This window comes from Mixophyes fleayi, chromosome 1 (genome assembly GCF_038048845.1).
Source record: "Mixophyes fleayi isolate aMixFle1 chromosome 1, aMixFle1.hap1, whole genome shotgun sequence".
Lineage (NCBI taxonomy): Eukaryota > Metazoa > Chordata > Amphibia > Anura > Limnodynastidae > Mixophyes > Mixophyes fleayi.
The window spans coordinates 180,813,011-180,885,099 of NC_134402.1; the positions used below are offsets into that span (position 1 = coordinate 180,813,011).

At 38.0% G+C, this 72,089-nt stretch overlaps 1 protein-coding gene across 1 annotated transcript; it reads left to right on the top strand.

The window, feature by feature from the left end:
- Nucleotides 1-2,453: 2,453 nt before the first annotated feature.
- Nucleotides 2,454-33,551, top strand: LPL (lipoprotein lipase). The gene is made up of 10 exons (XM_075204589.1): nt 2,454-2,740; nt 15,784-15,965; nt 20,513-20,692; nt 21,092-21,203; nt 23,427-23,669; nt 24,322-24,564; nt 25,008-25,128; nt 26,518-26,700; nt 27,664-27,771; nt 29,199-33,551. Coding segments are annotated over exons 1-10 (1,467 nt in total). The 5' UTR covers nt 2,454-2,646; the 3' UTR covers nt 29,200-33,551.
- Nucleotides 33,552-72,089: the final 38,538 nt, after the last annotated feature.

A 72,089-nucleotide genomic window follows, 5' to 3' on the forward strand; every position in this document is an offset into this window, starting at 1 on the left:
GACAGGGGACGCGGCCGCATCCCCTGTCATGTGATGCGGCCGCCTGTGCGCTGACACGGCCGCATCTGATGTCATCAGATGCAGCCGCGGGGGGGGGGGGAAACTATGTTTTTTGCATCCGGGGGGCGGACGGCTGCCCGGCCTACCCCCCGGCCTTAATAGCCGTTGCCCCCCTGCCCCCCGGGCCAGCCCGCCCCTGCCCTATGAAAGGACACACGAACCATATATATCTAGATACTAGTGAATTTTGATTCACATGCACGGCACGGAAATGTGAATATTTATGCAAGAAAAAATGATGAATGCTTATCTCTGATGAGGTCCTGACATAGAAAACAGGAAGCGAAAGTTGTTTTTAATAGAATCTAAAGTTGGGTACACACCTATGCAATCTTCCACAGACTGAAAATCCTGATGAGCATGCCGATTAATGCGTACGTACGTACATACATACACAATTTACTTTCAGATCTCTCATAACCCTCTGCTGTACACTATACAGATATCTGCCTACGCTGCTGCATGTGAGTACGTACACCCTTCCACATTTGCCCAACATTGTTACATAATTGATTGTGATTTTTAAGAAATTTATAATACCAAATCAAGAGATGCCATGTGTTTGGTGTGACAAAACATGATCGTGGGAGCATAAACAGTCTTATAATATTTAGACAAGTGGTCGCAAATCGTTTGATCTGCACGATAATTGCATAGATGTGTACCCAGCTTAAATGTACATTTTAGCATAAAACTGCTACAAAACAATATAATCAAAACAAATTAACAACAAGATAAGTGAACCAAGGAAAAACATAAAGGAACAAGGCAGTAGGTTGGAAAATTGAAACACTCTGAACAGTTAGCAGTAATAAATCCAAATATTTAATGTCCAAAAAGCAGACAATAATCATAATGAAGTGGAGTGCAGGGGATCACAGCTGTCAAAGCCCCAATCTGTATATGTTTTTTTTGCAACCTTAGGTGGTACATGAGGCCCTAGTTACACCCCTGCATGCTGTCATTACTATTTTAGGGAATTATACAATGTTTATTTTCTATCGCTATTTGCTTTTCTACTCCTATCAACAAAAAACCTCAATCATTACATATAGTTAGAATTTTAAATATCCCTATAATTTAAATTGATTTTAGCATTGTGAATTTAAATATGCCATTCTCTTAATTGCTCAATAATCCATAGAAAGCAAAAATCAATTTAGTAAACATAGAGATGTGATTGACAGCTCCAGCTAATGTTTTAGTAATGTGATGTCCCCAAAGAATGTAGAAGAAATGAATGTGCTTAATCACTATTTCACATGAGCTTAAAGTATACAATGGAAAACTTCAAGTGTATCTTTCTGCAATTAAAAACATAGATCATCGTGTTTCATTTTATAGTGATGACATAATGAAAAGTTATGGACAAAAATGTTTAATTAATGATACAGCAAATTAAGTATGCTTGTAGCTGTCACAGGGGTGTCAGTCATTTGGATCAAACTTTTCACAACTGCTTGGTTTTTGAGTGACTCCTCTAAAATTGTACTTTTTAATTTGTCGGCTAAAAACGGCTTTAATTGTAAATCTTTGTTCTATGTTACATTAAAAAATAATTTAATTGTGATTTTGTAGTGTAGCCACTATCATGTGTAGTTGCAACAAAGTTGTTACAGTAAATTCACACCTATAATATGACCTTGTTTCAAACTTTCCATGTTTCACTCCCAGTCATTTCTATGCTTAAATTATCTGACTGAAGCACATACAATTCCCAGCAGCCACATTAAGGAAAGAAAATAATTGAATTTCCAAAAAAAACTCACTTTCCACCAGCACCGTATGGTTTAATACTAATTACACACACAAAGACTGGACTCACCACAATTTAAAAAAAAATCTCCCTCTCCACCTCTCCCTCCATCTCCCTATAACTCTCTCTTCTCTCTCTCTTCTCTCTCTCTTTTCTCTCTCTGCTCTCTCTCTCTCTTCTCTCTCTTTCTCTCTCTCTCTCTCTCTCTCTCTCTCTTCTTCTCTCTCGCTCTCTCTCTCTCTTCTCTCTCTCTTCTTCTCTCTCTTCTCTCTCTCTCTCTCTCTCTCTCTCTCTCTCTCTCTCTCTCTCTCTCTCTCTCTCTCTCTCTCTCTCTCTCTCTCTTCTCTCTCTCTTCTCTCTCTTTCTCTCTCTCTCTTCTCTCTGTCTCTCATAAATATTTTACATACCACAACCACAAAGTGCCAGGAATATTAGTTATTGCCTTTAGGATATATGTTGTGCAAGCCACTTATAATTATTACAATGTTTTATTTCAAATGCTTTAATGTGTTGTTAATCATTAAAAGTCAACTCTCCAGCACTCTTTCATCTCACTCTTATTTAAACATATTTTTGAAGTAACTCTCCCACCTCCTAATTTGCATATCTCTCACAACATAAGGAGACTCCTGACTGCCAATAGCAGTTCATGACTCCTCCTGCTCCTGGGAACCCTTTCAAATTCATGCTCTGTAGTTACTTCTGAAGTTTCTTCTGTAGTTACTGAAACATTAATCAAAGTTGATTATAAGCTTGTGTAGTTAGCAGAAAAGAAAACCTTTCAGAGAATACGGGTACTACAAATTCAATTCAGGTTTTAAAAAAAAAACATGAAAAGTAGAGAAGTTATTGCACTGCTTGTATGGATGAACTGTCTATTGATTTGCTGCAAAGCCTCAGCCTCTACTGAATCACCTACTACAAGTAAGTCTGACTGCTTATGTAATTCTGATTGTGCTCTCTGTTACATGGATGTTTTAAATAGCATTTAGAAGGAGTTACCTCTCTTAATTCATTCTGCCTTTCTTTTAAGAACTGTGTTTTATTTATGTTTACAAAATGATAACTTGCAACTGTTAAATGTTATCTACATTCATGTTTTTATGCATGCTATTTATGTAGCATCTGTTTACAAAAGTAGATGTGAGTTTTGGTTTGCAAGTGGCTTTTTATAGTGACATGGTAGTGTCAATTTTTCTGTAGATAATAGAAACACAGAAATGTCCTTTTGTTTCCTCATTGGGGATTAAGCTTGAACAGCATGGAATGTGCTTGGCACATTAATGCCAGCATATGTAACAACTGATTTACAATTTTTTTCCAAGCTCGTGGAAGGAGGAGTAATCTGCATGCATTGCTGAACTTGTCTGGAGAGGTGCTTGTGTAGCCCATTATTTTACTTGCTATTAGAGCTACTTGGTAGCATGGTAATATTGTATTTATTAGCCCTTTAGAAAGTTATGTGGCAAAATAAATTACTTTAATATAAAATAATAAAGATATTTTCAAGTTTGTTTGAAAAATATTTTTTTTTTGCATGCACAAAAGGACTTCTTAACTAATCTGAGCTAGTGAGGTATCTAATATGATGATAATGAAGGGGTATAGCATCATTTAATTGTGTCCTTAAGGGGTGGATACACAAAGGCAACTTTTGTAGCATCACAAAGTCATCTTTATGTAATTCTCCTTTAATTTGCATTACAAAAAACTTCTATACTTACCGGCTAACTGGGAGCAATAACACCAAATTTATTTTGCTTGATGTTTACACCTTAGCTAAATAGCTTAAGTGTATTTTAACAGCGTAGTGCTATAATACTCAAGAGATTTTAGTTTGTGTATACACTCTTGTAAATAATATATTTACAAACAGTCATTGTCATGGCTTTTAACTTGTGAGCTCTAATGTCATCACGGTAGTGTCATTAGGAAACTTTTCTATACTTGTAATATGAGAGATAATGTACTCTCTATTATTAATTATTATGGATATTAGAAGTGATCTACAGCCTCATGTCATACTGCTCATTGGTAATTTCTAACATTATAAAATAAGTTTGTATAATTAGTTTGCTTATTTGTGTATTTGGGTTTTTAATGTTATTTTAACAGCAATAGAAATTTACATGAGAAAACTATTTTAAATCCTTACAGGCTTATTTCCATGATAATCCTTTGTATAAGAGAAACTTAGGAAGCACAGTGGGGTTTTGGGAGGAACACTTGGTTTGAATGACAGGCAGAAAAAATAAATAAATGTGTGACCGATGGTTACCTTACTACAGCTAAGTATTCAAAAGCTTTTAATCCAATACAAGGTCATTATGACTCCACCCGGCTTCACACCCCCTTTTCTGACTGGCTGATTGGCTCATTGAGAGCAGCATGAATAGGCTAGTCCAAGAATCTCCTAACTCACTCTGTTCTTGGCAGCAATTGTCATACTTGCAGCTATTACAAGCTGTTCTGCTTGAAGGCTCTCCCTCTCCTACAGCATGGAGACTGTTTACTTTGTTAGCCTGCACAAATTCATGTTTTTGCAATCCATATCTTTTTATTAACTGGCAAGCGAACAGTGTCTGCTGACAGTTCTATTACGGTACCTTTTATAGTTTATAGTAATGTAGTGAACATGTGACAAAATGCAATATGCAAGTTTAACTGCCACTTGTAATTCGCACATATTTTTGTGTATGAGCTTTGTATATAGTAATCTTTACTTAGCAGTACAGGGTAGTTTACACATACATGTTAACACATTTTGACACAAATACTTTTTTTATTTGCTTTGGATTGAGACCTGTCAACCATCTATTATTTACCATCAACTATATAATTGACAGAGACAATTAAAGGCAGTTTGCGACCCTCCAGCAGTTTTGCAATAATTGTATAGAATATTTGGATGCATGGATGCTGGAACTTGGGAGTTCCATAAAAACTGGAGAGACACAATTTGCCTAAGTCTCTCATAAACACGTGACATCTAATATATGTGGTCCTTTGATTTAAAACTCAAATTACTATGGGGTTTATTTCTTATTAGGCAGTAATAGGACTATTTTGCTATCGCTGCATTAGCAAGCCATCCTTAGATGGCTATAGCGATATAAGGTACATGTACATGCATCACTGGGATGATTCTTGAATAAGCACCCAGCAAAACTGTTTGCTTGAGAGGGCAATAGCCGGCAGGAACCCCTTGATATATTGGCAGAAGCCTGACCACAGGTGCCAAAAACCTGTGTTCACTGTAAACAGGGCTTATCTCCCAAAGATAAATAGACCCCTACATCTTTGAAAAATTTGGGCTAGATCATTATCTCCTTTAGGTCCTTGACAATGAGACTTCAGAAATCATTGCTAGATGAATAGCTATCATTTCCAATATTAACATGTCACATGCTAACTGAGCAAATACCAAGTCAGAATCAATAGAGAGAACCAGGTTTGATGTGATCAATATTTGTGTCACTCACAGTTGTGTTTCAACATTCTTTCCTTAAAAACCTGGGTATTAGTCATGATTATAATGTATACAGAATAAATGAGTGTTGCAATTAGACATTATAATATGAGACATTATAGTAAACAAACAGCAATTTTCACAAATAGTGTTCACACTAAGGTCATTAAGGAGAGCAAAGCATAAAAAAACTTTGCAACTGGGAAGAACCATGTGACATTGAAGGAGGAGTTCATTTAAATAAAGTTAACAAGTATGTCTGTGCTAAATGAAAAAAAACAGGCAGTATTTAACTTATGTGCAAAATAATAAACTGATTTGTACTCCTTGCATTGTAACATGGGTTGTCCCGGAGAACATTTACAAATTTTTTTTGCCTTACATTCCTTAGTGACTTAGGCCCTAATATTTTCTCATTTTTAAATAAAGATTATTATTACATCGCCAATTCAATACACAGCTGTAGATTTGAGTTTGGCCATGTTAGAATTATTAAACACTGTTTTCTTTAGTACACATGTGTTTTTATATATATGTATATATATATATATATATATATATATATATATATATATATATATATTAGTGTGTGTTGCCACGTATCGTGTCATTTTGGGTCAAAAATAAAGCGACTTGCCGCAGGAAGCGGGCATGATATTGAAGGATATATCAACATCATTTACAATATAGCAGCTTAACTGGCTATAAAGCATTATTTATGTACTTCATTTTAATTTTGCATTTACACCACAGAAATATATTGAAATGTTCACACCTTATGGGGGAATTCAATTCGGCCACACTCATCGCTATGTTAATTCTACTACCGTTAATATGGCAATTTTAACCCTGATTTCTGCTTGCGGCTCCCTGAGCTGTGAGCAAAATCCAGCATTAAAGATTACCAAATTAATGGTAATAGTGCACACTATTACCGTAATATTGGTAATAGTGCACTGGACGTGTTACTTTCGGCAGTAATGCGCGGCCAATTGAAATCCCCCCTATAAATCTTAACTAGCCAGTGGACTTTTATTGAAGGATGCCTTCAATTAGTGTAAACCACAACTAAGCAAAAGGATGGTTAGGTTGAAAGTTCAAATAGAGTGCTAATGAAATGCTTAAATTTGAAGCAGTATATTACCACTTGCAAAGCAGATGACAGATTGACGACTGTTTAACTTTTTTTTAGCTTGTTACCCACTGTTAAGTCCTAGCAAGCAGCTTCTATATCATGCTTTGTTGCTTGGTTCCTATCATGACATTTTTGTGTGCTACAAGACAAGGACGTTTTTTCACAAATCTCTTTTCATGTTCTTCCTTGTTTTCATGCGTTAATGTTTGTCAGTTCTTAGATAGTGTCAACAGTAGTTGATTAACAGAAACTTTCTTGGAAAGTGAGCCTCATGAGAAACAGGTCTGCCAAGTCAAATGCTGAAAGTTTTTTTCATGGAGCTGTTCATACACTGCAGCTGTGTACACTTCAAGCATGAAGATAAAAAAAAAAAGTAAAAAGAAATTTTTATATGGATGGAAAAGCAGCTATAACAGGATTAAGTCACATTCAGTACTACAGTAATGTTGAATCATAACCCTTATCATTCATTCTCAACAACTGGTAACCTGTACTCAGGGCCGGATTAACCCGAGGTCTAACTGGGCTATAGTCCGCAGCAGCAGCAGTCCGCAGCAAGTCCGCAGCAGCATTATTGATCGGTCCGGGGGCTGGGGCGCCCCCAACCCGATCAATGCTGCTGAGCACAGTCAGTCCAGTCCTCCGTCCCCGGCGCTGAGTACTCTGCTTACTGAGGAGATCTCGCGAGTGAACTCTCGCGAGATCTCCTCAGCAAGGAGCTTACAGCGCGCCGGGGACGGAGGACTGGACTGACAGGTAAGCGCTTTGGGGGGGCCCTCACGGGGGACGGGGGCGGCAGGTGGCTCACAATGGGGGCCTCACGGGGGAATGGAGGCGCCCTTAGCCCAGGGGCCTCCATTCCCTTAATCCAGCCCTGCCTGTACTGGTGGAGTTTTACCTACTGTACTATTATTATTATTTTATATAAGGTGCCACAGATTCCGTAGCGCCGGATACAGAAGCAAGCATACTTGCCTACACTCCCGGAATTCCCAGGAGGCTCCCGAATTTCGGGGACTCCCGGAAGAGTAGGCAAAACTCCCGCATTTGCCGAAATTCACGACATTGAATGGAGGGGGTGGGGCTTAATCACATCATTAAGCCACGCCCCCCTCTATTCAATGCCGTGATTTTCGGCATTTTATAGTGTCACGTGACTTCTCCCTCGGTACTCCCGGGGGAGAAATCTTAAAAGTTGGCAAGTATGGAAGCAAGTAATAAATAGATGAGTTAATACATGTCAGTAGCTTAGAGGAGTGTGAGTAGTGCTATGGGGGCTCACACAGACTGCAGCAAAAGATGTGACAGGACGTACGAGGGACAGGAGACAGACGTGGGACAATAGGTACAGAAGACCCTGCCCGCAAAGGCTTACATTCTAGTATAGTTTTCAGTAGCTTGCAAACAAATGCAGGCTACTTAGAAAAGGTACCCCCTATAATGAGTAGGATGTGGTCCTGGTGGATATAGTTAGTGACTGTGAAATCATTGTGTGTGTACATTTTTTCCTAAGTGCTTAACTCTTTGAATGTGACAGAGTAGCATGTGATATTGCACCCACGCTTTCTACTCTTTCTTTCATTACCATAACTTGCACACCTCATTACCATAATAGTCAGATAGAATTGAAGATGCACCAATATAACTAATGTCTAAGGCCTACCCACCCATATTGAATAATACATTTTGTTATATTGCATACAGAGGTCATATAATCATTGTTTCAATTCTAATTTATTTTATCCATACCTCTTTGTGAATTCTGTGTTCTATACCTAAATCACCATATACACCAGATATATTCTATGATCCTTTTGTGCCACATGTCTTGGAAATAAACCAGTACAAAGTTGATAATTATTATACATTCACAGTACAGGATTTCCTTGGCAATTTATTGTTCATTATAACCCATGTAGGATATGTTTTAGTTCAATTAATATGTATTCATATATTTTATATATACATTTAAATGCTTGCTTCTATGGCACTGTGTGTTTGATGTAACCCAACGTTACCTCAACAGGAAATAATTTTATCCTTAACCTAAACATCATAAAATCTAGTATGGGGTGAGTTTTATTATACTTTCTCTACTCCTGTTCACGCTTAGGGATAGGTTTAATTGGTTAAGCTGAATCAGCATCATGAATGTACAGGAGAGACCATGTACTTATTGCATGCACTGCATGTGTGTGTTGCTGAATCAGCTCATAGAAGTTCATGGGGTCAGTAGATAAGAATAGTAACATCCATAAGAAGAAATTCACTTTGGCAATACAACAGTTCAAAGAATGTGTTGGGACATGAAATGTCAGTTACAGAAATGAAATAACTAACCATGTGTACTAAATTGCACAAGATAGTGTCATATTCTTAAAAATGTACACTGATAATATTCTGTACCCCTGTTTTGTACCTAACGTTAATCTATTTCTAGGTGTGAATGTAAACAGGGAGGGCAAACAAAGAATGTCAGTGCTGGGAAGGCTTAGCTTTTTCAAGTGTAACAGTACTGTAATTTTTGTACTTGCAAGCATTATATTTAATGCTATGCTGGTGTCAGTACAAGGTTAATGTGAGCAAAATTGAGTGCTCTCACTGTCCAAAAAAGTTTATAAAAATATATATGCTTTAGTAGATATGCTGTATTTTATTGGTAGTTCAAAACACATTGTAAAAAAATAATAAAATTAAACAAAGGAACAGACCAATTGAAGGAAAGCAAAATCAGTGTTTTACTATGTCTGCATTCAGCGGGCAAATAGTTGGACGTTTGAGTGTAAGCCTTTCACTTTTTTACATATATATTGCCACATATCTATACAGCTTGAAGTTAAAGTAATCTGCAATATATTGCTTTACTTTAGTAAAATATTAACTGGTCTGCACATACATCTACTTGTGCTTATAATATATATTCTTGAGGGTAATTGTACAACACAACTTTTCTATATATACCAAATAAGAGTAGATTTTTTTAACTTAATTTAGTTAAAACTAGTTTATCTATATAAAATGTGTTGTTACTCCCATATATAGGAAATGTGTTGTTACTGCCATGACCACTTGTATTGTGCAGAGTTGTAATCTTGAGCCTGATTCATTAAGGATGTTAAATGAAGAGGTATCTTTTTTCAGTCTCCTGGACAAAACCATGCTACAATGTAAGGGGTGCAAATGAGTGTTCTGTTTTGCACATAAGTTAAATACTGACTGTTTTTCAGGCCCCTTATGTTTTTGTAAACTCAATGAAAAGGGCTGCACTGGGTAGTCATGTTGCTTAAATGCAAAACTCAACATATCTGGCTTATCTATACAGAGGTGTTTGAACAAAGAACTATCTATAACCAAAATTGATTTTGGTGGTATTGTAGCAATGTCTTCAATCTTCATGTCTGTCACTTTACTTGACTTTGCTGAATCATCTGACACACATGGTATTATGCACACAGCATAGTGTTGTCAAGTCAATAAAGTCACTGAAGGACTCACTGGCGAAACCCAAGTCAAAATAAACCCACCCTAGCGTGCTTGACACAGGGAAATACTCATTCATTTATTATCCTTTAATATTATTTCACATGTGGATTCCACAAATATTCATTTATTATATTATAGTGTATTTAGGATATAAAACTAGCAAACCTGCATATTGCAACCCACCATGGCCATCTTAACAACATTATGGACCCCCCGGGTAAAGCAGTACACTGGGACCCCTACCTACACAACCACTCACAGGAATAAAAATGTAAATTATCGATAAAATTAAGTTTATATTTATTTGTACCTGCAACAAAATCAGTGTTTAAACATTGAATAAACATGCTGTACTACAGAGATTAGTCCACATAAACGTTTTTTATGAAACAAAATTATTATAAACTATGAATTATTTATTATTATTCAAGTGTTCAACACAAACAAACTCAAAAGTTCAAATTAAAAATAAGTCTTAGTAAAACTTTGTACATTTTTACATCTGATTGGTATTTAAGACTGCAAAGCAATCATCACCTTGGATAGGCTATAACTTCTGTTACTCAACTCTCTTTTAGTGTACTTACAAAACAAGAATATTTTTACTCACATTTCTGTTGTGCAAAAAGTTCAACGTGATTGTTTCAAAGAAGAAATCCTCTGTTTTTGAATCCTTTGTTACATATAAAGAAACAACAAAAAACATATCATAGTGCAACCTATCATGTTATTATAAGTAACTAAACATAAATATATTGTGCATTCTTGTATCATCAATAAGTGCTGCTGCGATTATTTCACTCCTTAAATACATAAACCAGGTACTTTCCTTTCTCTATACAAAATATACCTAGCGCCGTATTCCGCCTAGTGTTGCGTTGCTAAATCACTACTTTTGTTTAATATGGCGATTACTTTAAGACATTCACTCATCTCCCTATTTATAGCATACTTGCCAACTTTGGCAAGAGGTACTCCGGGAGATTGGGGGAGAGGTGGGCGTGTTGGGGGCAGAGCCTGACAGGCACGTCATTTGGCCCCGTCCCCTAAACGGTCATCACAGTTTCTGGCCAATTACAACACGCCCCCCGCCACTTTGATATAGAAGAATTTAATAACCAGGTGGTTGCCCTGCTCTCTCGGGATTCTGGGAGGACTCCAGAAATTCGGGAGTCTCCCAGAAAATCCAGGAGAGTAGGCAAATATGATATATAGGTGAGCAAAAGGTTTTGCAAACAGGCCAAACAAACAGAGAATATTATAAAATATAAAGATATAAAGATAGGCTATATGGGTTTAGAAAAACACATTGTACTGACTCACTTTCAATGATGTTTGGGTAATGAATCTGAATAACTCTCTGTAGCTAGGTGCAGGTGACATACATTGGAACTTTCATAGCAATGCCAATAGGTTCTGGAAATTAGGTTTTGTATTCAAGCCCACCCCTGCCCCCCCTAAAAGATATGTGAGTTATAAATAAACATAGTTCAGTAGTTCCCTTTTAAAATTCAAACTTTAGGTACTTTCCACGCTTCCAGTGAAAGCTCTCAGTTAGCTCTATTGGTAATGTGATTAGAATTTGGAATGTTAGCAGTAAGAATAAGAGTCTTTTCCATTAAATACGGTCATATTTCAGAGATGCAGTACAAAGGTATAAAAATTTGTTTTAACTGTACAACTGTACAACATATGAAGGCTTTTTTGCTGTATATCATTTTTTTTCTTTTTTTTACTTTTCAGGTAATATTACAAAAATCCCAGCTTTAACTTCACTAAAATAATAAACCAGAATGATTAAAAACAAACAAAACCAGTTAAAGCACAGCAGGTGCTAAACAAAAAAAAAAAGAACATTAAATGTTAAAAGTAAGTTATATTCTGAGTGACAAGAAAGGGTTAGCTCTCTGAAAACAATTTAAGGTTAGGGTAGAACTAAACCCATACCTGCCTACTCTCCCGGCTTAACATGTCATTAAGCTCCACCCCCTCCATTCAATCATTCAATGCTGTGAATTCCACTTTTTATAGTGGGGGCGGCGCCCTCCTCCTACCCCATGTCACCTGACTTCTCCCCCAGACCTCCCGGGGGGAAATCTTAAAAATGGCCATGTATGATTAAACCTGATAAATGCTATGTAGAGGAGGGTGAACTGTTGTACTAAATCAAGCAAGCTAAAATGCACTTACAATTTACTTACAATCACCTACATTAATGTCATTGTTTCATCCGGAGGGAACAGTTTGAATTGTAATACTGTTGTTTCACTGATTTAAGGTCCTCGAGTTATTGTATCCTATAACAGTAATACAACTTGAGGAAAAGCTGTTTAGTACAGTACAACTACTACAGAAAGAGATATATTTTTCAAGGTTATCAAACAGTACATGTAATATGTAATACCTCTTTGCTGTGTAGTGCAGTTGTATCTGACCTATTGGATAGTCAATTGACGAGACAGTGGAAGAATACTCTGAGAGACGAATGTGTGTCTAGAGACTGTGCATAATAATTCTGTAAACAAATTCTTTATAATTTATTTGCCACAAAATATGACCTGGCTGCACCCAGTATTTTCACCAACTGTGTTTGTGAACCCATCCACCTACCTCATCTACATTACACTCATTTGTGTGTGGGCTTCTCTTACCCACCTTAACCTGTATTACCCTGGGATGAGAAAATAACATAGCAGAAATTGCTATGAATGTTGAGTGCTCAGCCTCATTTGTCAATGTACTTGCTCAGCGACCCTTGAAGTACAGCAACTAAGAAATCGAATCCCCCCTTTACTTACCTTTCAATTGCCTTATTCTCCAATTACACCCTCTTCTTCTCATATTTTTTCTTATTTTCTTCTATTTTCTTGAACCTTCGATTGCTTCTCCGTTGCGTTGTGGCTCCTCCGAGGTGCACTCCTCACTGAAAATGCCGGGCATGATGACATCATGCCTGACATTCAGTGCGAGCGCAGCACGGAGGAGGGGAACAGGGAGGGAGCTGGATCCCCACCGCGTGACCGCAAATGGTAAGGTTTTTTGATTTTTTTGTTCCAGGATTATTTCTTCTTCTTCTTCTTACGATCCCTGCCTATGCCTGTGGGGGTCCCCGGGCACTTGCACTTGCCCATCATGCCCAATGGGAAAGACGGCCATGCAACCCATTAATTTAGGAAAAGGTCTCCATAATTTAAATCCTGATGGTTATTTATTACTCGGTTACTATTAACAAATTTGTTAAATGGTGATTAAGATTCATCACTTATTGTCTCTTCGCATCTAAAAATGGTCACACATAAAGCAGCTGTTTTAACAGTTTAGATCCCAACTGTGCAATATATAGACAAAATATTCTGGAATGTGATTGTCTATGGGTCGTAAAGGACGTAAACATCGATTTTGTGCGTACAATCTGCGTAACAGTCTACGTATGTCCAGAACCAGACCATAGAATGCAGTCACATTCAATTCAGCTTTGAGCGCAAAAGACACTTATTACTTCCTATGATTTCAGGGAGGGAGTAGGGCAGGGAAGGGGTGTATGCACATAGTCAATGTACAGTAAGGGCGTACCAATCTCGAGTGCAAGCAGCAGTATCCGATTCATGCTTTGGGCATCTCTCAGGTACTTGTTTTTCAGCTGTATCTCTTGCTCCAGCTGCAGGTCTAATCTAAGTACCGATTACTAATGATGATTGCTTAGTAGGCATGCTGTTACATGTGTTTGCAATCAGGAGCAACTTTAAAAATGTATTTTATGCACAGTACAGTAATGGCCAAAAGTTTTGAGAATGGCACAAGTATTGGTTTTGACAACGTTTGCTGCTTCAGTGTTTTTAGACCTTTTGGTCAGATGTTGCTATGGTATACTGAAGTCAAATTACAAGCATTTCATAAGTGTCAAAGGCTTTCATTAACAATTACATACAATTTATGCAAAGAGTCAATATTTGCAGTGTTGACCCTTGTTTTGAAGACCTCTGCAATTCGCCCTGGCATGCTGTCAATCAACTGCTGGGCCACATACTGACTGATGGCCGCCCATTCTTGCCTAATCAGTGTTTGAAGTTTGTCAGAATTTGTGGGTTTTTGTTTGTCCACCCGCCTCTTGAGGATTGACCACAAGTTCTGGGGAGTTTCCTGGTCATGGACCCAAAATGTCAATGTTTTGATCCCTGAACCTGGAAAAGGCATTGTGTGTCACCAAACTGTTCTTGGATGGTTGGGAGAAGTTGCTCTTGGAAGATGTTTTGGTACCATTCTTTATTCATGGCTGTGTTCTTAGGCAAAATTGTGAGTGAGCCCACTCCCTTGGCTGAGAAGCAACCCCACACATGAATGGTCTCAGGATGCTTTACTGTTGGTATGACACAGGACTGATGGTAGCACTCACCTTTCCTTTTCTAGACATGCATTTTTCCAGATGTCCCAAACAATCTGATAGGAGATTCATCAGAGAAAATGACTTTACCCCAGTCCTGAGGAGTCCAATCCCTGTACCTTTTTCAGAATATCAGTCTGTCACTGATGTTTGTCCTGGAGAGAAGTGGCTTCTTTGCTGTCCTTCTTGACACCAGGCCATTCTCCAAAAGTCTTCGTCTCACTGTGCGTCACTGTGCATACAGATGCACTCACATCTGCCTGCTGCCATTCCTGAGCAAGCTCTGCAATGGTGGTGCCCCGATCCCGCAGTTGAATCATCTTTAGCAAGCAGTCCTTGGATGCCCTGAAGCCTTCTTCACAACTATTGAACATCTCTCCTTGAAGTTCTAGATGATCCGATAAATGGTTGATTTAGGTACAATCTTACTAGCAACAATATACTTGCATGTGAAGCCCTTTTTGTGCAAAGCAGTTAGCATGTGTTTCCTTGCAGATAACAATGGTTAACAGCGGAAAAACAATGATTTCAAGCACCACCCTCCTTTTAAAGCTTCTGATCTGTTATTCTAACTCAATTAGCATAACAGAGTGATCTCCAGCCTTGTCCTCGTCAACATTCTCACCTGTGTTAACAAGAGAATCACTGACCTGATGTCAGCTGGACCTTTTGTGGCAGGGCTGAAATGCAGTGGTAATTTTGTTTTAGGGATAAAGTTTATTGTCATTGCAAAGAGGGACTTTGAAATTAATTGCAATTCATCTGATCACTCTTAATGACATTCTGGAGTATATGTAAATTGCCATCATAAAACTGTGGCAGCAGACTTTTTGAAAAATAATATTTGTGTAATTCTCAAAACCATGACTGTAGTCATTAAGAACATTCTGATAAATGTATTTCATTGGAAAAAACAATAAAAAACAAAACTTTTGTTTTATTTTTGAATGTTTTAACATTAATGCCTTTATTATTAACAGGTTACATTAATTATTTTTCTATGCATTCCTTTGTGATTTTTTTATTCCACATATGTATTGGACGTATCCTGCAATGTCTTGTCTAGTAGAGCAGAGCAGACCTACACCAGTGTTCATCACCACACGTGTCTTCACATCCATTCCTTGTTGAATTCGAGTGTACATGTACCCGATTTACTTGTGTACTAAAACAAATGCATATTGTTTGCATGCCTTGATGAATCAAACCCTATATGAGGAAACTGTAAATTTAATAGATGTATAATCAAGATTATTCGCCAAAATAGATTGTTTGAATTGATCATTTGTATTTGTGGTTCACATAGCGCAGAATCAGAATCTTACATGTAACAAAATGTTCATGGCGGCTACAAAGGCAGCTACTGTCATACACTGAGATTACAGCCTCTTACACTTTTGCAGGATGTCCTTAAAACAAGGTAGATAACAAGTATGCAGATAAGCTCGATAATGATATCCTTATCACACATTCACCATTGTTCTTTTATTTCATTGCAGCAGCTACAACTTTTGATCGGAAGAAATCTGACTACAAAGACATTGAGAGTAAATTTTCACTTCGGACACCAGAAGAACCAGAGGATGATACTTGTTATCTTATCCCTGGCCAAGAGCAAACTGTAGGAGAGTGCAATTTTAACCATACAAGCAAAACCTTTGTAGTAATCCATGGATGGACGGTAAGGTCCTATAGAATATAAATTGCACATATTCTCACTTGTTAAATGAAAACGATGGAAAAAATGCACACCTGATATGACAAGCAGATGGAGCACATTGCTTCTAGACAAATGGAATGATGGAGTGCATGTCACTCTATGCATCACTCTCACTGCTGAAGCCTAACTGTGTCGTATTTTCACTGACAAACCGAGAAGTGGGCAGATTTAGTGTGGCACAAACAAGTGCCTTGACCACAGCTTGGAAGCTGCTTCATCACACCATTTGTCCATATGGAATAGGCTTCATCTGTATATCTTAAACAACATATAGTAAATAAAAAACATGTCAATTGAATTTATTCAACAGAATAGATAAATGATTGCTGAAAAAGTTCTAAAATCATACACAAAGATTGTGTCTTAAATAGGAGCACAAAACATTTTTTCTTCTACTCTTATGATATTTAAAGGTTAACTACATTGTACCTTTCTGTTTAAACAAAGTCTCTGACATATGTTCTAAGCCAGCAAAGTTACTTTATGGAATTGGCGGTACTATATCTTTGATGTCAGTAAAGATAAGGAAATACAAGAAACTGCTGTATCACAGTTCCATTGTATTGAGAAGATAACAAATCTTATTCATTATATTCCAAAACGAACAAGCATGATCATAAATTGCAGCACACTGTATATTTTTCACATTCTGGAGTAACTATAACTTGTAGCAAATTTTCCCATACTGGCTGCATATGTGGAAATTCCATGCCATACTGTACATTATAGGGACATTACAGATATTTCAAGTCTATATGACCATATATTTTATGCAGGGCGCAGAAATCCAAGCTGATTTCTAGTATATAAAATAATTTACAATAGAGGATACATTATTCCTTAGAAGTTTTTCTAACAAACGCTGAAGTGATGGGATCTGAAATCACTGATTTATAGCGACCACATGAGAACACACTGTTTATGCAGATATTATTTACAGGGGTTTATACATTTATTATAAACACTTCTGTTTTATATAGGGGAAAAGTTAATTATAAGTGATTACAACTAACCCACACCAAAAAAACCCCCAAAGGATTATTGCATGACTATTATTAGTTTCAGCACACATCATCAGCAGTAATACTGTATGTAGAATTTAAAGTTTACTTTGTAAGGTTATATTAGTTACTGCTCTGGTGGGCAGATGTACCTTCTGACACATTACAATATTTGTGTTTTCTTTAGCCTACCACCTTATTCTATCCTTTGCTTTACCAGTTCCCACAAACATATATTGCATCCTATCATTTTCCTCTCTGCTTCTATATCTTTCATGCCTTCCATTATATATTCTCATCCATTCACATACCTATTGTAAATATGAGCATACAATACAAGCGCGCCCTTGGGAAGGGTTTTCTATTGCTCAGAAACCCCAACTACACCACCTACATCACCTTCACTACTTATTAGCCTTATGCATTTTTGCATACATGAGGTTAATCTGGCTTGGAGAAGACCCCACACAATCAATGTCAATGACCAGCAGCAGGGGGCACCCTGAAGTTTGAGCACAACACTTAAATCATTTGATACCACAGTATGTTCATACTTGCCAACATTGAGTTTTTGTCTCCCAGGAGGGGGCATAGTGGGAGAGTGGGAGTGGGTGGGTCCTGGCAAATTGCATAATTTTAGCCCCACCACCCACAATGAAGGGTCTTTTTGTTGCAGCGGCATGGACAAAGTAACGCAATTCAATAGCGTCATTGAGTTTCCCATCCTGCCCATTTCAGTAGGAAGTGGGCAGGATGTGGGAGAATTGCCTGTTATCCTGGGAATGGGCAAGTGTGAGTATGCATATTTTTTGCCTGAGCAGCATATGGGGCAGGTAAGGGATAAGGAAGATGAAAGGATTGAAGCACCTGTAAAATGTGAAATGCTGAATTTCTTTAACATGTCATTTACTTGATCCCTAAATGTCAGCTCATATTACTCTTTAATTCCAGATGCACTAAATCAGTATGACAATTTGTTTCAAGTCCGCACTTACCCTAAAAGTGGCTAAATATAGGAAAATGAAAGATCGCAAGTAAAATATTCCTATTATTCAGAAAGATGCAAAATGGAGGGAATGCAATAGAGGAAAGCTCAGGAATTATATTATATATGTATTATTTTGCTGAATAGTAGCCTATTCTATGAAACAAACTTCCATGAAACGTAGAAAGAGCAGTAACAGAATTTAAACGTACCTGAGATAAACACTGTAGTATTCTGAGAATAGACTATTAGCTATTAATAAGTAGTGGGGTGCAGTGAAGCATGAGAAGGGTCAATGTAGCAGGATGGCAATGGCAAATGAGAGAGCGAGGGGTCAATGAGGCATGGGAAGGGCTTATGAGGAATGGCAATGAGAGATACATAAAGGGGCAGTCAGGGTGGCAATGAAAAGGAACAATACATACATTTAGAAATCATGTGCTTGCCAATGCAATAGGAGAAGAGGAGTTATATGTACTGTAATCTCTTTGATTACAGTACATATTTCGACTTTTTTCCTGTATTTACACTTAACTCTCTCACATCACCACGCCTGTCTTGCCTCACCTTAGCCTCAGACTTCTTTCGTTATCTAGCTCACCCAACTCACCTCTATTCCAATCAACATTAAGCTGTTTAGGTCCAGTAGTTCCATTCCCACATTTCATTCCTCTCTTCTCCACCCTATCAACCCTTCTCAACTTTACTTTCATCAGGGCATAACAGTTGACATAGTTTAGCCAGTTGCTCTTCACATTACTGACACAATGTTATGCCTGTTGGAAATATAGCCTCACAAGGTTTTATTGCTTGTGATAAGATGATATGGTTGTCCTGTGTGCTGATATAATATCTGTCTTCTCTGCTTTGTGTGCTGGTTTCCCGTAAACTCTTTTAACCTTTCTCTCAAATCCTTTTCTCTCTTTTTTAAATGAAGATCATAAACAGTTAAGTGAATAAGTATAACAACCAAGTTATGAAAGTCTCTTAAGAGATTTGTCAAACAAGACAACAGCCAAGTGTGGCAGTAATAGAACACTTGTGAAATATACAGCATGTGCTTTGTGAGCCTGGGAAGAAAAATTGTCTGGAAATATATTAGACATGTTGGCTGAGAGCCTCGTGCTTCTCATTGCAGCAAATTAATTAATGGTGCCAGATAGAGCATACAAATTCTAACAATACCTAAAATGAGAAGTTATTTTACAAAGAATGTACTGATAAGCACAACAATGTTTAATAAGTCTGCACTAGGAATTTATTGGCATGCAATCTATAGAGCTGCCAGTGTGGAAAGACACATTCTGAGAGTTATGTACTAACATTGCTGAAAGGTAACATGTGCATTTAATCAATAAAAAACAATCAGCAATTAGGTTTTAACTGTCTAGTAGAAGTTAGATAATAAAATCAAATGTCCAAATTATTGCTACAGTTTTAGCGTAGATTTGCACATTTCAACAATCTTAGTAAATAGTTCTCAACGTTGCATTACTTGCAAAACACACACAATGTGCGTTATAATCACATTGGTTTTTTTAAACCAGCATACTGTAGGTTTGGGTTTTCAACTATTGAGGATTTGTTAAGTAGTGGAAGTGTATATATATATGTGTAAGTCATTTTATTTATTTATTTTGTTATCTATATTTATTCTGTTACCTGAATTAGCAGCATCTAGTAATTGCAGTCACTTATACAGAGGCTGAACAAAATTAAGTATTGGAGTTCACCTATTACTGTCAATAATAGGAGTTGATTATTTCTGATAGAATACTTGTTGATGTTTTAGCTTTGGTGAAGTAGATTACATGTGCTTGGCTCAATTCTACACATTGGGAGTATTTTATGAATAGACAGTCCATTACACTGCATTACATTAGAGTGCCTTTTGCACCATTTAAGCCTTTCCTTTAACCAGCCCATAAATATTTAATTATTATCATTAGGTCTCCAAGTTTTTGCTCACCCATTAGTTAAATGGCCCAAATTAGTTACAATTAACAGTTAAGCTTTGATTGGCCACATACTCACAAAACAAAAATCACCTTGTTTCTAATGAGGTCATTTACATGACAGTCAATTCTGTGAGATTGAAATTGCATTTCTAGTGATTCAGGTGAAGCCGCACACACCGAACAAAGTCATCAGTGTTCACTATCCCAAACAGTTGCAGACTGCAGCTTACATTTACAGTAGGCTCTTTTCAGGCACCTTAATTGTCTCAAATAGGAAATGCAAATATGTTTTACATGAATTTCCAAATAGGGTCTTTTGCTGGGTAGTCAGTACAGCTGTTTTATGCTTCATTGGCACACAAGGCTTGCCCATGCTATTGTACATGAGGCTAGTGCATGATGTATTTCCCATATCGTACTGTATAAAATATATTAACTACATTTTATGGTTTTTAAAAGTGCTCAATACCAGTTTATTTTATTATATTTTACCTTTTACCTTTGCTTAATTTTTCTGTATGGTTTTCAAACGTCTATGCTACTATTCTATGTATTATTTTCTAGGTAACTGGCATGTATGAGAGTTGGATTCCCAAGCTAGTAGATGCTCTATACAGAAGAGAGCCAGATTCCAATGTTGTTGTGGTAGATTGGCTGACTCGAGCACAACAGCATTACCCAGTGTCAGCTGCTTATACTCAACTGGTAGGACAGGATGTTGCAAGTTTCATTGATTGGATGGAAGTAAGTACAGACTGGGGGAGTCAGAGAGAGTGCAATAAATAACGAAAGTGAGAGAAGAAGGGGGGAATTGAGCAAATGAATTAAAAATTATCCTTAATTTATTATTAATACTGAATGATATGTTGATTAGTCAGTAAATTGACTCCCACCGGCACACCTGGCATACAGATAATAATGAAGTGGTGTCTATTTAAATAATAGAAAATATGTAAGAATGCCTGGGATTCCTGATCTTTGTGTACCATTACCATTCAGACATTGGAATGCACTTAGGATGCTTCTATGATTAATGAAATATTATTACAATTGCTTTATTCAGAATGAAGGGCTTTTAGTGTTCTTTATTTTATTACGCGAACCATTTAAGTATAATAAATCAAACATCAATATTCTTAATAGGAAAAGTTAAATTATCCAGTGGACAACATTCATATATTGGGATACAGCCTTGGTGCTCATGCAGCAGGAGTTGCTGGGAATCTGACTAACAACAAAGTTAACAGGATAACAGGTAAGATTTGTGAAAATGTAAAGCGTATAGTTGTAGCACCAGTTCCTCAAGAAGATATATTGTATTCTGAAAAAAGAAGCTATATTTTGTGTGAGTACTGCACAAACAAATTACTGATATTGATGTTAGAATGTGACCAACCCAAAAAGTGCCAAAATGGGCTCAGCGGCGAAGGGGTTAATAAAAAAAACTATTTTTTTTAATGTTGGCACTTCCGGTGAGAGGGCATTAGCATTTGGAAGGCAGCGACGGTACTTATACCACAGCTGTCCATGATAAATAGACTTCCCCATGCGATACCTCAAGTCTTTTTCAGCTAGGGGGTTTTGATAAACAGGAAAAATGTCAGATCAGCTAAAACAAGCAGTGATCTAATGGTTTTCTCCTATTGATAAATAGAACCCTATATCTTCTAGGATTAAAGCACCTAGGTTGCTTTTACTACATAGGTAAACTGTAATTAGTAATAAGTTTTAATATTTCTTGCTGCATCTTCATTTTTGCAAACCAGCAAATAATGAAGGAGGGGTGTTGGGTAGAGGAACATGAGCATTTAATATACTAATTAAGGTAGTGTCAGCTATAAATACAGCCTTGTAAATCGCACATAGCACTGCAATCTTTAATTACACGATACATAGAATTGTAACATCTGTAGTTAGGTGGTAAAGAAAGGTGAAGCTTTAATGAAATGTGCTGCAACATAGCTTTTGCTGGGATCTTCTATGGAAACCACACAAGTAATAACAACCAAATAATCTCCTAAACATTTTAAATACATCTATTGCAGCCCTGAAGTAATTATGAAAAATAGTAACTCACCACCTATAATATTTTAATATGAATATAAGTGTATAAGTTCATGGAACAAAATATTCCGCAGAACTATTTTGCACTCCAACTGGAGTTATGAAAAACAAAATCCTCAGAGAACCAGACATACTATGGCTAATATACACATAACATAAATGCAATAAGTGCATGGAAATTGAACAAATATAATTATTTAGACCTACGGACTTTCGTTTAATGAGGCAAATTAAGGCAGTTGACTCAGACAGATGCATTTGAACCGAATTTAAAATGTAACTATTCTGCTATCATTAGGTTTCTATCTTGGTGTTACATCCATCAATGAATAACATGAAAATGTGTATGGTGCGTTTAGTGTAATAGAATACATTATTATCCTGTTTGTTTAAGGTAAGAGAAAGGCACAATTTTGGTTGCCACCAAATGATTAGGGCTACACCCCTAGTTTGGAACTAGTTTGTTTCTTTCAGAATCTAAGTAATCCATTTTACTATAACTATTTACAATTGATGAATCAACATATACAATATTACATAAAAACAATGTGTATATCATGTTAGACATTTTACCTTAACAAGAAATATCTGTTTTTGTTGGGACAGTTTAAAATGATTTCACTACATACTATTTTGCTACGTTATATTAGAAACTCTCCCAGCATGTGTAACCCTAATACAGTAGAACAGTTTAAACATGTTTGGGATAGGATAAGAATATCCGTTTAAAGAATAAGGGATCAAATAGAATTTGAGGTTACCATAGGTTAATAAAACAATAGACAGACCAGATGGGCCAAGCGGTTCTTATCTGCTGTCAAATTCTATGTTTCTATGTTAACATTGAAACAACTGCAACACACAATACTGATCTGATCAATATCATGGCATTATTAGGCATGTTCAATGATTGTAAGATGAGTGCTATTGACATGTCTATGTTGTCATCTTTGAATAGGCCCCAGTGGCATGTTATGTACCTGAGATGTCTCTGGTTGTTATTACAATATTTAGGTGAAGTTTAACTTCACCTAGGCTGCCTGCTCTTTGATTTGCAAAATTGTATGAAACCTGTGCCAACAAAGAGTTACCTATCTGTGTTTAACAGATAAACATTAGACATGTTTGTAGTCATTAGGGAGATAATTATGCAGCAAAGCTTTGTCTTCTTACTGCAGCTAATCACTATGTCAATTTGTATTGAATTGAAGATTTCCTGTAAGGAATAATGACTGGGGCAGCATTTTTTTATTACATACTATGTACAAGCTTGCAATTATCTAGCACTGAAACATTCATAAATAGCCTCATTATTTCTTATGTTTCATACATGCTGTGTGTTGCTAACTTCAAGGGAGTGCCGATAGTTTAAGATCAACCATGCTCTCCAGCTTACAGTGTTTTTTCAATGCAGGTTTGGATCCAGCTGGACCTAGATTTGAATATGCAGAAACTTCTGTTACTCTGTCTCCTGATGATGCAGATTTTGTGGATGTGGTGCATACTTATAGTGTGGGCACCCCTGACCGCAGTATAGGCATACAAAGGCCTGTTGGACATATTGACATTTATCCCAATGGTGGGAGCTTTCAACCAGGGTGCAATATTGGAGATACAATCCGGCTTATGGCAGAAAAAGGACTCCGTGGCTTCATAGGTAAACAATATGAGTAAATATATATTTTACTTCAGCATTTTGAACACAGAGCCGGGAAAATAGGTAGACAGAAGAGGCAGCTGCTTTGTGTGCAACACGGCTGGGAAGTAACAGGTCCAGCACTGAATGCTGGACCTGTTACATCTATGATCACAAAGCAGGTGCCCTGCAGTGCAATAAGCTTTGGATCTGCTCTGTGTCTTCATTCATGCAAATGGACCAATTTTCCTTCATGGTACATATGTTTCTGCGGCAAATTTGCTACATCTGTGGAGGAGCAGAAGTTTGCAGATACAGGATTCACATTGAAGTACACAAGTGGCACATTTTGTGGAAATGCCGAGATGGAAGATTTAATTTTACAGAGCAAGACTATTATAAAGGGGTGGAAAGGGCACATTGTAATTAGAGTTCCCTGAGGATCTTTCCTATTCCCCTCTGAAAAAGGATTTTAATTCTGCGCTATAGAGATTGGCTATAATCCTTTCAGGAAGAAATTCCCCTATTTCTCACACTCCTTCTACCAGAAGGGCATAGTTGAGCATAATCAGACACAAATGGCATTTACATTGCAGGAAGAATATTTATTACAGTTTTGTGTGTTATTATTTCATGTTTAATATATAAATGTTATTTTCTCTTATTTCTCAAGACATGGACCAGATTGTGAAATGCTCCCATGAACGTTCCATTCACCTCTTCATTGACTCTCTACTTCATGAAGAGAAACCAAGCATGGCCTATCGCTGCAATTCAAAGGAGGCCTTTGATAAAGGTCTTTGTTTAAGCTGCCGTAAAAATCGCTGCAATACATTGGGATACAAAGTCAATAAAATACGGGGGAAAAGGAGTGTCAAGATGTACTTGAAAACTAGTGCTCAAATGCCTTTTAAAGGTATAATATTATTCATTAATCTTATAAAAAATAATTGTCATAAAAAAATATAGTAATAATAATTTTTATAATAATTTAAATGTTGCACATTAAGCCAATTCTATGATAGCACATGTTAGACGAAAGTTGCAAAAAGAGCAATCATATAAAACAAACAGAATAATTTTCTGGACTCACCATTGTGAATTTTGTATAAACAAAGAAAAATGATAAATAAATGTGTGTGAAAATAGTATAAGCAATACATATTAATATATAACTAAATGTACATAATAAGTACATCCCTAAACACTAATGACAAATACATCAATTAGCCAAAGTTCTAGTAGTGTTGCACATATGTTGGTGGACTAACTATACCTTTAATATATTCACTTCTATAAAAATGAAAATGTCTACCACATCTCATTTCTTTTTACCCTTCTTTTTGCGTGAATGTTTAGTATTCCACTATCAAGTAAAAGTGCATTTCTTTGCAAAGAAGAACTTCACTGTAACCAACCAACCTTTCTTAGTTTCTTTGTATGGAACAAATGGAGAAAGTGAAAATCGACCACTCACACTGTAAGTACAGTACATGATTATGCTCTTGTCTATGTGTAAATGTTATATGCAACTTAATTTACTGTAGAAAAACAATGGTACTGGAGACTTGTTGGATGACACCAATTTGAATAACGCATCATGTAAGCCAAGATTATTTATATTTATGTATGTGATAATATTTGAATACAACAAACTGAAATGTTATTCTTGTTGCAGCTAAACACATTGTTTGTGGTTTTGGTTTGGAAAGATCAGAATGTTTTGTAATCGCAACAAAATTATTATAGATTATTTCAAAAGATCTTGTTTGAAAACAAGGCATGTGAACCAGAAAATGCATATATTACTTCCTGCTAAATTGCTCACATAGATCCTGGTTAGAGTTAAAAACAAATCTGGCTAAAGGATGTAAATTTTGCTAGCACACAAATACTAGGCAACATTAATTTAATACTATGAATTATAGTTGAGCTTGGACTCCCCCCCCCCCCCTCCCTACACTAATCTGTCATCTCTTTATAAATGCGTCCTCCCCTGCAGCACAACTTTATTTTGCTAAGCTGGAAAATGTCATCTTCTTCCTGGATTTATGCCTAAAACATATTCTATATTTTGTTCATAGTCTGGAAATATGATACAATGTCACCAGGATGTGGTGACACATGTCCAAACTACAAACTATTAAAATAAGTATATTTACAATATTCTATATATAAACTGTATAAACAGTAAAGAAGACGCATTACACACCTGGCCACATTTAGTTTAATGCAGACTGCATTTGCAGGATACAATATTTTATACAAGTACAAATAATCCCTTTTTTTTATAAAGTCTATAATTTTGGTATAAAATGTCAACTCAGGTGTTATGAAATAAGGGCTACGTATTAATATAGTTTGTCAATATGAAGTAGTTAGAGTGGGTTGTGGGTACATTTCAGTAGGAAACCAATTATTATTCTACATATGTGTGTGTATGAATATGATATTATAATTATTTTGGTTGCTATACTTGAAGGGTTGTTTATGAGATGTTTCAGACAATCCACCATGGCACCAATGCTCTTCTCCCAAACTTTCTATTTTACCAACCCTATTTACTATTTCAGAAAATCATCCTAAACTTAGTATTTTGAGTGTAAATAACAATTGTACAAGAAGCTAAATAGCAAATCAAGTGGAAACTTTTTAAGTAGAGCATATTGGGTCATATTGGATGGTCTGATGTTTTATCTGAATATACAATGATTTAATGTCAACAATTTGTAGACTTTGACCATGACTATAATACTATAATACTATCAACAATCTGTACTTGAGTATGTGATCCAAGTATGCAATAGGCATATTTTAAGGCATATTTTAAGAATTCTAACTAAAAAATCATTTGATTTGATTTTCATAGAGCCGAAATGTCTACCAACAAAACCTACTCCTACTTAATTTACACTGAACTCAATGTAGGAGAGCTGCTAATGCTGAAGATTAAATGGGAGAAGGAATCATATTTTAGTTGGTCAGATTGGTTCACAACATATGCATTTGATGTTCAAAAAATCAGGATAAAATCAGGAGAGTTACAGAAAAAGTAAGTACAATTATTTGGAAAGTGATACATATACAAAATTATTGTGCATAATTTTTATACTGTATTTTAGTTTATATGGTAATCAGATATGAAAAAGCAGATTCATGTTATATATAGTTTACGGTAAGACAAGTCTACAATGATCTGATTACGTGACTTGTAAGATTGTAGCAGATTAAAATACCACTGGCCTTGTGTGGTGACCCCATTCTATTTATTTTTCATGAGTGGTAACCCACAGAAACAATTATAATTACTTAAATACTCTTTGACATTTTGAACATAACAAACAGCAGCCACTCACCATAAATCTATTAGTATACAAGGCAATCCTTATACGCCAAATATTCAGAAATAAATAGTAATCACATCTCCCAAACACCATTGGAATATTCAGCAAGCCCCTACCAACCAGTTCATCTTATCATCTTGTGAAGGTCATGGTTGTACCACTCACTTTGAATGTGGGTCTGGGCCACTTTATAACCCTGTCTACTGTGAAAATGCTTATAACTCCTTTACTGTAATTTGTGACTGGATTGTAGATGACCTGTGTGTGTCACCCCCTTTACTGGATTTCGCTATGCTCAAGAGTTACAATGCTCTCCTAACATAATTTCTGAATTTATATTGTAATACTCAACTAAATTAACCTAACTAGGAATAAACCACTTTCAACATAACAAAACTAATGGATGATGCTCTTAATACATCATAAGTATACATAATACGTACCAATACTTACCATATTAAAAGCTCACACAAATCAGGACATAATAAAGTTAGGACTGGGAATTGAAGTGAAAACCAGAGCATTCCAACAAACAAAAAACAAAACAACCACCGCCCCCATAACAATGACATAGTCTAAGGTTGTTGATATCTGGAAACCTACATTTATTGTCATTTTTTATGTTTGATCGGTAACTGAAGTTAATGTGTGTGTGTATATATTTTTTTCAGGCTAGTTTTTTGCCCACAGAATGGGAAACATGCCACTATCACACGAGGGAAAGCGGCAGTGGTATTTATGAGATGTAATGAACACTCTGTCTTGAAGAAAGAGCACTGGTAAGAACGGACTAATACTAGCTATATATATTGTGGAGTTTTTTTTTATTAACCTGATTATTAAGACCTAGCAGGATTACCTACTAACATAAGTGTGGGAAATCATAGCATCCAATGCTTTATTTACCTAGAACTTATACCTGATTGGCAATGAAAATGAGTTGATAGTTCACATCTGTACCACATCTATGAAGTGACCTGCCCTAAGATTTAAAAGGTAATTTCACTCAAAAATTATGTTACCTAATTACAATGATTGTGCTAGGTAATATAGCTTAGTAGAACACACTGAACTGTTCTTAAAATTGTCAAATCAGAAAAGTCAGAAACATAAGGTTGTTGCAATTGACTGGTTGTTAAAGAATGAAACGCTTTAGCAACATTAATTGCCATGTAAAAAAAACTGTGGACTGCACTAATTGTTTAAATAGTTGTAGACATTGCTATGGAGTGTCAGGCTTTAAAAACTAAATTGGCTGGCAGCAATGCTATGTTCCTAAGTTTTAAGCGGGCTATTTCAGGCAACCCACCATATTTTAATTGGACAAAATCATTTTTAAGTGGAGTTACCCATAAAAGCAAATTGGTTACATGAGGTGATCCTCAAATATTGTTTTATTTTGCCTTCATATTGACATACAAATGGGTTGCGCAAACACATTCAATGTTTGTTGCTATTTAAAAAAACAAAAACTAATATAGTGGGTATGTAACAATGGATATTACATAGGGCTAAAATCTAAAATGTACAGCTGCAATTGTATGTAAGTAAGTAGATAAAGAATGCATTTATAGGCATGTTGGGCAAGGGTTCTAAGGCATGTTAGTATTTCAGAACTAGTATAAGCCTTTTATAGATATTTCTGTAGAATTTGCCCATAATTCAACCCATTGTATTTTCAGTAGAACAAAAAAGGAAAACTGTTACAAAATGTATATTGTACATATTGTAATATGTTGTCAAGAGATTTATCTGTGCCACCTTTTATTTCCTTGAATGTCGAAATTTGTCTATTTATTCAGAAAAACCTTCAAAAGTTGGCCAAAGCACTGAGCTATGAATCTGTGAAAGTTTCTTAGACAACTCAGTGATTTAATCCATAAACTGCTATCTGTGGCCCTATCTGTGTGAAGTTTTGTATGTTCTCTGTGTATATGTTTGAATGTGTCTGCATGGGTTCCCTCCCACAATCCACACATATCCTGGTAGGTTAATTGTCTTCTGACAAAATTAACCTGTATGTGTCCGTGTCTTAGGGACTATAAATTGGGGCAAGGACTGAAGAGAAAGACTGAATATTCTAATGTAACATGTACGTGCTATATAATCAACTGTTAATGAAAACTGTTACTTATTATTAGCAGCAATTGTATGCTACTGCAGATATTTGTTCCATTACTAATTTTAATGTGATTTCCTTTTACAGATGTGAAAAATATTCTGCACTTTGAAACACGTATTGTTAGCCATTACTGAAGGTCTGAAGAACAAATTTGTCTCTGTTACTCAAGCCACATTATCAAGAAATGACGTTCAGAGAAATTACATTTCATATTAGACATTGGTAAATAGACAAGAGTTAGCAGACTATTTCTTTGTATTGCAATATCTGGACAAAAGAAGAAATGATAAACATCAGACCATGTTCCGTAAACCAACCATTCCAAAATTGTGCATATTTATTTTGGTAAAAATATTTTGTACAGCCAAATCTATTATTGATTAGTTTAAGTTACAATCACACTGTATGTGCAATAGAATGAAAGCTACACACTTAAAACTTGAAAGCCATATCTGTATTTATGGAGGTTCAGTTGTGTAACACACTGTGCCATATACTATAAATACTGGCTACACAACTAGCATCTCCATTTTTTAAACTAAAAAATGATGTTTCCTTCTCCCAGAAATTAGTTTTTTTTGTGCTATAGATGATATCTGTGTTTGCTTATGTATTAAGAGTTTGAAATAACCATATTGGAAAAGATTTATATCCAAAAGACAACGTGTGCCCATAAGTATATACATTTATTTTGGACACAAAAACAACGTTTGTGCGACAAACATTACTTTATTCTTGATTTACAGAACAGATATATATTTGAATATTGTGTTACAGTGCCAATAAGCTGAACATTGTTACATATTTATTTTGAAATTTGATATAAAAAATTAAGATAACATAATCACAACATGAATATAAAAACGTTGATTTTACAATTTTCATTAAAAATATATTTTAACATCAATAATTTTTGCAGTTTAAAAAATATACTTTATCATTTATTGTATCTATTAATAAATCCATAATAAATGTGTATGGCATTGATTCATACCAATTTATTTCAGATCAGGAAAGTTTCTACATTTGATTTATTCATTGTCAGTCATGAAAAATCAACAGTGTGTGAAAAAGAAATAAATTAAAAATAAAAAAATCTTGAAAAAAGAATGTTTTGCTGAGGGACCCTTAGCGTGAATGCTAATATATAATATCTATATATATATATATATTATAGATGTGGTTTAATACAAAAGGGTGATCTCTATTATTTGGTCTTTTATTCAATTATTAATGAACAACTTGGCTCAATAAAGAATCATTTTAGGATAGAACCCTTTTCAATTTGGTCTAGTTTAGTGTTTTCATTTTGGGGATTTAATTCAAGTAACAAGTATATTAGTGATAGGGTCTGAGAGGGTAAATGCATGATAACACAGAGACACTTGATTACATAGTTAGTTAACAAGAGTACATTCATGTTACATATCTAATGTACTGTCCTAAAATGTAAATGTAAAAATATTTGCTTTTATGTTTGCCAGTGTTGTTAGATTAATATTTATAGCAGATTAACTTTTTTTTCATTAGAACTTACCACTCCTAATTGTGTAGAGTACACATTGTAGAAACTTATTTGAAATTAATACTAAATTGTAACTAAATGGATCTCCAGAGAACAGAGCACTATACAAAATTTTAGCATCGTAGGTAGTTTCTAATAATATTAGTAAATGGTAATGATGTATACTTTAACATACAGTATGTCAATTTCATGCTACAGAAATGTTTGTACCATTGGCCTGATTCATCAAGGCACGCACACAGAGCACAACATGCGTTTGTTTTAAAAGGCACATAAATCGGCTCTATGCACTCCAGAATTCATCAAGGAACGGATTGCAAGAAACGTGCTGCTGATGAATTTGGGTGTTGGTCTGCTGTGCTCTACTACACAAGATACTGCAGGATACGTCCAATGCCTATTTGGAACATACATTCACAAAAGACCGCACAAAAAAATAAAACATGTAACTATGCAATGCCCATAGGTTGATTTGCACATGACTGTGTGCGCTTGTTTTTGGCATGCCCTTACATTAAATTGACCAGGCAAAACACCCCTTCCCCGCCCTGTTCAGCCCACAAAATTGTAGGCTGTAGTAAGGGTCCTTTGGGCTCATGGCTGCGTGTACTGGGCATGTGCAGAGTGATTTTGCATATGATACACTCAAAATCGGCAGATACATAACTTGATGAATCAGGTCCGTTGTGTGTAGATGATTAAATTTTTTTAACTTTACAAATTGAACTGTAACTTTGTGCATGGTTTACTCATGTACAGATATTCTAACAACAATTCTAGTATGGTTTTAAACAAAACCTTAAATCATATAATATACTTTTTTCTTATAATTAGTAGTTAAATTTAATTAACATATGTGCCGCTCATTTATCAAGATATGTATATGACTTTGTTCTTGTCCCCAATCCATCCACTGTATGTAAATAATGAAAAATGGAAACATTAGCAAAGCTCATTGTATGTATTTTCTTGAACAGAACTCTATTGTATTAGCAATGTTTCAAAATAATCTGTCATTTTATAGTCAGTGGAGGCAGAAATTATGTTGACTTTTTTAAAAAGGAATGGCGCCGCGGAGACCATCATTTAATTTAATATAAACTGTTAACCACGCATTAGAGGCTAGATCTACAAGTTAGACATAAGGAATACTTCTTGACATCTTACAATCCATCCAATCTGGTGGGTTCCCCAACTTTTACTACGTTCAGGGGAGGCAATATTCACTCCTTTCAACAGCAGTGTCGATGGAGAGCATACTGCATGTGTAATAAAACTTTGCCTTAGTGGGAACTAAGAGAACATCCCTTCAGTACATCATATATTTCGTATTCAACTCATTCTTGCAGAAGTAGCCATTTTTCATAGAGAAAATGTATATGTTCATCAACAAAATGCTGTCAGCAGGAGCAAGGGCAGCATACCCTGATTATGGCAGATGTTGGAAGGAACAGTGGAGGCTTAAGTGGCACCCTAGGTAGTGCCCCAACCTACCAATGAAGGCATCGCACCCCCATTGCTTTTTATCTTAGCAGGCAGGAAGCAGTAGGGATGACCTGCTTCATTGAGTGTGATGCTGAGCAGTGAAGTCATAGCCCAGCAACACTCTTCCAGCCTGTCACTACCACTAAGAAGCACCAGCTAACAGCTTCACAGGTAAGAAGCTGCTGGCTGCATCCCCTCCATGTCAATGGCTGGTGCTGCTTGTGGGGCACCACGAGTACATTAAAATGCTGAATGAGTGACATAATGTCACGCTTTCAGTGTTTTAGGTACTCCCTAACCATTGGCGCTCTAATCTTAATCTTAATTAATTGTCAAACCTTTAACCTTACACCAATGTTAGACGTACCTCATAAAATTAAAAATGATTTCAAGTTTTGTTCATATAGGTGCTTTTTGAGATGACGTTATGGTTTTCCCCTTGTTGGCTTTCACCAGGGAGTATTTGGTGCTTGAATAGGTTTATTTGCTTGGAGTATAGTAGAATTGGGTTTATGGTTCCACATGACCACTGTATCATGTTTAGGGCATTACAACATGATGTGGTACTTGCAATCACATAGAGCTTATTTTAAAAACTCTAAAGGGCATTGGTCAAAAAATCCTATAGGAACCTTGGACGTGGTAACCTACTATTTTGCCCGTACCTTCAAGTGAAATCCTTTTAGTGTACAATATCTTATGCAATAAAACAAAAATCAACTAAATCCCCTAAATGTATTCCCCATGTCAAATATTATATTATATGTAGGGTGTAATTCAAATTAACAAACTCAAAAATATTTTAAAAATGGTTAGCTTTAGTTATTCTATACTATTTTACAAATAATTTGTAATTTTTAATGTATATATTATCATTTAATTCCTTATTTAGCTTTTAAGATATAGCAAATATTGTAATTATCTTCCTGCAAGTAAAGTCTGTAGGCTAATGCTCTGCTTTGATACAATGTATCAAAAAATGTAATTTCCTAACATTTGATATATATATTTTACAGTATGTTGCTGTATCAAAACATTAGACCTCTTACTGTGAATAAAATATAGAACGTTCAACGGAAATACATTTTTCTATATATGGTCATATACAAATGAACCTTAAACTGTTTCTAATAGCCTAAAATGAATAGATGAGTAACAACATGGGACTATAGCATATATTGCACCACTTGTGAATTTTAAAGATTGTTACATAACAAACATATTACAAATACACTATTTATTCACTGTGTACGTATGAACGTAAGTTATATTTTGTATGTATGTTAGGGCTTTACTGTATTTTTTATTCGCAATGTATATGTGGTTTCTTTTGAAATATTTTTAATATTTTAAATCATTTATTTTGACAACATGCAACAACCATGTATGTTTTAAACAAAATAAAGAATATATTAGTATAACAACAATCAGATGTATCTGTTTATTTTATCTACATCGTTATTGGTATAGTATGTATATTTAGAAAATCAGATTGTTCCTTAATCAGTACTTATAGTGCTATTCATCTCCTTTTTACAACATTGTTTACTAGCAGGCAAATGGATAATGTTTTTATTTTCTTTTATTGGACAGGATGACGATACAGTAGGATCCAAAAAGCATGTGAAAGTTATAGGCTTTTATAAAACTTAATTGCAGCAGATGGAAACATTTCAGTGTAATCCTCTATAAAGTACACTATAACAAAACTTAGAACATTGTATAAAACAAGCATGTTCACACAGTGAGGTTGATAAATGATACAGGTCTATCAAGTTCAGCATTTGAGAAACTCTAATTGTGTTGATCAAAAGGAAACAAAACCACCAGTGAGTTTAATTATTTCACTATGGGGAAGGGAGAGGGCGTTCTTTCCTGACAACATAAATGAGAATTGAATGAATTACCTGACAATATGTTACATGTAATGCCCTATACTAATTATAGATCAAAATTTTATTTTATTTCACCATCTTTCACCAACTTGATATAGAATTTTACAGCTTAATATCATTGCAATGAAGAATATCTTTCAATACCTTCAAATCTTTAAACACTCTCTTCTCTGAAAACCCGTCTCTTTTTTTTAGAGCTTACCTAATCTCCTATAATACTATTCACACTAATGCACCCTCATAACTGTCCCAATCTTCATTCTGAGCCACACTCACTCCTCTTGTTTCAGCTGTGCCCTCTTCCACTTAGAATGTATGCTCTCTAATGAGCAGGGTCCTCCATACCCTTTGTTTTCATGTCTGTATTTATTTTGTCTAACTTATATGTCCCTGTTTCATGTATGTCCTGTTTTCCCTACTCTACAACACTGGAGTACTGTGGCACCGTACATATCTACGATAATAATAATGCTGGTAAGTATGTCTTAAGTCCAATCACAGAGGATGTCCATTGCCACCTCCACAGTCATGGTCAGTATAGTATTGATCATGGATAGAGTTATACAGGGCAAGACTGGGACTAAAAATCAGCAATGGCACATAGGTCCACCTTTGTTGATGAGCAAGAAACAAACCGTGTGCTGCCACGCAGCAGCACTGGAATTAGCATGGCCAAATTGTGTCGGGGGCATGGTCAACATGGACCGTTGATACATACTTAAAACATATAATAAAACATTACATTTATCGCCATTTATTACATCACGCCACATCTCCTAGGCATATTATGACACCCCCAGCCCACTGTACTTATTGATGCTTCTGCTGCTGCTGACATCCATCAGCGTGGGAATTCCCTGTAGATTGAGCAGGGAAGCTAATAGACTCACGAGATTACCAAATCTCATAAGACTTAGAGTTCCTCGGCTTGCTCTGCCGGCTGTGTCCTGTCCCAGAACTATCAGCTCCCTCCTGCTAACCAGAGCAGGATTAAGGCTTGGGGGGGCGGGGCACTTAAGACAGGGGGGCCCCTATGATGTAATATGGTTATCATTTTAGCCAAGTTTTAGCCAAATACACAGACAATACTGTGTTCACTACTATTATGTGCAGACAGTTCTGCCTTCAAGAATAGTACAGTGTCATAGGCAAACCAAGGAGGTTTCCTAGTGCCTGGAAACCCCCCTCCAAGCTTGGGGCACTGTATATTTGAGGTACCTGGACCCTGCCCCCGCTTCACATGGCTCTGCTTGAAAAGGGAGTGCACCTAACAGTAGTGCACGCAGCATTGCCCATGTATATTATGGGGATAGGAAGAGTTGGAGAGCAGCCAAGCACTGTCTACAATTATAGCTACGCCCCCATTCATGCTTGTCACGCCCACTGGCGGCATGGTCTGGAAACCCCCCTCTACAAATCCTGCATTTGCCCCTGAGTGTGAAGCAGGACATACCTCCAAAATGTCCTTGCAGTTGGACCAATTCCTGACTAAGCAAGACAGTCACCCAAATTTGGGAACAGATTAAACACAGTTGGCAGACTGTCCTACTCTCTCCTAGCTGTTCTTGTCATTTTCACCACCTGTGGTTGCTGGTATCTTTAGCACAGTTGCTGCTTGTCTGAATCCTGGAATGTTGAGGGCCCTATTTGGAAAAAAAATGGGTACATGAAATTTAGAAAACGCCAACCAGCCCAGGCGTTAAATCAAAAGCACCCACATTTCATAATTAAGCTTCTCTCTAGCCCTAACTTTAAAATAATAGTAATCACATATGATATATAAATCTATTTCCTTCCATCCAACCCCAACATTAAATTATTAGTATTCCCAATGAATAAATAACCTATTTCCCTCCCTGAAAATAGCCCCAGCAATAAATTAATAGCATTTATGTTTAATAAATATAACTATTTCCCACAACCATTCATGGCATTGAATAATTTATATTTACATTTAATAAATACCCCTCCTCCCCAAACTCAGCCCTATATTCAATTAATAGTCCTACACCACCCCAGCTTTAAATTAAAGTTCCTATCACTTCATCTTAAATTAATATGTCCCACAATTAAATTAAATTGCCCCACCAGCAACACACAAATAAAATAACACTCATTATAGAATAAGCCCCCACCTACACCCCATTAAATCAATTGCCTATCTCCCACCCCCATTATATTAGATCCCCCCCACTAACTTCCATCACACATTATATTAAAGCCCCCCTCCTTTCCCTCGCTTATTATCTTAACATACCCCACCTCCCTCATACATTATAATAACATCCCTCCTTCTACTCTCACAATTACCTTGCTCCATCTGCTCTGTGTAGGAGACTCTTCTGTCTGCCTCTGGTACTGCTCTGGCCACATGGATGGCACCTGTCATGTATTGAATGTTTCATGTGACTCCTGTCTCTGACAGGATAGGAGGAGGTCACATACAGGGGAGGGTGAAGGTGGCTGGTCCTGATGGAGGGGCCAGCCACTACACTGTCCTCCCTGGAGAGGATCTTGGACCTGACATAGGGAGGCCTGGGGTTTGTGCCCCCCCAACCCCATTGCATGGTACCGTTCACACGCTTGCCTTCTGGTCGGGGGAAAAAATGTGCTGCCGAGAGGCGCTGCTGATCGGGTGGGCCGATCATACCAACTAGGCATGGGCCCTTCTGGCATTTGCCAGAAGTGCCAGATGACCAGTCCGCCCCTGGAGTTATATCTATTAATTTGGTCATTTCTAAAGCCTTTTTACACAAATTAAACAATCCTAATATGTATTGCCTTTTGTTATAATGTAACATCTCAATTCCCTTTATTAATAAAACTGTCTCTGAACCTTTGCTACGTTCTCCTATGTTCTTATTGATTAGCTCCAGAATGGTATCCCATATTTAATTTGGCATCTGACAGGAGTAAAATTATGTTTGCATTAATCTATGAATTCCAAGACTTTATTAGCTTTTTCCACATATGCCATGTAATAAGGCTTGGTACAAACTATAGGAAAATTCTACCGATTAACTTTTTACCAACGACAGAAAAAAAAAAATCCTGATCAGCATGACGATTCAAATGTACTGTACTCACTATACATGATTACTTTTAGATCTGTGCTCTTCATCTGTCATAACCATTGGCTGCAATTGACAGCTATCCTGGGTCTTCGGTTATGGTGTCAGTGCTGACAAGGTACCCAGCCTAATGGGGAATCACCAAATTGAGCCTTATCTGTGATGCAAAATGAAACGATGTTCACCAGCAGCTCTTATCTAGTCACTGAGTATCCCCAATCCCCGGATCATGACAGGTTAGTGTCACGTATGTTATGTATATGCTATGGCCCTGGGTAGATAGCTCTGATTTCCCTATACCCCAGTGTGCTGCTTCCACAGGCTGCCCTATATAGAGCTGACTGTTATATGTCGTTATGGCTTCATACACTATGAGGCTAGAGTGTTTTTATTCGGCCAGTTTGAGGTATATACTGTGTATAGCTGCTGTGTCTAGTCTAGGGGAAAGAGGAGATTAATCTGTGTGGCCGGCGTGCCCTACTTGCCACCCCCACAGCTCGCACTTCTGTTCTTCAGTCCCATGAACGGGTCATTTTTTATCCCTGCCTAATTGTAACTGGAGGGTGAAGCTTGTCAATCTCCGCCTTCATGCAGAAGAATAAACGTGAGTCCAATGTTGCTAAATTGTTCCAATTCTACAATGTACATATGCACTGCAGAATTGGAACAACATGGTTCCATTGTTGAACGAGATCTTCAGTTAAGTTTAAAAATCTTGATAAAAAATTTCATGTGCTCTGGAATGATAATCATTCATCGTTCCAGGATACACAATACTGTGATATCAGGCCAATCAGTGGTTTATCGTCTGATTGGCCTGATAATCGGCTGAAAACAAAGTAGTGTGTACCCAGCCTAAGTGCTGCTACTCAGCTTTTCATTAACATTTTCAAATCCTTTTCTACTATAGTATCCAGATTAAGTGTCATAACTGTTAAACCTATCTAAACTTACTTTAGATGCAATTTCTGTAACAATTTCACCAACGATTGAAAATCCTGATAAGCATGCCAATTCATGCATACACACCTACACAATTTATTCTCAGATCTGCAATCTATATCACTCATATCCATCTGATGAAAAGATTGTGACTCTCTGTTACGGCTAGCAGCTATTATCATAAGCTTTCAGAACCAGGAATAGAGCTCTTCGCCTATAGAATCCAGCTTTCCTGTAGAGCTTGTGACATTTACAGTTACTCAAATGCCCCCAGGTCTCAATCCCTAGCGTAATGTAAGCTTATGAGCAATACCTCAGCAAAGAAATAGGAGGCAGTTGACAGGATGGTAGCGGTTAGTCAGGGGCAGGCCACGGTCAGGAGTCAATAGCTGATAACATGGTCAGAAACAGGCAAATGGTCAGGCCTGGCAGTGAGCAAGAATATCCGCGTATTAGCCAGAGCTCAGGGCCACAAGCAAACAATCAGGGTCCAGGTCAAGCCAAGGGTCAGCAACAGTATTACAATCAGGAGTCAGGAGACTATGAAGAAGCAGGTCAGCTAACACAATACTGATCGCTATAACCGACAGGGAGGCTAAGGCCTTCCTGTCTTATATATTCACATGGACCAATGAGGACATATCGTCAACAACCCTAATTGCCTCACAAGAGGTCAGTAATTAATGTGCCCAAAATGCGATTGCGTTCGTCTGCCAGTTGTCGAGAAACAGTGCTGCTAGGGGAGCGTTCCGAGCGTGTCCCTGGTGGTGGCCAGGACGTTGAAGGGGAAAGTGACGTCCCAGTCATCATAGCGATGGCCGGGACATGGGCAAACAGAACAGAGTGAGTCGCAGCGGCACGAGCACTGTCACTACTCATGATACTCTATTTACACTCTACAGATATCGGTCTATGCTGCTGGCTGCGAGTGCGTACATACACACTTCCACATTTGTCCAACATCAATCCATTATTGACCGTGATTTTTAGGAAGTTTGTAAAATCAAGTCAACAGATGCGATGTATTTTGGTACTATAAAACATGACCGTGGGAGCAAACACACTCATACACGGTCGTGAAATGTGTGATCTGCACATTAATTAAATAGATGTGTACCCAGCATTACTAAGGCCTAGGTGCATAATCATTATTATATAAGTTTTCTTTGCCTAACTTTCTCTAATGATTTTCTTTCCTGAACCTTGTTAATAACATAACATACCATTGCATTGTGTGTATATACATATAAAATCCTCTGCAAATTTGTGAACAAAACTCAGATTAGAATTTTTTCTTTCTTTTCGGATGCAAACTGTCACATAACTTACTTGCTCTACACTCCTTTGCTGCTGATTTCCTCTGTCTCTGTGTAGAGGTCAGCACTTCCTGGTTTGGGCGGTCACATGATCATGGCTGGAGGTGGCATATTCAAACCTGCAGAGTACATAAGCTCACTCTGACATTGCTGCTGTGTCAGAGCAACAAGTATTCATATCCAGACTGACTCCATGTTATGCTGTATTGCTACTGACCTTGGCTTTCCTTGTGATTCCTTCTTGGATAGTGCTTCTGCCTGTTAACCCCTCATGTATAAGTCCTTGCTTGTTTTGACCACTCTCTCTTGGATTCTGATTTTGTACTTTACTATTGCTTGTGTACCAGATCCTGGCCTGTTTTTGGACTTCCCTTCTGCATTCTGATTTTGTACCTCATTACCACCAGTGTACCATTCCTTGGCTGCTGACCTGATTTCGGATTTCCATTTCTCTCCGCTGTGTTTTACGTCTGGTGGCTGATCAGAGGTCCGTGACCTGCATGTTCCCAGTCGCAAAACTCCATCCTACCATGCAGCAGTTTCTGGTGGAGACTGGGGGCCCCGTTAGGCTCTGTGCCTCTGTTTGGCCAGCTCTAAACCAGGCTAACACATGTATCCATCACCCCAGGGCTCTCTTCCTAAAACAATCATTACACAGGCATACCAATCCTTGGGTAGGATGAGAGATGTAGGATTTATATGCTCTGTTAATACTGTGACTCTTGTAATATATTCAATAATCAGGAATAGAATGAAAATGGGTGAACTTTGATTACTTACCTAGAATGTTTGGGGATTGAATGATAAGACACAGAGAGCTTTCGTGTGGAGTCAACTCAAACAATATAAACCATATGTGGAGTGTCTGGTTTAGATTCATTTATTGGGTGGAAAGACTGCCAATAAAAATCATTATTTGGGTGGCCCTACCAGGGAGTGTATTCATTGGTTTTCAGAGGTGTATCAATTCTTACTAACAGAACTCATTGTTTTCCCTCCGTCTAAGTCCTTATCCCATCTGGATCTCTCCATCACTGTTAACAACTCCACCATTTCCTCCGTCCCCCAACTACGCTGCCTGGGCATCACCCTCGGCTCCTCCCTCTCTTTTACCCCCCACTTTCAATCTCTTGCGCAATCCTGTCGCTTTCAACTTCGCAACATTGCCCGCATCCGGCCCTTCCCATCGAAGCAACCAAAACTATTATCCACGCGCTCATCATTTCCCGGCTGGACTACTGTAATCTTCTCCTCACCGGCCTCCCCCGCTCTCGCCTTGCCCCCCTTCGTTTTATACTCAATGTGGCGGCTAGGCTTATCTTCCTTTCTCGCCGCTCCTCTTCTGCCTCCCCTCTCTGCCTTGCCCTTCACTGGCTCCCCTTTCCATTTCGAATCCTTTTCAAACGTCTTACCCCCACCTACAAGGCCCTCTCCCAGTCTACTGCCCCCTATATCTCCAATCTCCTCTCCATCCACACTCCCGCCCGGTCCCTGCGCTCGGCCAATGACCGTCGCCTCTCCTCCACTCTAATAACCTCATCCCACTCCAGAATTCAAGACTTCTCCCGAGGTGCCCCCTTGCACTGGAATGACCTCCCTCGCTCCATCCGTCTATCCCCTAACTTGTGCTCCTTCAAACGGGCACTCAAAACCTGATCTCTTCCTCAAAGCTTACCAGCCCTCCACTTAACCCTCTTTCCATGCTCACTCTCATCTTCTGGCTCCTCCTTTGAAAAGGGTGCACTTGCTCCCCTCCTCTGACTCCTTTTGTGCCGATTGTCTGTTTGCCCTCCCTTTAGGATGTAAGCTCTAATGAGCAGGGCCCTTCTCCCTCCTGTCTCTCTACCTTCTCTTCTGCTCCAACCTCAATATTTTTGCTTTTCCTGGAGCATCTGAAGTCTTGGTTTTACTCGTTTATTGTTCTGTACTGTTATTCCCTGTACTGTCCATTGTTTGTACGCTGCAGAAACCTTGTGGCGCCTTATTAATAAATAATAATAATAATAATAATACTTGAAAACATTTATGTTTTGTGTTTGGAAATGTGCAATAGATTCATGGGGTTGGTATGTATTTTTCAGTGCCACAATCATTTTATCCCCACTGATTATTCTTGCAGTATGTGCATGTACCTCCACCATATAATGGCGAAGTCCTTAAAAAATTTAGTGAGTTTGTGACACTTTCACCTGTGACTTCAGCTATATACATAGAATATTTTAATAATGTCACAAATAAAAAATTAGATAAATGGAGAGATAACCCAATTATTGCAGGGCAGTGAGATTTAGTTTTTAATCACTTGGTAGAGGAAATGGGTCTAGTTGATGTATGATGTCTCAGACATGCTAATATTGAACAGTTTTCTTGTTTTTCAGATTCATACCACTCTTTATTCACAATAGATTTGGCACATGTTTCTTGGAGATTGGTATCTTCTGAAATAGATTTTGATTAGAAGTGAAGATCATTCTCCCTTGGTGTTAACTATTAATTGTGCGTTTTTTAAAATCGGACAGAAATTGCACGCAGGTATGGCTGTATTTTAGTACAATTTGATCTAGTACAAACTGTATGTAAACATAGAGAGTGCAATGCACAATGCATATCTGCTATATAAAGTCCCATCACAATGCATGGGAAAAAAATATTAATTACATTAACAGCTATTAATACTACAATAATCAATAAAGATACATTAAAAATGTTATTTTTTATAATTTTTTTTGCATGTAATATATATATATATATGTGGATGTTCTTAATGCATAACGTATAACGTACATAAAAGGCATTGCAACAATATCTCTTACTTGCAAACACATGTTATGGAATGCACGCGCGTCCGTTATCACTATCAGTCGTCACTTACACCTGCCCTGTAGCTGGGGCAAGTAATACAGCCAAATATCACATACCTAAGAAATGGACAGAGCTTGAATCGGATGAATGTATGTGCACTCGAGTTCGGAACACCTTTACTGTACATTGCCTATGTGCATACGCACCATGCTCCCCTGTTCTGCCCTTCAAATTGTAGGCAGTTAGAAGTGTCATTTGCATTTGGACCTGAATTGCATGCAATTGCATTCACTGACTTAAAGTCAGTTTCTGAGCATGCACAAAGCAATTACACGCTGTCACGAACACGCTCCCAGCTGCCGTGACTTTGGGGTGTTTGCTGTATGAGGTCACACACGATTTCAGCCCACAGTCTCTCTACCTATCACACAGGTTATAGACCTACGGAATTGTCCCCAACACAGCGCTCTCACACCCCCAGACACTTCAAGGTTTGCTACCACCTATTGAGTACGGGCAATAGGACTCCAATATACTGTCCCACACTGGCACACAGGATTCTAGTTATCCACAAACTAACAATACCCACACCAGCGCACACAGGGTTAACTCTTCACACCTCCAGACTGTTACATAAATGTAAATACAAGCACACACAGCTTGTTAATCAAATGTATCAACAAATCACACACTGGCATTTCAAGGGTTAACCTGGTCGAGCAATCTCTCTTCTAATAGGCTAATGGATCCATTAGAATATCAAGGATGCAACTTATTAAATTATAGATTTAATATACAAAAATACAGGGCATTCAGGTATAAAGAAAAATAATGAATAAACAATTAATATATTGACATAACAAGCAAAAACAGTTTAAAATAAAAAGGATTACATTCAGATTTGCACTTACATGAATTACATTCTGGCCAAGGGGAATTGGCTAGGAAGATGGACAGCTTATCAATGTAACTTGATTTCCCCAAAAGTCTGATCCTTTGTCTTCCAGAACACAGATTTTTAAGGAAAACTCAAATGGGTCGGCATTCACAAGGGCATTGTGAATGCTAATGTGGGGGCGGAAATGTCCCCTGGGTGTCACCTCAGGTTTGTTCAAACGATTCCTAAGTTTTGACCGGTCTTAGCTTTCCTCAGATATCTCCCAGAGACATAACTTTCCCTTCAATAAACCGATCATAATTTCCCGCACATTTAAATACCAAATATGATGAGATTACAACAATATCCAATCTTATCCTGAAATACACGTGACTATGGCTGTTCTCTGTGTAGTTGGTATCTATGTTTTAAGACCCTTGTGTGGTTTTTGCCCCTCAGTACGCAGAGCATCCAGATTTCCCAAAATATGGACTATGACAACATTTTCCTTTGAAGGTCATATTTCTATATACCTGTATAGGCTTTTACATGCTGTCTACCAGGATCTCCAGCTGTGATTGGCACCACAAAGTCTATTCAAGTGTCTAAAGTGAACAGTGAGACATCCTGGAAGCTGCTAAAAGTGGCAGGCTTATCTCCTCACACTGGGATGTAAAAAGCCATCAAACACAATTACATCAGACTTTCCTATGTTCACGACACACGCCAAATACAGCATGCAAAGAAACTTAAGTCAGAAGATGAATCAGGCCCGGTGTATTTTTATTGCAGTCCTTGGGCTAGCTTCAATCATGGACTCCGGTCCCGTAGAAATTTTTATTCATATCCATAGAGATGGTTCAGTTGATCAATGATCACTACTGTTTTCTAAGGAAATAGTTTGATAAAGACTATACAAAATAGAGATATAGTACATTTCAAAATTGATTAAAAATAATATACAGGGGTTTAAAATAGCAGTAACAAATGGTGAGCTTAAAAAAAAAGCTGTTCACTCTGAACAAGGTGGTCCTCACAGCCCTATGATAACATTTTCTTATTGGATAACCGCTTCTGGCTAAAAAATGAGAATTTTTCTTCACTGCTATAACAAGAAGAGAATAGTGTGGTAGATAGTCTGTGCTTCTGAATGTAGGTTTAGGTATGGATATTTGCAGTCGAGTAGGCAGTGGTAGAAGTTCCAGTCCTGTTTTGAAGAGATGAGTGAGAGACTGAATTTGAAGGGGAGACAGTAAGGGGAAAGGGAGAGTGAACAAACTTACCTTGTTTCTCTACACTTACTGTTCCTGTGCTTAGATGTTTTAAGGAATTGTGGTTGTAGAAAAATGTATCAGGAGACCTAGATGGGATGTATATATTATCCTTATATATACCTGCCATCCTTGTAGCTTTTTGTTTAACAAGGTCCATTTGCTACTTAGCCTTGCAAGCTCTGTTTCATGTGGTGGCTTGTGATTCGGTTGAGTGTTTGTGTTTTATTATAGTAAAGGCCCTGCCTCTTGTAACTGTGGGTAAAAAGGGTAACACAATGCTCTAAAAAGAGTGATAAGTAATAACTCTGGTATTTATAGCTGTGGGTATCTAGTGCTCTTTTGGATTACAATAATGTTTCTACCTATAGCCCGCTACTACTTTATGAGGAACAGAAATTGTGTGGTTAGATGTATTTTTATTGTGTTTATAGCAGCAGTCTTCCCAGTGTATATAGCTTTTGTAGCTTGTGTTAAATGGTTTATAGCATTCTGCCCAGCAGGGGACAGTGTGTGGGGTGTAATGGCCGTAGTATCTTGTGAATCCAATGCACTTTGTCCTGGTGTGAAAGAGGGAAGAGGGGAGGAGTGGAGGACAGGAGGGGAGAGGAGGGGAGGGATTGGCATCGTGGAGTTGGCACAAAAGGCGTCTCCGGCTCCAGGTGCATAGACTCAATTATGCAAAAAAAAGATTGTAAAACAAAATATTAAATGCAGCGGGCTCTGCACCTCCCAGGCCCCAGGCTGCAGCCTGATCAGCCTATTGGTTGAACAGATCCTGTCGCTCCCTCTCCTACACTGCATGCCAACCTCTAACTCCCCTCTTCAACCTGTCTCTCTCCACTGACACATTTCGATCCTCAACACGTCCAAAACTGAGCTTATTAACTTCCCTCCTGCCAGAGTCACCACCTGCCATCAGATCTCCCTCAATGTTAATAACACTACAATTTCCTTGGTCTCCCAAGCCCGCTGCCTTGGTGTCACACTTGACTCCACCCTCTGCTTTATTCCTCACATCCAGACTCTCTCCCAGTCCCACCTTAAAAACATTTTCAGAATACACCCTTTTCTTACCATGCTACCAAAACTCTTATCCATTCTCTCGTCATCTCCCGTCTTGACTATTGCAACCTCCTGCTATCTGGCATTCCTGATCCCCATATATAGACACTTCAATCCATCCTAAATGGTGCTGCAAGACTGATCTTCCTCTCTCACCACTCCTCGGATTGCACGACCACGCTTTTTCAACAATTACCTCGTTGATGGCTAGTAGGGCCGCGACCTGCACATCTCTTTGCATCAAAACCCAAACGTCCTTGCGAGGGTCCCTGGTGAAGACCACGCCTCTCAGTTTAGCCACACCAATACCAGCAGGTATACCTTCAGTCCTGATACCCATGACAGGCACCTTACAAATCTACAATAATAATAATAATAATAATAATAATATTAATAATAGTAATAATAGCGGTAGCAAAGCTTACCAAGGGTGTGTTGGGAAGGAGGTGTGGAGGGGAGCTGATGAGGTCTAAGGACACAGTGGTTGCTAGGGGGTGACCGAACTTTCTTTGCCGGTGTTGAGTGCCAGAGAGAGTTATTTGCAGTAGATGAAGGGGAGTTTAGCAGTCCTTAGTGAGCTGTGCTGTATGTGCTATAGGGGTGGTGGGAGGGTGTGCCATGGTCCATGTGAGCATAAAGTGATGGCAGAAGGCAGGATAACATGTAGTGGAGTAGCAGTGTGTGGACAAAGGTCTTTAATATTAGGGATCATCATCATCAACATTTATTTATATCGCACCAGCAAATTCCGTAGCGCTTTACAATTGGGAACAAACATTAATAATACAATACTGGGTAATACATACAGACAGAGAGGTAAGAGAACCCTGCTCGAAAGCTTACAATCTATAGGACAATGGGAGTTAGAAACACAAGGGCATGTGCTACATCATATTGCACAATGGACCAGCCAGACTGCAAAAGTAAAAGTACTGAGTGGGCTGTGTGTGTTGCAATGTTGGTCAGAAGGTTGTTGTCTTGCGTTAGCAGTGTAGAGGATGGCAATAGGCTAATCTAGGGAAATTAAGATGATGGTTGAGTAATATAATAACCTTGTCTGAAGAGGTGGGTTTTCAGTGAACGCTTGAAGGTTTGAAGACTAGAGGAAAGTCTTACTGTGCGAGGGAGGGAATTCCACAAAGTAGGTGCAGCCTGGAAAAAATCCTGTAACCGAGAATGGGAGGATGTGATGAGAGTGGAGGAGAGACGTAGATCTTGTGCAGAATGGAGGTGTCGAGTAGGGAGATATTTCAAGTGAGGAAATGTATGTCGGTGCAATTTTGTTGATGGCCTTGTATGTTAGTAGAAGAATTTTATATTGGATTCATTGAAATACAGGCAGCCAGACAGAGTGGCTCAGCAGAGGAATAACGGTTTGTAAGGAAAATCAGTCTGTGTGCAAAATAGATTGTAGGGGTTCAAGTCTGACTTTGGGAAGACCTGTAAGGAGGGAATTGCAATAGTCGATGCGGGAGATGATGAGTGCATGAATTAATGTTTTTGCGGTGTCTTGTGTCAGATATGTGCATATTCTGGAAATGTTCTTTAGGTGTATGTAACATGATTTAGATATAGAGTTGATGTGGGGAATAAACGACAGTTGTGAATCAAGGATTACACCTAAGCAACGAGCTTGCGGGGTGGGATTTATGGTCATGTTATTGACAGAAATAGAAATGTCAGGCAGGAAGCTTCTGTTCTTGGGTGGGAATATTATTAATTAAGTTTTTGAAAGATTGAGTTTGAGTTGGCGAGAAGACATCCAAGATGAAATGGCAGAAAGACAGTCAGTAACGCGAGACAACACAGATGGTGAAAGATCAGGAGAGGATAGATAAATTTGTGTATCATCTGCATAGAGATGATACTGAAATCCAAAGGAGCTTATTAGTTTTCCAAGAGAAGTGGTGTAGATAGAGAATAGCAGAGGACCTAGGACTGAGCCTTGTGGAACTCCAACTGATAAAGGAAGCGGAGCAGAGGTGGATCCAGAGAAATTAACACTGAAAGAGCGATTAGGTAGGTAGGATGAGAACCAGGATAGGACAGTGCCTTCAAGACCTAGGGATTGCAGCGTTTGTATGAGGAGAGAGTGGTCAACAGTGTCAAATGCAGCAGAGAGATCCAGGAGAATTAGAAGAGAGTATTGGTTATTATTTTTTGCTGTGATCAAATCATTGTCAACTTTGGTCAGCGCAGTTTCTGTGGAGTGTTAAGAGCAAAAGCCTGACTGAAGAGGATCCAATAGGTTGTTTGCTGTAATAAAGTGTGTGAGGCGTGTGTAGGCAATTCTCTCGAGAAGCTTGGAGGGGCATGGGAGCTGGGAGATGGGGCGGTAATTTATGAGAGAGTTAGGGTCAGAATTCTGTTTTTTTAAAATGGGAGTAATCACTGCATGCTTGAATATAGATGGAAAAATACCAGTAGAAAGAGATAGATTGCAGATTTTAGTTAGAGGGGGAATGACCACAGGAGACAGGGACATACCCATTTTTGAGGGAATGGGATCAAGAGGGCAGGAGGTAGAGTAGGAAGATGAGAAGAGAGTAGAAACTTCCTCTTCATTTGTGGGATCAAATGAAGAGAGTGTCAGAGGGAGCTACAAAGGAATTGAGCAGATTGCTTGTCAAGGGAGATACCATTTCAAGCCTGATCTTATCAATTTTGTCCTTGAAATAGGAAGCAAGATCCTGTGCACTGATGTTAGTTGGAGGATTTGGGGCAGGAGGATTCAGAAGAGAGTTAAATGTGTTAAAGAGGCATTTGGGGTTAGAAGCCTGAGCATAGATGAGAGATCGGTAGTATAGTATCGGTAGTTTAGCAGTGTCCAGAGCATTTCTGTAGGAGTGGTAGATATCAGTATATGTGATGAAATCATTAGAGGCACAAGATTTACGCCAGTGACGTTCTGCTTTACGAGAAAGTTTTTGTAGAGTTCGCGTTACTGTAGTGTGCCACGGTTGGCAACGAATTCTACGCAAAGTATGTAGTGTCGCTGGAGCCACTTGATCCAGGGCAGTTGCTAGGGTTTGACGAAAATGGGGTACTGCCCGATCAGGGGAGGAGAATCTAGAATTTGGGGAGAGAAGGTGTTGGAGAGAGGTGGAAAACTGTTGAAAATCAATAGCAGTGATATTCCTGCGGGTACGAGGAGGCTTGGAAGAGTTTGACACTAGGGAGGGTAAAGAACTGGGGGTGAGCGCTTAGCTAATAAGGTGATGATCTGAGAGGGGGAAAGGAGTGTTAAGGAAATTAGAAACTGAGCATAGTCTAGATAAAACAAGATCAAGACAGTGGCCATCCTGATGAGTAGCAGATTCAATCCACTGGGAGAGGTCAAGTGAGGAGGTTAGAGAGAGTAGTTTGGAAGCAGCATTGCGGGATGCGGATAGAGATAGAAAAGGGAAGAGGGGTATGGAGTGCCATGGCAGGGCCATGGGTTAATGGTAAAGGGTAAACTGTTATGATGTAATACATGTGGGAAGAAGGTGGGAGGTATTGGATGGGAACTGGGTAAACAAGTGTCAAGGTTTTGGTAGAGGATTGCTTGGTGTGTATGTGAGGGTGCTGGGAAGATGTATAGATAATATTTACACTGTAGGTGGAGGGTGTTAGTCTTACCTTTTCAGAGGAAATTGCCTAGTTCAATGTTGAAACCCTGTGGGGGGAGGGCCGTCAATTTGTATATCCATCTTGCTTCTTCTCTGGAGATTTGTTCAATGTAGGTTTTAGTCATGTTCAGGCGCGGACTGGGAGAGGCAAGGACGGGGGGCACACAGGTGGCCGCATCACATGAAAAGGGATGCGGCCGCAAATTGATGACGTCATGTATGCTGTATGCGTCATGTATGCTGACGCGGCCGCATCTGATGTCATCAGATGCGGCCGCGGGGGAAAGTATTGTATTTTGCATCCGGGGCGCGGCCGGCCAGCCTACCCCCCGGCCCTAATAGCGGCCTGACCGAGCGGCCGGGGGGGCCAGCCTGTCCCTGGTCATGTTGAATTCTGAAATGCTCTGACATGCTGTGAGTTTCCTTCCTGTTTTATATGTTTCTCATGTGTTCTGCGATCCTGGTTTTGAGGCTACTTATGGACCTTCTTACTCACTGTATTCAACAGGGACACTGTAGTAGGTAGTTTTGCTTGTGATTCTTCTTTTTATTTTGTATGTCATTTTCTTTAAATTTTAGGTGAAGTCAGTGATAGATTTTGCTGTTTGCATCTGGTGGTTTTGCAGGCTTGGCATTTATTGCGGTAGTAGCAGTATGTTCCACTGTCAATGGTGAGTGTGTGCGTGTGCACTTCTATTCAAAGGCTTATTATAGGCTAGTGTTGGGAGTGCCTATAACTATTGGTTTGGAGGGATGTGGCAATTCCCGGTGAGATGGGTACATGCCCCCTTTTTTTGTATGTGTGCCACTGCTTTGCAATTTGGACCAGGACCAATGTTGGGAGGTATGTACATATGATCTATATGTAGTGGAAGCAACTATTTTGTGAATAGCTAGGAACCAGTACAACATGAATATTAGTCAAGCTTTATGAATATTTTTCACGAGTGTCCTCAGTGATGTCACTAGTTACTAGTGCATTCTATTATTGGTTTAGCCAACATTATTGCTGCCTTCACTGTTTGTAGGATGAAATGTTCTTTTGAAATATTAATAATGTTCAGATACTAGATACATCGTATATGTGGGTATGGGTTTATTTGGATCCCAAAGGCAAGTATAAGATGGATTGTATGGCCTTAGTAAACTTTAGGTCCCATGGGTGTCATAGATTTTCATTTCACAATTATGTGATGCCTAGCTATTCCAGACCTGCTCAGATTACAGACGAGAGGACATTGCTCTCTGCTATAAATCCATATGTGTGCCAGAAGGAGCTGTTTTGCCACTGAATAGCAAAAAGCTATTTGGATAGTTGGATGATGAGTAAAGAAACTACAGTAAGGGCATGTTAAAGTAATTGCAGCATATTCAAAGGGGAAGCATCTTAAGCACCTCTCAGGAGGTTGTGAGTGCTCAATCCCTAGTGCAAAATACGCACTGATGATGATTATCAGCACAAACTTTTATTTTTTTGAGATAAAAATTATTATTTTTTTATTCAATATTAAAACGTCAGTCGTGATCGTCAACTTGATACACTTGACCAATATGATATGCTTAAATGTATCTTCTTGCAGCAAACACATCTAACATGGTATGCTAATTTGCACATATCTTAAGACGCATTTTACATCTGCATATTTACGTAAAATACATCCGACTCTACATGAGGCCCTATATATTGGTCTCAATTTCATCATCATAAACTGTTATTCTGACACTTGTGTCACACTGAGCCCAACAGAATCCAAATCATGAAATGACATTATAAGCATATGAGAAGTGTATAATAGATCTGTACCACTCTCCTTTAATAGTGGTTAGTTACATTAGATTTAATTTCTTAATAAAAGATTAAAACATCGAAAAATGTTAAATAATAAAAACAACTGATGACAAAAGTAAAAACGAAATAATACCTTTGATCTTATTAATAACTAATCTCATAAATTATGGGATATGATGCAATTTGCAACTTTTTTGTTACTTTAGTAATGGTGAATAACACACACCTGTGACATCTGAGATGTACTTAAGAGGCATCATTTACACAACCTTTTATAAACATTTACCTTGTACCACGTCAACCGTAAATGGGGAATCCCATGGTGTTGTTATTTTGCAACTTTAATTGTTCATCATCATCATTTATTTATATAGCGCCAGTAAATTCTGTAGCACTTTACAATTGGGAACAAACATTAATAAAACAATACAGGATAATACATACAGACAGATGTAAGATGGCCCTGCTCATAAGCTTACAATCTATGGGACAATGGGAGTTTGATACACAAGGGTAAGTGCTGCAACATATTTGTGTGCACAGGGCAAGGCGATGCTATGTCTGGGCAACAGACAGGGCGATGTAAGTTAGGCACACCCCTTAGAGTTTCATATATATATATATATATATATATATATATATTCAATTATTTTTATATATATGTAAATATATATATATATTTATATATATATATATATATATATATATATATATATATATATATATATATATTCAGTTATTTTTATATATATATGTATATATATATATATATATATATATATATATATATATATATACATAAATATAAAAATAATATATATATGTAAATATTAACGCACACTCCTTTAAGGAGGCATATCGTTTAGATCGATGTGTATATGTAAAATAATATAGGTGCAATTAAACATTCAGGTTTAAATAACGATAAAAGTTTAAAAAGTGATAAAAAACTTTATATAATAATAGGATAACATACATAGCTTGACCAAGGGCAAACCTGGTGACACACATGTTCTGATGGATTGCATTCAAGTATGCAATCTGGTATGTTATTGATGTTGCTCAGGATCCATATTGGATGTGTTAAGTACCCACACACACAGAGTAGTAACCATTATATATAGTCACATGTTATTTTGTGGCATCAAAATTGTTTTTCTATGGTGCCTGAAAGGAAGCCACCCTTAGCTGGCATGGTGGTTACCCTCCATGGTATTCAACTCACTTGGGTAGAGCAGAATATATCCAAAACAAGGTTTTATTATGACAGCACAACACCAGAAGACGTCCATAAGGTACAATGTAAATGGTAGTGTGTACCCTCCAACAGCTTCTTGCAGTCAGCACTCCAAAGTAATAATTTCAGTCTCTTTCAGAATCATATTCTCCCGCAGTATTACCACTACTGTTTAGCTAGACAGTTACTATGCTGCCCAGCCTGAGATACTGGTTAACATAGACTCTGTCCTAGTAGGGTTTCCTTCAACAGCACTACAATGCCTGGCACAGAGTCCTTTTTGCTGATGCCTTGTACACCAGGATCCTCCAAGCTAGCAGGGGTCTATCAGTAGACACTTAAATTATATTACTGTTAGACATACTGTTTCTGGTACCTTGATTATACAATGGAAGACTGAATTAGCTATTTGGCTGGAATAGGGAACAGAGAATTGTAATAAATGGAACATTTTTTAATTGGTCAAAAGTTTTAAGTGATGTACCTCAAAGTTCCGTGCTGTGGCCATTACTTTTTAATATACTTATTAATGACCTTGGTCATGGTTTAAAGAGCAAAGTTATCATTTTTGCATATGACAGCAGCAAACTTTGCAAGATAATAATATCAAGATGTAATTTCTCTGCAGAGGGACTTGAATAATCTGGAAGATTGGGCGGCTAAATGGAAGTTGAAGTTTGACATAGATAAATGTAAGGTTATGCACTTAGGGATCAAAATCAAGCACGCACTCTATAAATTAAATGGGATACATTTATGGAAATCTAAAATGGAAATTGATTCAAGAGTGCTCATAGACAGTAAACTTAGCAATAATGTTCAGTGTCAAGCAGCAGCTGCAAATACCAATAAAGTATTGACATGCATAAAATGGAATTGCATAGATGCAATGGAAGACAGTGTAATTTTGTCCCTTTATAAATCGTTGGATAGACCTCATCTAGAATACGATATACAGTTCTGGGCACCACTCTATAAAAAAAGACATTTTGGAACTAGAAAGGGTTCAGAGAAGGGTGACAAAATTGATAAAGGGTATGGGGTAACTAAGTTATGAGGAAGGTTAGCCAGTTTAGGCATGTTTACTTTAGAAAAGAGGCGTCTAAGAGGAGATATGTTTACTGTGTACAAATATATTAAGGGTCAATATAGAAAACTTTCATGGGAACTTTTTACCCCAAGGACTGTACACAGGACATGCAGTCACCACTTAATTAGAGGAGAGGAAGTTTCACAACCAGCAATTAAATTCTTTACAGTAAGGGCAGTTAATATGTGGAATTCACTGCCAGGGGAAATTGTGATGGCAAAATCAATTGATATATTTAAGAAAGAGTTAGACAATTTTTAGTGGAAAAAGGTATGCAGGGTTATGATCGTTAATTAAAATAAAGGACAGTAGTGGATCCAGGGAGAAATAGGACTGAAATATTGGGTCAAGAGGGATTTTTCCTGATTGAAACAGATTGGGACAAATTATCTTAGCTGACACAAGCAAAATGACTTCTGTTGACACAAATGGCAATATTATTTGTATTTCTAGTACATACAATGTTGCAGGTAATAGCAAGGACAAAATGTACCTACTAACATGAAATAATAATACACATAATACATCAATGCTCTGGTGTATATACTTAGACAGGGCCATTGATTAAAAAGTGCATTGAACTGTGAGAAATGGTTGATGAATAAAAGTCCTCCTTCCAGTGGGGCCTGTTTCAACAGTTTTTTATAATAGTGCGATTAAAGTTACTTTGTAATTATGTATTTTATAGTTGTACTTACTTATGGTCTGTAAGCAACAAATGACAAATGTATAGTTGGTTTGTTTCTAATCTCCAGGCATAAGGATGTACAGTATGTGTAAATTATGCATGCGTGTTAAAATGTGTATCTGTTAGCAGTCGCGGCGGCCACGGGCACCGCCGCGACTCTCACCTGGTTCCTGTAGGCGTCCCGGTCGTCGCTATGGCGACCGGGACGTCACTTCCTGCCTTCACCAGGGCAACGTTCGGATACTAACTACAGTGGCGCTGCGTCCCGGCAGCCGGGGACAGCCGGGCGCATGCGCAGAAGCGCCCACAAGCCTGTGGGCTGATTTAAGTTGTTGGTTTGAACCTGCCCATGTGATATCAGAGCTAAGCTCTGATTGGCTGCTACTGGTATTTAAGGCAGTGAGGTCTGCAGCCTCACTGCCGGTTATAGCGTTCTGCCCTCAGTCCTGCTGCCTGCTTGTTCTCTCTGTTTGGTTATTGCTACCTTGGATTGACTACCCGTGTTTTGACCCCTGCTTGTTCCTGGACCTGAGAACCTTCTCTTCTGACCTTGACCTTTTTGCCTGGATTCCGGATTTTGCTTCTTTGCCTGTGTGTCTGACCCTTCGCTTGTCCCTGGATTTTGTATCTGTGCTAGTGACCTTTGACCTGGGATTCCCTCTTCACTACAGCCCGCCAATCACTCCACACCTGGGTGCTCCTTTAAGCCAGTATACGTTACTCGACCCTCGGTCAGCCCGCAGTCAAGTCTGGCCCCACCACTAGGGGCTCCAGCGAACACCGGGCCTTCAGAGTAGTCCCCGAGTTTCACTGTACTGGCTTGGGAGTTCCTAACAGTATCTTTCACAAAAAATAGAGACATAAGTGGAACTCTACCTGAGCCTCATTATATTTGCTCCAGACACATCTATGCAATCTATTTTAGGTTGGACAAATCTTAAAATACATTCTATAAAAATATAGTGTAAAATGCAAACTATATTTGAACATGTATACAGCTGCCTTAAACATGAATCACTGCATGCTGCTTTTCTTTCATGCAAATCACAAGTGGGGCAGTCATTTTTTCTTGCACTGCAGTCACAAATGAACTTACGTAACACGTTTAAACCTGCACAACAATGACTGGGTAGACAGCGACCTAGTACGAAAAGCTTTCATAAAGCCAACAGAAGTTTTAATATAACTGGAGTGTGGATAATTTTTGACTCATCCTCATTATTATCCCAGAAGCTCACACTTTGAACTATTATACATTCTAGGCGTGATTAATTAAGGAACGTAATTGCAGACACGGGCTGTATTTTGCATTAAATTTCTCAGCACATACCAAGAAATGGAATATACCCCAGTGAACAAAAGTGTCTTCATCTTTGAGCGCAAAGGACACTTCCGACAGTCTACAATTTTATGGGCAAAACGGGGTGGGGAAGGGGCTTATGCACGTAGTCAATGTACAGTAAGGACGTGTCAAGTTGGAGCACATGCAGCAATGTCTGATTCAAGCTTTGGGCATCTTTAAGGTATTTGTTTTTCAGTCGTATCACTTGCACCAGCTACAGGCCAGGTGTAAGTGTGAAGTGATAGTGATGACGTCACATATGTAAGCTAGAACATGTTTTGCAATCAAGAGCAACTGTAAAAATGCATTTTATGTACAGTAGACATTAATACCATCCTGATAAATGTAATTCATTGAAGACAAAAAAGGAAAAAAACTTTTTTATGTTTTTCATTATAGTTATATAATTAACAAGTGACAATAATTGATTTTTTTTCTCTGCATTCTGCTGAGACTTTATATATACACATATGTATTGCATGTATACAGCAAGTGCTGCATATGCAGAGTGTACCTAGACCTGTATTCAATAAGAGACATTTGTTCAGATAAGTTGAATACAGACATGCGTATGCCTAGATTAAGTGTTTTTAAAACCGCACATTACGTTAGTTTTGTGTGCCTTTATGAATCAGGCCCTCTTTGTATATCAGGTCAGGTACCTATATCGTCATAGAAAATAATAAAACTATCTTTTCATAAAGGCAAATGTTCTTAGTGCTTATGGTTTTAGAAATTACAATACCTGCACAACATTTTCCTATTCCATTTCATCTGTTTGTCATAGAGATTTGACAGAAAAAAGGTCCAGCTGAAAACACTTGCATTTAAGCTCCTTTAAATATGGCACAGAGATGGTTGGGGGTATATTTACTAAACTGAAAAAGTGGAGCTGTTGCCTATAGCAACCAATCAGATTCTAGCTGTCATTTTGTAGAATGTATTAAATAAATGATAACTAGAATCTGTTTGGTTGCTATAGCAACATCTTCACTTTTTCAAATCCGCAGTTTAGTAAATATACCCCTTGGTGTGCAATTTGCGTTGTACACAGCAAGGTAGATGATACAGGTAAAAAGTAAATAATTGCAATGTGTGGGTTGCAAAAGGTAGAATATAGTGCACAGTAATTATTTTTGATATATGCTATAGTAAACAGAATAGCTTAGCTTAGTTAGCTGTTATAAACAATAGATACTCATATTTAGATATACACATATATTCATGTATACGCATGTATGGTATGATCAAAAATGAAACAATGTCAAGCACTTGTCTAGGACACCTACATCCTTCGTCAGGCTCTGACAGTCTCGTACAACAGTTGTACTCTGTCAAACTCTCATAAACTCCAAACACAAGTATTTGTCATGCCTGATTGTTCCAATATTTAAACATACAATAGCACTAAAGCAGATATAAATAACATAATAGCCTGTTGCGTGTTACTAGGGTAACCAACTATACCATACCCAAACAGCATATGAGTAGAGCAACCTGCACCCTAGTTTATACACAACTTATGTATTATGACAACGAGCTTGACTGTGCATACATGAATATCACTGATACAATGGAAGCAGTGATATTTATAAAATACTGTAAAGTGAAAACAATGAGGCAATCAAAAGATTAATTAAAGAAAACATACCCATTGTTATATTCACGTTGGTGACCCTAATATTTCAAATCAAAAAAACAAATCACCAAGCTGAAAAAGCACACACAATCAAAATTACACCCCAATCTATACTACCAAATCTCTAGGAAATTGACATTTGCAGTATTTATTAATCATCTTTCATTGAATACCATGTTGTCCATTTAAAAAACAATATTTTCAAATGCAGAGTCCACCTCCACTTAAATACAAATACAAAACAAACAAAACAGTTATTTCTGGTAAAATAAAATATTGATACATCTACACCTCCTTTTAATAGCTACAGTTCATTGTCAGGTTAATCTTTGTTAAGGCAACCAGGGGCTAAAGTGCCCAATCTATCTCTACTTAGCTTTAACCTATGTAGCATATTGCCTCCTTGCCGAGAATCATAATCTCCTTCAATCCCCCAAATTTTAGATGACTATCTGTATGCAAAATTATTTTTTAATATATTGCATGTAAAGATGTAAAATCCAATCTCTAATCTAAAAACTGATTGATCAGATAAGAATCTGTTTAATTCTCTGTGTAGTCTCACCAATGCAGTATTTACCAAATTCCTAGCTCTCATAGGATAACTTTTTGAGAGATGACTAGTGATATGTCCATTGCATACAGGGATCATTAAGCACAATTTAGGCATGGGAATGTGCTATTTTGAGGTTAACATAGAAACTTTTTTCAGAGACTGCCTATACTGGTTGATATTGTAAAATTGGTGGCATATATATATATATATATATATATATATATATATATATATATATGAAAGAACACACAAACAGATATATAAAATGGCGCTCACAACCACAAAACCACAACGTAGTCACAGTATGGTAATATAGTAAGCAGCAGAACAGTTCCAGATGTAGAATAGCTCAAGTATGAGCGGCAGCCACGATATCCTGTAGCCAGATGGTTAATCCGGAAATGAAGACACTGTAACAAAAGACAGGCAGGGCGCCTCAATGTGTATTACCACTTGTATAGTATAAATGGATGTAATATCATGCGTACCACTAGGTATTGATAGGTCGTCTAATCAGATAAGGAGGATCCTCTTCATAAATTGTTCCTCCCAGTTGGTAAAATAATGGACAATGCAAGAAACAGAATACAACATAGAGTAGTATTGTCAGGATGTGTAATCACACCACCTGTGAGATATATACCACCTATGGGACTTCCTTATCGTGCAAAAACACATATGCCCAGAGATCAACAGTAATAATGTATAGGACACCCATGTGTACCAGCCCAAAAACAGGTATAAAAATATATAAACTGCGTACCAGATGGTCTCTACAAGTTGGCATAAAATCAATCCTTTGAAGGATCAGTTGTGTAGTCCCCCTCTTCAAATCTCAGTCATTGGCAGCAATAATGACAAGAAAGGAGGTGTAAAAAGTACAATACCGCTTTATTAAAAAATAAATATATGCACTTACATCAAGGAGTGCAGATAGATGTGTAGATAGTAGGCTCAACGCGTTTCGTCCCAGTAAAAACGGGACTTCATCAGGAGCGGGAGAACAGCAGATGCCTATACCGCTACATTACCGGCTTTAAATAGAGCCCGGACGCCATCTTGGCGCATGCGCAGATGCCGCCACTAACTGCGCATGCGTCAGAACAACTTTATTCATATTTACAAAAACGGAACAATAGTCCTTCATGTGCAGCGTGAACAGACACCAACAGAATATCGAGATATCTGCTCTCATTAGTCACGCCATACAATAAAAGGATATGGTTACACATGTTCCATAATCCCCATAGCGCCAGCAATATCAATAATAAAACATCCAAATATGCATACTGTGATGCACAATTATGAAACATATACAGAAAACACATATATACATGCACATACATAATCACATATAACCTAATCAAATCTGTCAAACATTGGGTTAATCAATATCCATATACCTAACCTCAAATCTGGTGACAATATATCGGATACAAGATTGGTATCTGTATCCGATATATTGTCACCAGATTTGAGGTTAGGTATATGGATATTGATTAACCCAATGTTTGACAGATTTGATTAGGTTATATGTGATTATGTATGTGCATGTATATATGTGTTTTCTGTATATGTTTCATAATTGTGCATCACAGTATGCATATTTGGATGTTTTATTATTGATATTGCTGGCGCTATGGGGATTATGGAACATGTGTAACCATATCCTTTTATTGTATGGCGTGACTAATGAGAGCAGATATCTCGATATTCTGTTGGTGTCTGTTCACGCTGCACATGAAGGACTATTGTTCCGTTTTTGTAAATATGAATAAAGTTGTTCTGACGCATGCGCAGTTAGTGGCGGCATCTGCGCATGCGCCAAGATGGCGTCCAGGCTCTATTTAAAGCCGGTAATGTAGCGGTATAGGCATCTGCTGTTCTCCCGCTCCTGATGAAGTCCCGTTTTTACTGGGACGAAACGCGTTGAGCCTACTATCTACACATCTATCTGCACTCCTTGATGTAAGTGCATATATTTATTTTTTAATAAAGCGGTATTGTACTTTTTACACCTCCTTTCTTGTCATTATTGCTGCCAATGACTGAGATTTGAAGAGGGGGACTACACAACTGATCCTTCAAAGGATTGATTTTATGCCAACTTGTAGAGACCATCTGGTACGCAGTTTATATATTTTTATACCTGTTTTTGGGCTGGTACACATGGGTGTCCTATACATTATTACTGTTGATCTCTGGGCATATGTGTTTTTGCACGATAAGGAAGTCCCATAGGTGGTATATATCTCACAGGTGGTGTGATTACACATCCTGACAATACTACTCTATGTTGTATTCTGTTTCTTGCATTGTCCATTATTTTACCAACTGGGAGGAACAATTTATGAAGAGGATCCTCCTTATCTGATTAGACGACCTATCAATACCTAATGGTACGCATGATATTACATCCATTTATACTATACAAGTGGTAATACACATTGAGGCGCCCTGCCTGTCTTTTGTTACAATATATATATATATATATATATATATATATATACACACACTCAAGGGTAGGTTATAAAGGATTGAAAATGTCACTTCCTGTTGTAAGTACATGATAGTGCTTTATTATAATTTTTGAGATATGGCTACTTAAGTATTCTATATCAAACTAAACACTTGATTTTCATTCAAATATTCATGTAGTGTCTTAAAGTGTTTCCAACAGGAGATCTTGTATACTCAGTTTCTGTACCTGTCAATAATCATATATGGATATTGACATTCTAAAATTTGTGGGGAAATTTGATTCAACCTCAAGGAGATTTGTTTCTCATTTGAAATAATGGCCCTGATTAATTAAGGCACGCATACTGAGTGCAATGTGCATTTGCTTTAAAATGCACTTAAATCGGGTATATGTTAGCCCCAATTCAACAAAGAGCGGATGTAAAGATACGTGTGGTGATGAATACGGGTGTAGGTTTGCTATGTTCTACTAGACAAGACACTGCAGGATATGTCCAATACATATGTTGAATAAAAAAAAAAGAATGCACAGAAAAAAATATTATTCAACAAATGTCATCTGTTACTAATATAGGCATTAATGATAAAACATTAAAAATAAAAAAAAGTTTTTGATTCTAATTGTTTTCTTGAAACATATTTATTTGTATGTTATGAATGCCTACTGAACATAAAATACATTTTTACATTTGCTCCTGATTGCAAACACATGTAATAGCATGCAAACACAGCTGGAGCAAGAGATATGGCTAAAAAACAAGTACCTGAGAGATGCACAGAGCTTGAATTGAATGCTGCTGCGTGCGCTCAAGATTGGCACACCCTTACTGTACACTGTACTTTCCCAGCTCTGTTCCCTCCCTAAAATTGTAGGCTGTAGTAAGTGTGCTTTGCGCTCGAAGATTAATTGTAAGTGGCTGCGTTGTACACACAAAATCACCGTTCATATCCCTTAATGAATCTGGCCCAATATGTTTGTCCTGTATCATTTGGCTTTTACTGGTATATTGTTACAATGATATATAACAAGGCATTCAAAGGGGCAAAAAAGTCCCAAACTATATTTTTCGATCCCTTCTATGTGAAATCCTTATTGCATATTGAATCCCAAAATTAAGGTTTATTGTATAGACTGGTGGTTAATTTAAAAAAGAATGATGAAGAAACATACCCTTCCAAACTTCACTTAGGCCAATGTGGTGGTGTCAAACACATGAAATTATAGGCTGGCTAGGCCATGTTGGTAGTGCAGAAGAATGACACTTGTAAATCTCTATCACAGGTCCTAACAGTGTTGAAAACAAAGTACATCTGAAATCAAGTGCTAGCAGCTATTCACAACAGTCTGAGCAACCCTCAGAGAGAGGATGAGGATGTATTGCTTTGCTGTCAGAGTCCCCATTCGTCTTCCTCTCTCCAGAGTACCCAGTGTTTTCCTCACTAATCTGCGGACCGATTTTCTACTCTTTGTGATGCCTTGATCCTGTTTTCTCCTGACTTTGTTCCATCTCTGATTTCCTCACCCCTTTCCCTCTTTTAGACTATCAACTGATCACATGCAATCTCTCCTCTATATACACATGGAAATCTCAGTCCTATTAATTTTTCACATCTCTCTAACAACTTCTCTCATCATCATCATCATCATCATCATTTATTTATATAGCGCCACTAATTCCGCAGCGCTGTACAGAGAACTCACTCACATCAGTCCCTGCCCCATTGGAGCTTACAGTCTAAATTCCCTAACATACACACACACAGACAGACAGAGAGAGGCACACACAGACTAGGGTCAATTTATTAGCAGCCAATTAACCTACCAGTATGTTTTTTGGAGTGTGGGAGGAAACCGGAGCACCCAGGGGAAACCCACGCAAACACGGGGAGAACATACAAACTCTCTCCAAGTTCTTTTGTCCAGATCTGACAGTTCCCCACATTATTCACACCCTTGATCAGGTGGATCTACCTACTCTTTTTTCTCGCCTTGGCAAACAAATAATGCGTGCTGTGTTCAAAAACTCTCCCACAAAGTAGAATTCCATTGGTTAACACGTTGCCCTTCTGCTGACTTCTATACTTTAGTGTTATTTATTTTCAAGCATGAGGTAATTAGTCAGAGAAAAAATACATTCAGAATAAAATTATCTCTTCTCAATTTTCATTTCCCGTCAAATTCTTGAGACGCTTGCCTACACTCACCTCACTGACATCCTTTCTCAGACACTCTATTGGAGACACTTTTGACATGCATTCTTTCCAATCACTCTACAGAGAGTGCACTGACAAAAAAAAGATCAATGATTTGATCTCTACTAAATCTAAGGGGCACTACTCATCTTTAATTCTCCTTGATCTCTGCATTTCACACTATACTGGGTCCATATTTGAACTATACTGGGTCTCAACCTATCTATCAAACTAATCCTTCATTGTTTGATTCTCCAGATCCACCTCTCCTCCTTTCTCTATCAGAATTCTGACATCATTATGTCTGTTGATAACACAACAATCTACAGCTAAAACTTGCTACCTCAGCATCATCCTTGACTCAGAACTATCCTTTATTCCCCACATCAAATTTGTCTTCAAATCCTCATGGGTCTAACAAACATCTCCAGTAAACACTTATCTTACACAAGACACTGCAAAAATATTATTTTGTACTCTCATAATCTACCACATTTAATATTGTAATTCCTTTTTTACTGGTCTTTACCTAGCCAGACTTTCAACTCTGCAATGGATTTTAAGCACAGCAGCTAGATTCATAATCATCACATGATGTTTTTCTAATGCTATTCTGTTATGCCAGACTTTAAATTGGTTGTTTGTACTTTACATAAAACATAAAATACTTCTGCTAAGATACAAATTTATATTTATATTTATAAAACCACACCACCATATATCTCTTCAGAATGTCGCTCGAATTCACCCCTACGCTCTGCCCAAAATCTACGACTCTCATTTCTCACTCACTTTTTGCTTTCATTACAGTGACATGATATTCTTTGATCAATACAAACTTTAAAACTCTCCCTGAAAACACACCTCTTCAGGCAATAATATAAAATTCCTAACCCTCTTCTTAATAACTGTAAAATATTCTATCCATTTACCACCTTCTATAGAATTCAAGCAAAATAATTATTCTCTTTCTGTACTCAAACAACCGAATGACACCCGAGACAAATGACTGGATCATTTAGCCCAATTTAGTACTTTTTCCCATTGCAATCTGGTTGGATATGCAGTCTGTGGCATTTAACCTAATGTGTCAAACTTTTATTTTCCTAGAGATTGTAAGATTGTGAGCAAGGCCCTCTTAACTTCTGTTTGTTAATACTCAGTCTTGTTTTATTACTGTGTTTGTTCCCAATTGTAAACAGTAATGAAGTATACTGATACTATATAAATACATGTTAAAAATAATGATAGCAACAATACTAATGGTCTCTATGGCCCTTTCTGATTCAAAATATGCAATTCAACTTTTTCTTTATTTTTTTAAGAGCTTTATTTATAATTTCCAACACACAGTATACATAGATAAAATATGGGGGTAAATGTATGAAAGTCCGTTTTTTCAACTTGCCGGAAATCGGCGACTTTGCAGCTAAAATTTAAGCGCCGCTTTAAATTTTAGCTGCAAAATCGCCGATAGTGCTGGGTTGTTTGACCCTCCTTGCATCAAACAAAAGGTGCTGGGAGAGAAGAGGTCTCAAAGTCTTGGATTTGGTAGCTGTACTCTGGAGAGTTGATTTAGAGGGAGGTTTGAATCTGTCCAGATGGTTATCTAGGGTGGTACTGAAATCTCCTGCCAACACCATTCTACCTCTACTGTGCAATGATAATAGGTCACTTAGAGTGTGAAAGAATTGAGAGTAAAACATTGAGGAAAATAAAGGGAATTTTATCAAGGTCATCTGTCAAAATTATGTAACGTCTGGGTCCCTGGCTTTCTTGGAGGCTGTAAATGTGGGATGCTTAGCAAAGAGAATTGTGACTGCTTACTTCTTGCGTATAAGGTCACAAGTCTGATAAGATCATGAATAGTGTCGAAGTCGTATAATTGGATGAAGGAAGGTGTATTTGTTAATATTGTTTTGCTGTACGATTGCGATCAGTGTGCCACGTAAAACGAGGCATAGCGCGATCGAGCGGTAAAATACGCACGCACACACTCGCACTCTAACATTTAGTTATTTATATATTTCATATTCATATTGGTTCCATTCTACAGTGATTTATGAGCAGATAGTATTTAGTTTATTATTAGTTTATATATTATGATTATATGTACACTTTAGTGTTATTTGAGGTTCAGGTTGCAGTAACTGTGTCATATTTAGTATCATTCTGCCTGCCTGGAGTTTCTGAAGTATTGGTACTTTTGTTTATTGTTCTGTACTGTTATACCCTGTATAGTCTACTGTTTGTACTATGTGCGGCGCTGCGGATACCTTGTGGCGCCTAACAAATAAATGATAATAATAATAATAATTTTAATCCCCTATTCATCAGTTGTTTTCCGGTTCATTCGCCGAAGAGATTGCACATTGCATACTCTAGTTATTGATATTAGGGAATAAATGATCAGTGTGATACCAACTGTAAAATGCTAATAGACTAGTTGAAACTGGAGTCTTGGCAGGAAAGTCAGAGCACAACCCCTGGAGAGATGATCCTCCACTGGATATTTTGGTTTGAACTGGCCTATGACCTGCAGCACACTGGACCTTCCTGATACCTGGACCAATAGAAGCAAGCCACACCAGCTGCATTATTTTCACTGCAACACTGAGTGTATATAATACAGCTCTAGCTGGTATTAGCCCAGTCTTCTCTGACCACAGTATTCTGGAGTGAAGCACTGTAAGCTGGTACCAGAGGGGCGCAGCTTAGCGAGCGCATGCGGGCACGGTATGTATGTATCTTTTTGGTATTGGCTGTACTGTATTATAATTATGCATTGAACTGCTAACTTTTGCATCTGCTAAAATAAATTACTATGTGCTTTGGAAGCACAACACAATCGCTTAGACAATGCTTATTTGAAAATTATATAATTACTTTAATAATAGTATTTGGAAAAATAAGTCTCTTTTAATAAAAAAAACATTAAGAACAATACCAATGTGAATACAACCTAATGTGTAGTGTAAGCATGAGAACATAAGCAAACATATGACTTATCCAGAGTTGAGTATATACAGACAGCAGGTAGAATAAGTGTCTGTAAGCCCTGAACATGGATAGAAGTTCATTGCAGATGTCATCTGAAGACGGGGATGGCCAAAGTCCATTAAGTTTAAGATACCTGCAAGGAAACAGAGAAAAACAAGCACAAAACAAAGACATTTCCAACACTGAAATGAAGAAAGTCCAGGGAGGTCTAAAAATAACAAAGGTCAAGTGATACTCCGTATGACCTAGGAGGAATGAATATGTCCAGTATAACTTAAAACAGGTGCCAATCAACCAATTATGGAATAACAAAAGTCCCAAAGGAGGGTGGACAAGTCCAATAAAGATTAACTGGTAACATTTCAGGTGATAGGAGGGGTTTCTGTCTTGGAAGAGATGGGATGCCAGATTTTCTCCAGCGCCCTCTGGGGCAAAATACTTTGTTTAGAAGAGTGACCTAATGGTGATGGTGCAAATATCTGAAGATTTAGTTTTTGGAGCAGTGACCAGGCATCATTGAGGGTTTTTGCTGATAATACCGTAATGTCTTTTTGAACTTGAAGAGGGAAGGTTAAGCCCTATCTGTATTTAATGCTGTTATCTCATAGCGTTTGAGTCACATCTCTCATCTCTCTCCATTTAAAATTTAAATTGGAGGAGGCCAGATCTTGAAAGATGAGTACTTTGGTCCCATCTATTGAGATCTCTTGACACCTTATCGCCTTTATAAGTATTTGTCCTTTTGCCTTGTAGTAGTGTAGGTGGAGAATGGCATACCTCTGTGTGTTGGAATCCTGAGAAACTATAAAAAATAAATCATTGGATATTAAGGGAGTCAGCAAATGAAAGAGGTGTAGGAGATAATCTTCAAGTTGAGGCCCTTCAACGGATTCAAGGATATTACGGATTCTAAGGTTATTGTGTCTGCCCATTTTCCGTGGCTTCTTATTTGTCAGCAAGACACAGGAGACTGTTTCGTATGTGGAAAAATTCTTGTTCTGAGGATTGTTGGAATTGGGTGATCTGCTCCTATGTCTTCTCAAGTGTCTCTACACAATTGCAGATGTCAGCAACTTCAGATGTAATATTGGACATAGCATTGGTGACCTCATCTTTGATGATTTGTTTAATATTTTTCATTTTAAATAAGAAGGAAGCAATGCAGCTTTGGTAGAATGGACAGTAAGGTCGTAGAATCCATTTCAGAATCTCTCCCAGATGGAGAAACTGAGGGTGCCCGTTTGGACAGGGTGGGTTGGCTTACAGTAAGATATTTAACAAGTGTCTGAGAACTAGATTTCTTATTCTTGGGCATTCTTGCACTAAGTGGAGAGAGAATGAGAGAGACAGACTCGTTATACAGGTAATATTCAGGCGGTCATCTAGTAGTGACCATCATCATCATCATCATCATTTATTTATATAGCGCCACTAATTCCGCAGCGCTGTACAGAGAACTCATTCACATCGGTCCCTGCCCCATCTGAGCTTACAATCTAAATTCCCTAATATAGACACACACTCACACACAGACACAGACATAGACAGACAGACAGACAGAGAGGGAGAGACTAGGGTCAATTTTTTTGATAGCAGCCAATTAACCTACCAGTATGTTTTTGGAGTGTGGGAGGAAACCGGAGCACCCGGAGGAAACTCACGCAAACACAGGGAGAACATACAAACTCCACACAGTGTAGCTCTGTAGAGCCAATGAGATGAGGATAGGTAAGATGCCTAGGATGATTGCATATCCCACTAATATTTAACAGAGGGGAGAAGTTGGAGAGCATAGAGTCCACAAGTATATTATTTTGTAAAGTAAAATTTGTAGTAAGAGTTCCCTCTGCTGGTATCAGAGTTGAACAGCAGGACTCCTGCTTAGTTAATGGTAAATAACCACAATGTAATTGAAAAGCAAAGAGAGGAGAATATAATATATGATCAGGGCTAATGGAGGCAGTCAATAGACCTTATAGGGGTGAAGTAAAAATATGCTGTAGAATTGCTGATATCCACAAATAAATGCTGGGACAAGTCAAGCTCAGTGTGTCTACCTGCTAGTACCCCAATTGGGGCGAGTGATTACTGAAGCTTAGAGCACCTAGGCAGTCACTGGAGGGTGCAGATATAAAGCAAGGTGTTACACTTGCTCCCAACAAGAGCCGACAAGGGCCACAGGTGCTGCAGGATATCTGAACAGTAGATCCGCACCATTCAGAGATAAAAATCATCGAGGGCAAGTCCAGCAACAGGTAAATATGTGGTTTTACCAGATCTTCCTCAGCCAGCACCAGGGTCCCTATCCTTGACTATCACAAACTGCAGCCCAGAGCCGCAGTGACAGTCATCGGAGTCTAGCTATCCCAAGGCACACTGTAGCAGGAAAAAGGATCCCCTCACCAGGCTGAGGTGGGCACCTGAGGTGACGAAGGGTCTGGCCAGCACAGAGCAGGGCCCAATCACCGATGGTGGGAAAACAGAATAGGCCACAGTTTGTTGGGAGGGGAGAAAAATGTATGTTCTAGAATGGCTCGTGTTAATGCCAGTAATTTTATGGCAGAAGGAGAACAGCAGTCAGTTGTAGTCCTAGTAGTACACACTAGTAGGGAATTTCTCTGTGGATAAAAAATAATGACAGGGCCGCCAGAAGCAGTGTCAAGATGGCGCCCGGAAATTTATTGGGCAGGAAAGTTGCTATGCCAACAAATCATGTCCAGAGATAAGTGTGTCCAGGGAGATTATTGCCATCTGACCTAGTGTGAAGCTTGAAGGCTGGGGACCTTTTAGGTATGCAAGTGTGACCCGTTAGCTGTGGCTGCAGAGAGGCCACACGGCAGACTCATCCAACCACAGGTAGGTCTCTGACCATGTCAGCAAAGGGACTAGGAGGAACTCTCCAAAGAAGAATATTAGGGGTTCAGAGCACCTCCAGGGTAGAACCTCCACAATATTACTCAGGAAGTGTTACGAGAGGTTAAAAAGTTGAAATATGAGCGAGTAGATTTTAGATTCTGACTATATAAAAATAAACCCTCCAGCATAATTCTTGGTTGCAAACAACACTAAAATCTCCTTCTCCCGCCAGCACAATTAATCACCATTCCTTTGTGGGGGCCTTATCCCTTGGGCTATAACTTATTCTCGCTGTGCTCTCTCTGCCTCTGTTGGGATTCTGATACTCACTGGATATGATAGGAATCCAAAAAAGAGAAAGGTATGACCTTATAAGCACTCCAGGTATGAACATAGAATTATATTAATACATTAAAATTTATTAGTATGCATTAAAAAACATATTGAGTACACAACCAGGATGAAAAAAGAGACAAAATATTAAAATAAAGTGTTAAGTAAAGAAAGAGTTAAAAATAAAACACCCAGATAGTAGGGCTGACCTGAATGTGTATAGTCTTGCAGACCTGAACAAGCATGTGAAAATACCCTATTAGTAGATTGTACATGTAAATATAATAAGGTAAAATCAGAAATTGCCTCAAGGCAAGCTGCTGTGCACTCACTGGATATGTGCAGGCTCTGTCACCCTCTCTGTTCGTTGCTCTCTCAGCTTTGCTTGATAGATCTGACACTCTCATTAGTGTTTTCTTGCAGCCACTTTACCACTTTGAGTCACATTAAATACTGCTACACTGTGTCTTGCACAATATCTATATAGGGTATCTTACATGCTCTCCCCTCTCTAGATATGGGGACTCTATATGGCAGATCCTCAATGCGGCCACTATTAACTTTTTCCACACTGCTTTGGCAGAGACCCCACTCTCTTTTTTGCAGTCCTCTTTTTTACTCTCAGGAGCTCTTCTTTATTATTATTGGGACTCCTTCTTGTGGCTCTATGAACTTGGGAACTGCTTCCCCTCTTTATATGCAGCCACGCTCTGAAGTAATTTTTCCCTCAAATTTGTCTCATTTCACTTCTATTCTCTTAGTTATGATGTACTTTGTGCTCTGTGGAAGCAGACTGTGCACCCATTGCCAAATTTGCTGGGGAAACCAAGGACTCCTCCCCTCTACCCCGAATCCCTGGCTATCACACTTTTACCATACACTTCTCCTCAGCTCATACCAGCCTTATGTTGCTAAGAAACTGTTCCTGATGTGTCTCCTGTGGGTCCTAGTGCTGGGGCCTTACATTGTTATTGCGAGTTTGCAAAAAACGCCAGAAGGGGTGCTATATATATAGCATGAGTCACTGTTATCGATCCTTTTCTGGTACCTAATAAATCAGGCACCTTGTTATTTCCAGCAATTAATGTTTTCTTTATATATTAATAAGTGAAACATGTTATTGCAACTGAACTCTTTTTATAACTAAAACAAACTTCAGTTTCAATGTTTAGTATTTCGGATATATCTGCACATCTGATAAAAGTATTGTTTTTTCTTCAAAGCTTCAAATATTAAACACAATACAATATTATTGTTTGCTTTGTCTGTGTTTCTCTATGAACAAACAAATACTAAATTTTGTCTGCAGTCTTTTAAATGTCACATGACATGCTGTCTGACTTATTTTGATGTACAAATAAAGAACTGGAAGTTGCTCAATCAATGTATAGGTTATAGCAGGTGCTTGAAATGGTGGGGTTATCCTAAAAGGAACAAACACACAGAGAGATCCCCCAGCACACTGCTATAGCCAGCAACAGATCTGCCATTTCTACTGTAGATAAAAATGCAAAAGTCTTAGTTGCACACATTTGCAAATGTATGTTAAAGTCACCCGCTTCTCCACGGCGCTTTTGCTAATAGAGTGGTCCTAACTCTAAACAATGAGAGTCCCATATATTTGGGCGATACATATGTGTTTTTAAATTGAGAGCTAACTTACCAAAGAAGTACCCCAGAAGCCTCCAAATAGCTACTGACACCAACATGCCACTCAGACAAATAAAGAAGGGAAGTTGCTCAATCAATTTATAGGCTATAGCAGGTGCTTGAAAGGGTGGGGTTATCCTAAAAGGAACAAACACACAGAGAGATCCCCCAGCATTTTGATGTACAGCTTAACAGATGTAAAGCTTTGGAGGCCCAGGGCACTTAAGAATGGGAGTTCCTATGGTCTAATACACACATATACAAACATTGACCCCTCATATCTCCCATTGCCATACTTGCCAACATTTGAAGAGGTCTGGTGGCAAATGCGAGAGGTGACATGGTTTTACCATGTCACCTCCCCCCGCATTACTATTTCCCCAATTTGTAGTGTGGGTGGGGCTATGATGACACAATCACATCATGTAGCCTGCCTTCAACGGTTACAATAGTGAAGGGAGAGCCTGTGCTTCCAGGAGGAGGGGATATTTCAGGAAAGTAGGCAAGTATGCCGATTGTCTATCTTGTATGTCTCTCATCAGCCCCCTTGTATCTCTCTATTTGCCCCCCATATATTTATCCCATTGTTCCTTTCATATCTCTCACATTACAATTGTGTCTCTCTCATTGTCACAATCCATGCCTATATTTTTACTGCCCCCTTCATGTTCCTCTCATTACTGCCTGTAGATGTGACAGCCATTCTGTCATTCTGCTACACACTCCTTGCTGCTCAGACAGAAAGTAGATTCACGTCTCTTCTGAACGCTCAGACAGTGCTCCAAGGAGTCTGTATTTAAAAATGCATGAAACTAATAACTTAGTGGTAGGAGCTGGGGACCTTGGGGCACTTAATCAGGCTATGGTCATAATTTCCTGAATAATCCACAATGCTTGCAAATAATGTGCTTTGGTAGAAAAGCATGGTATTCTATTTCAAAATAAGGTAACAGGATAATTCCAGAAGCATCATGGAGGTCATGTGGGTGTTGGTCCCAATACTACACTTTCATTGGATAGTAAGTTTGACACTGAGATCAATATGTTCTTGTTATACAAGCACACCATTTAAACTTAATGTGCATAGCAAACAATGCAAAAGTCTTTGCACGCATCAGATTCTATTACATTTCAGAAAGGTCATTAGTGGAGAAATTCCTTTCTCAAACCACATGATAAGCACATGTCTAACTGGCAAATGATTACAGTTGCTAAGGATGACAGAATGACATTGAAATGTACATTATGTAGCCGTTTTCCACGAAACAGTACTATATACACTACATAAAACAAAAATAATCGGTATGCTTCTTACTTAGGATAAATGTTTTATGTCACTTGAAAAATCACTAAGAAAATTGACAAAATTAATATACACTGTTTGTATTTCATGTTAAATTTATGTTTTTGTTATTGGAGTCAGCTCTAAGATTCATGGCTATCGCTGCTCAATTTATTTAAGTGCAACTTTGTGGTAAAATCATTAGGTACTATAATTCAATGTCAGGAAATCAATGTAGATAACATCCCAACTTTGTCCTGAAGGTAATTGGGACAATTTGAGTCTACACATGGTGGCATGCCTACTGCTTCCAAAGCCTTGCCCCACACCCCCAGCCTTAATTCCTATTCCCAAAATAACTTTGAATTGCTGTGCACACAAATGTCACGTGTGCAAGGCACCCACTCACAATGTTGATGTCCCGCTCACTGTGCAGATTATATGTCACTTTACAATTGCTATCATAGACCTTAAAAAATCTTTTCTACATACTGCATAACTGATTTGATATTATTACATATATATATAGCACTCTCCTGTTAGCAGAAATGTATGTTACATCATGACATTTGTAAATATTTTTTTAAAACTCACATAAATAAACAGACAAAGCATTTGCACTAAAACACAGCTACTAAATGTTTACATAGTCTGTTTTATCCATAATCAGAAATAGATGACATTTAAGCTCAAACCTTCTTGTTCTTAAAAACAATTTGAGATGAATTGCGACTTCCTTGGTAATCCTACTTGTACGTAAACTCAAGCCTAAGTGTTGCGCCTGTGGCAATGGACAGATGCACACAAAGTACTTACCTTCATAACGACTGGCCCACCTACCGTTCGTAAAGACTCAGAATGGCTCCACACCTCTTCAGTCTAGGAAGAAACCACAACAAATTACTGAAGGCTATGGATATAGAGTGGAAGGAAGGGGGTGCACAAGGTGACGACCAGAAATAGAGACCCTGCCCTCTAC

Bases quoted from the DNA above. Each gene is read 5' to 3' on its own strand.
- LPL (XM_075204589.1), top strand. From the start codon at position 2,647: ATGAAAAGTAGAGAAGTTATTGCACTGCTTGTATGGATGAACTGTCTA. The intron at 2,741-15,783 runs GTAAGTCTGACT...ATTTCATTGCAG, and splicing joins TACTGAATCACCTACTACAA to CAGCTACAACTTTTGATCGG. The intron at 21,204-23,426 runs GTAAGATTTGTG...TTTTCAATGCAG, and splicing joins CAAAGTTAACAGGATAACAG to GTTTGGATCCAGCTGGACCT.